At 41.3% G+C, this 72089-nt stretch overlaps 2 protein-coding genes across 4 annotated transcripts; one reads left to right on the forward strand and one right to left on the reverse strand.

Moving 5' to 3' along the window:
* Nucleotides 1-3967: 3967 nt before the first annotated feature.
* On the reverse strand, nucleotides 3968-38346 carry RSAD2 (radical S-adenosyl methionine domain containing 2). Of its 3 annotated transcripts, none has more exons than XM_074012425.1 (6): nucleotides 38142-38346; nucleotides 18804-18965; nucleotides 15190-15419; nucleotides 12015-12164; nucleotides 8651-8683; nucleotides 3968-6594 (listed from the first exon to the last, which is right to left on the reverse strand). In XM_074012425.1, exons 2-6 carry the CDS (start codon nucleotides 18961-18963, stop codon nucleotides 6430-6432), a joined length of 738 nt encoding a protein of 245 aa, XP_073868526.1. In that variant the 5' UTR covers nucleotides 18964-18965; nucleotides 38142-38346; the 3' UTR covers nucleotides 3968-6429. The 3 variants fall into 3 exon arrangements, with proteins under 3 accessions (XP_073868526.1, XP_045225786.2, XP_005576675.3); XM_045369851.3 differs by having other exon boundaries at nucleotides 38056-38346; XM_005576618.5 differs by lacking the exon at nucleotides 38142-38346 and adding an exon at nucleotides 30052-30418.
* Nucleotides 37555-54824, forward strand: CMPK2 (cytidine/uridine monophosphate kinase 2). Its single transcript, XM_005576620.5, has 5 exons — nucleotides 37555-39076; nucleotides 40846-40960; nucleotides 43007-43208; nucleotides 51471-51704; nucleotides 53168-54824. Exons 1-5 carry the CDS (start codon nucleotides 38405-38407, stop codon nucleotides 53289-53291), a joined length of 1347 nt encoding a protein of 448 aa, XP_005576677.2. The 5' UTR covers nucleotides 37555-38404; the 3' UTR covers nucleotides 53292-54824.
* The last annotated feature ends 17265 nt before the right edge of the window (nucleotides 54825-72089 follow it).

The raw sequence follows: 72089 nt of genomic DNA on the forward strand, positions 1-72089 counted from the left end.
AGTCTCTCAGACCACAGTGCAATCAAATTAGAACTCAGGATTAAGAAATTCGCTCAAAACCACATAACTACATGAAAACTGAACAACCTGCTCCTGCATTACTACTGGGTAAATAACAAAATGAAGGTAGAAATAAGTAAGTTCTTTGAAACCAATGAGAACAGAGACGCAACGTACCAGAATCTCTGGGACACAGTTAAAGTAGTGTTTAGAGGGAAATTTATAGCACTAAATGCCCACAGGAGAAAGTGGGAAGGATCTAAAATCGACACCCTAACATCACAATTAAAAGAACTGGAGAAGCAAGAGCAAACAAATTCAAAAGCTAGCAGAAGACAAGAAATAACTAAGATTAGAGCAGAACTGAAGGAGATAAAAACATGAAAAACCCTTCAAAAAAAGCAATGAATGCAGGAGCTGGTTTTTTGAAAAGATCAACAAAATAGACCACTAGCCAGACTAACAAAGAAGAAAAGAGAGAAGAATCAAATAGGCACAATAAAAAATGATAAAAGGGATATCACCACTGATCCCACAGAAATACAAACTACCATCAGAGAATACTATAAACACCTCTATGCAAATAAACTAGAAAATCTAGAAGAAATGGATAAATTCCTGGACACATATACCCTCCCGGCACTAAACCAGGAAGAAGTCGAATCCCAGAATAGACCAATAACAAGTTCTGAAATGGAGGCAGTAATTAATAGCCTACCAACCAAAAAACGCCCTGGACCAGATGGATTCACAGCCAAGTTCTACTAGTGGTACAAAGAGGAGCTGTACACTTTGTGGTACAAAGTGTACAAAGTGTACAAAGCGGTACAAAGAAGGTACAAATTCCTTCTGAAATGATTCCAAACAATAGAAAAAGAAGGACTCCTCCCTAACTCATTTTATAAGGCCGGCATCATCCTGATACTAAAAGCTGGCAGAGACACCACAAAAAAAGAAAATTTCAGGCCAATATTCCCTGATGAACATTGATGTGAAAATCCTCAATAAAATACTGGCAAACCAAATCCAGCAGCACATTAAAAAGCTTATCTACCATGATCAAGTCAGCTTCATCCCTGAGATGCAAAGCTGGTTCAACATACACAAATCAATCAACGTAATCCTTCACATAAACACAACCAATGACAAAAACCACATGATTATCTCAATAGATGCAGAGAAGGTCTTCGATAAAATTCAACACGCTTCATGCTAAAAACTCTCAGTGAACTAGGTATTGATGGAACATATCTCAAAATAATCAGAGCTATTTGTGACAAAACTACAGCCAATATCTTACTGAATGGGCAAAAACCAGAAGCATTCCCTTTGAAAACCGGCACAAGAAAAGGATGCCCTTTCTCACCACTTCTATTCAACATAGTATTGGAAGTTCTGGCCAGGGCAATCAGGCAAGAGAAAGAAATAAAGTGTATTGAAATAGGAAGAGAGGAGGTCAAATTGTCTCTGTTGGCAGATGACATGATTGTATGTTTAGAAAACCCCATCATCTCAGCCCAAAATCTTTTTAAGCTGATAAGCAACTTCAGAAAAGTCTCAGGATACAAAATCAATGGGCAAAAATCACAAGCATTCCTCTATACCAACAGACAAACAGCCAAATTATGAGTGAACTCCCATTCACAACTGCTACAAAGAGAATGAAATACCTAGGAATACAACTTACAAGGGATGTGAAAGACCTCTTCAAGGAGAACTACAAACCACTGCTCAAGGAAACAAGAGAGGACACAAACAAATGGGAAAAGCATTCCATGCTCATGGATAGGAAGAATCGATATTGTGAAAATGGCCATACTGCCCAAAGTAATTCATAGATTCAATGCTATCCCCATCAAGCTACCATTGACTTTCTTCACAGAATTAGAAAAAAACTACTTTAAATTTTATTTGGAACCAAAAAAATAGCCTGTATAACCAAGACAATCCTAAGCAAAAAGAACAAAGCTGGAGGCATCACGTGATCTGACTTCAAACTAGACTACAAGGCTACAGTAACCAAAACAGCATGGTACTGGTACCAAAACAGATATATAGACCAATCAAATAGAACAGAGGCCTCAGAAATAACACCACACATCTACAACCATCTGATCTTTGACAAACCTGACAAAAACAAGCAATGGGGAAAGATTTCCTATTTAATAAATTGTGTTGGGAAAACTAACTAGCCATATGCAGAAAACTGAAACTGGACCCCTTCCTTACACCTTAAACAAAAATTTACTCAAGATGGATTAATGACTTAAACGTAAGACCTAAAATCATAAAAGCCCTAGAACAAAACCCAGGCAATACCACTCGGGACACAGGCATGGGCAAACACTTCATGACTAAAACACCAAAAGCAATGGCAACACAAGCCAAAATTGACAAATGGAATCTAATTAAATTAAAGAGCTTCTGCACAGCAAAAGAAATTATCATCAGAGTGAACAAGCAACCTACAGAATGGGAGAAAATTTTTGCATTCTAGCCACCTGACAAAGGGCTAATATGCAGAATCTATAAGGAACTTAAACAAATTTACAATAAACAAACCCATCAAAAAGTGGGCAAAGGATATGAACAGACACTTCTCACAAGAAGACATTTATGTGGCCAACAAATGTATGAAAAAAAGCTCAACATCACTGGTCATTAGAGAAATGCAAATCAAAATGACAATGAGAGATACCATCTCACGCCAGTTAGAATGGCAATCATTAAAAAGTCAGATGCTGGAGAGGATGTGGAGAAATAGAAACACTTTTACATTGTTGGTGGGAGTGTAAATTAGTTCAACCATTGTGGTGATTCCTCAAGGATCTAGAACCAGAAATACCATTTGACCCAGCAATCCCATTACTGGGTATATACCCAAAGGATTATAAATCATTCTACTATAAACACACATGCACACCTAGGTTTATTGCAGTGCTGTTCACAAATAGCAAAGACCTAGAACCAACCAAAATGCCCATCAATGATAGACTGGATAAAGAAAATGTGGCACGTATACGCCATGGAATACTATTCAGCCATAAAAAAGGATGGGTTAATGTCTTTTGCAGGGACATGGATGAAGCTGGAAACCATCATTGTCAGCAAACTAACACAAGAACAGAAAACCAAACAATGCATGCTTTCACTCATAAGTGGGAGTTGAACAATGAGAACACATGGATACAGGGAGGGGAACATCACACACCAGGGCCTGTCAGAGCTGGGGGGTTATGGGAGGGATAGCATTAGGAGAAATACCTAATGTAGATGACAGGTTGATGGGTGCAGCAAACCACCATGGCACGTGTATACCTATGTAATAAACCTGCACGTTCTGCACATGTATCCCAGAACTTAAACTGTAATACACACACATACACACACACACACACACGTGCTAGAAATTACTTTGTCATATACAATGGTTTGCTACTTTATTCTCCACAATTCATTGTGTAGAGTGTATATATTCATAATTGATAAATTCAAATGTGCATACATTTAAAATTTTTATGTAACTAGACTTATTTTCTATCTCCAGGCTCCAGTTCTAGTTAATGTAAAAAATGATACTGTCACTTGTAGACAAACACGGTCAAATAAAATTTTGGATTAAAAAAAGAAATAATTAAATGCAATGTAAAATATCTTCCCTTAACATGTAAGATACCTCCAAGAAATTGTTCCTTGATTTCTCAATTGAATGTGTTTTACAAAACTAACACTCACATTTAAAACTGAAAATTTAAAGCATAACACTATATAGACTGAATTTGAATTTACTGTAATGTTAGAAGTCCTTATTTCTCCCCTTTAAGAGAAATTAACATCTGAATATTTTAAACATTAAGGCCTTGCAAATCCTACCACTACATTAGGCAGTGGTGGCGGGTTGCGGGGCGGGGGGGGCGGGGGGAGGTGGGCGTGGCACGTGAATAATAGTGGACAAAATAGCTGAAAATGTATTAAACATAGCTTACAGTTTTATTTCATTTTACATTACATTTCTCTTTGGGGAAAGAAAAATACAGTTTCCCTCAGCTAGAAAAAAATTCACTCCAACTCAGAAGATTCAAACTTCAAATCCAGATTTGGTTTCAAGTAACACTGATTGAATACCTGCTGTATATCAAACAGTGTCCTTGGGGCTTTCACACATGTGACCCTTCTTAGTTAAACTCTTGTTTTTTTTTTTTTTTTTTTTTCTTGAGATGGAGTCTTGCTCTGTCACCCAGGCTGGAGTGCAGTGGCACTATCTCGGCTCTGCAACCTCTCCCTTCCAGGTTCAAGCAATCCTCCTGCCTGGGCCTTCTGAGTAGCTGGAATCACAGGTGTATGCCACCATGCCTGGCTAATTTTTGTATTTTTAGTGGAAACGGGGTTTCACCATGTTGGCCAGGCTGGTCTCGAACTCCTGACCTCGTGATCCACCCACCTCGGCCTCCCAAAGTGCTGGGATTACAGGCGTGAGCCACCGTGCCGTGAGGATAAGCAAAGTGCACTCATGTTAAGTACAAAATTTATTTTATGTTTATGCTGATTATATGAAGGTCATCATAGCTTAGATACAATCAAAACCCATGGGGAACAACTTTATAATTCATTTTTCTCTTTTCTAACAAAAAAAGTAAATAGGTAAAAAGGAAAATAGAAGACAACCTATCCTATCCTGGATGAGACACGCACATATTTAAATTGAATTATAGTGACTTAAAATTTAAGTAGGAATATATTTTTTTTCTGAGAAACAAAGTTATAAAAACCAAAACTTTCAAAATCACCAAGTCTTGAAAACAGATTATGAAGCAGAATTTCTGGATGGTGTTTAATGACATCAGGCAACATTTAAATGCCACCTAGTGAGGAACACTGAAATTGCAGCTGAATTAAAATGACCTTTTATTTGCCTGGACAACAAAAATTTTCCATGATTTTGCTTTTTTGAAACAATGATAAGAAATTATTTTTTAGGCAATAAGATACTAAGTTATGGCAACAAACTGCATGGGATATTTCCACAAGGAGAGGATTTTGTTCCCTGATCTAGTTTACGTGACATTTTCCCTCACGCTTGCTTTCTCTGAGCTGACTCTTCTTAAACTGACCTAGATGGTAGCTTATTCATTCAAAATATGTTCATTCAAAATGAACATATTCATTCAAAAATATGATATGGTGACATGGATTCACTGACATGAAATCTAGGCACTCTCTCTGCTCTTGCTCACATTCTTCTTCATCCAAGGTTCCAGCGTGATTTTAGGATATCTTATGCCAATCCTGTGTGCCGTCACCTCTCAGAAACGTAGGGACAACCAGCTATTCAACTACACTCCTATTCTTTTGCTTGACAGTCTCATGTGGCCAAATGATAGGTGAACAAAGCAGTACAAGTACTGCGCCCATGTCAACGCCATCATCAAATGGATGATGGTTTTGCGTATCTTGGTTTTGCTCAGGATCTTCGAAGAGAAAGGAATACAACAGGTACCACACATATATAGGTAGCCAGCATTCACGGAACAGCCACCATGCGCAGGGCTGCACCCTTTTTTAAATTGGAGGGAATGGAATCATAAAAGCACAGAACTGTGATATAGCATGATGTACTGGGGAAACTGGAGGTAGACGTTGTTTCTGGAATGGAAACAATGTGCACGTATAAACTGCATGCATGTACACATGTAAATATGTGTTATCTCCTTCTAGGGACTTCTTGAAAATTGGTAGGATTATCATAGCATATGTTCTTGGAAACATCTGTTGACTATTTCTATACTTTACAGTAAAAAGTACAAGACTGCAATGGCATAAAGGCCAAAAAAAAAAAAAAAAAGCATTATAACCAGCAGAAATAATTGAAGCAGATATTTCATAATGTCTCAGATGTGAAAACTGGTATCTGGATATTTAGCAAAATATATTGACTCTGTCAAACGAACAAACCTGGAACAAGAAATGGCTTCAAAATGGAAATACAGAAATCACAGTAAACATTGTTTAAAATGTCAGATCCAAATTAAATATTGCCCCCACAGATATCACTAGAGCTTATTTCTTACAAATGCACCACTGAGCTAAAGGTCAGGTCCTGTGTATAGGGACCTTGTCTAAGCTTTTTTGGGGCCATTATTCCTGTGTGTATTCCCTCTTTTTAGCTAAATCAAACTCAAAAACAGAAGTGCTGTTTCAATAACAACAAGGTTATAAGTCAGTGAAGTAAAGTTCGTGGTTTTCCATTGTCTCAGGATTTGCTCTCCAGGTTATTTATGTGTTCAGTGACCACAGGTAATCAGATGTCATGTGCAGCAGAAGTCAGGTTTTCAACCACTGGGAAACACCAACGGGATAGCACTGCAGACAATGGCAGTCACTCCAGAGGGTTTCCCACTGCTGTGTTGAAGTCTCGTTCCGCTTTCCGCTCTACCAATCCAGCTTCAGATCAGCCTTACTCCATGTGTATTTTCCTCCTCGCTTCAGAAACATCTTTTCATCAAATCCACTGAATTTTATAGCTTCTTCTACACCAACATCCAGGATGGACTTGGAAGGGTCCTTCCGTCCCTTTCTACAGTTCAGAAAGCGCATCTAGAAAATTCATAACAGAAACTGGTATATTTCCATGTGATGAATCCTGTAGAACTCAATCTACAGTATTAATCCCAAATAGCTTTTGATATTCCAGTCATGTCGACAGATATTTTTTGAAATCTGTGGCTGATATTGAACCCCTTGGACCGCATCTCTCTACTCAACCAGCTCATGATCTGGTGGAAGAGGCTGGGCTAAGCATTGTAGACACCTAAGTGCACGATAAACAGAATGATATGCACTCCGCGTGGGCAGATGTAGCTCCACTGGGGGAAGGGGTAATCAGGAGAGGCTTCCCCCAAATGCTGACATCTGAATTATGTGTTGAGATTTTAAATTGGAGGGAATGGTATCATAAAAGCACAGAAGTGTGATATAGCATGATGTACTCGGGAAATTGGAGGTAGACGGTATTTCTGGAATAGAAACGATGTGCATGTATAAAGTGCATGCATGTACACACGTAAATATTAATAAAGGCTTGTTCTGAGAAAGGGAGAGAGGATGTAAAGAAAGGCGCTGCTGAAGCAGGCAGGTGCCAGATCAACAAGAGTCTTCTATGACCTGCTAAGGCTCTTTGTTTTAATCTTATTCCATCCATTTTCATTTGTTTTATTCTGTCCTAGACTACTCTGTAGGCAGAAATGATTTCTTCACACTCCTTACGACCTACACTGAGTGTTTCATAGGAGCACAAGTAATACTTGTTGAAGCAAAATGTTATTCAATTGGTAAAAGCAAATTTTGGTTCAACTATGTGTTTTCCAAATATGTGGAGACCAGCTAGTTTGCTGAGGGATGCTGGTCAAAATCCCTAGTCAATCATAATAATTTCCACTCCAAAAATAAATTGTTTGAATTTTCCTCTCTACCTTGGACCCAGAAACTGAGTATTTTCCTTATCACCTTTTCCCTTATGCTCTATTAAGAAAGCTTATATTGTTAAGAAATGAAATGGCTATAAACACTGATTGGTTAACTTGAAAATAACAAAATACCAGCTGGGCATGGGGGCCCACACCTGGAATCCCAGCATTTAGGGAGGCCCAAGAGTTCAAGACCAGCATGGGCAGCATGGCAAAATCCAATCTCTACAAAAAATACATAAAAATCCAGTTATGTGTGGTAATGCACACCTGCAGTACCAGCTACTTGGGAGGCTGAGGCAGGAGGATCACCTGAGCCCAGGAGGCTGAGGCTGCAGTGAGCCAAGATTGTGCCACTGCCCTCTAGCCTGGATGACACGAAACCCTATCTCAGAAAAAAAAAAAAAAAAAGAAAAAAGAAAAGAAAAGAAAAGAAAACATCAAAAGTGACAGTAAGCATTTCTCCAAAAGACAAATCCAATTTAAATATGGAACTCAAGGTGGCTGGAGCTCATTTCTTTAAAATACGTCTTCAAATGGACTTATTTGTCCTTTGCTAGAAAGAGTGGCAAAGGTTATAGATCTAGAAAAAAAAAAGACAGAGGAAAGGGGGAAGTGATTTGTTTTTCAATTTTGAGAAGCACGGGTTTCCCTCTTCCTTTGGAAGGCAGTGGGGGTAGGAATAATATCAGTGGTGTTTGGAGCAGAACCATAAGCCTCTCCTCACCAAAGCCAAAGTTTATCAATCAGAAGACAAACTGGCTGTGTCTGGTTTCTCCAAGATAATGAGAAGAGTGATATGGTCTTCCTCCAAAGTAGGCTGGATGCTGTATCTCAGGAGAGCCTCCAGCCCAGGACTACATAACAGACGACTTTGTTGTGTGTGATAACAGGTTCCATGTGACATCCACGGAAGCATAGCTATATGGCAGACAATATCACGTGGTGCTCAGTGCAAATCAATGCTGGGACCTGGGGTCAAGCATGTGCTGTTCCAGTGTTTAGCTTCACGTTTGACCCTGAGAAGTGAGGGCTCTAGCATAATCGTAATCACTGACCATCAAACTGAAGTGCTAATTAAGAAGGACAAATAGGTACTAGATAATTATGCTTATGGAACTCAACTCTGCCACTGCTGCTAATTAATTAATTAAGTGATAATTTTATAACTCATTGGAAATACTCACATATTCATCCAGAATAAGGTAGGAGTCTTTCATCTGCAAAGGAGAAGTTAATACAAATTTAGTTTCAGGTGCATTTCTCAGTATGTGAGCTCAACTGTCCACCTGGAGTGTTTGCGTTGTTATTATTTTGGATCCAGCATTTCTCATTTCTTGAGTTGCCTTTGGCATGGCCCTCGCAAGACAAGGCTCTGTTTGTGTGCATTCGGTTTCCAACAGATCACAGCAGGCCTGGATTCTCTGCTCTTTGCTGAAAAGGTCAAGCATCAGAACCTTCTTCCTGAAGGCTTCCCTGACAGTGAACTCCAAGGCAATTTCCCCATCCCTTCACACGTTTGGAGAGCCCTTTTCTTCTTTACATGGTATTTCCAATGACTCTGTCCACCATGTATCTGATTTCCCCCTTTTCAATTTATAGAGCAGAACGCTCTTGAATGCTACTTTTGGGAGCTAAAAGGTGGATTTACCTGAGGATTCTAATATTACCCTAACATGACTTGTCAATAGTTATGCCCTCTATACATATAGAGAAGCTGTACCTGTACTGCTGATGGGAAGGTATTCCTTCTATCCCTATCCTTGTAGATAGGGGTCTGCAAAATTGTTTTCTGTAAAGGACCAGATGGCAAATATTTTCTGCTTAGCAGGCCACACAGTCTGTCACAACTAATCAACTGTGCTTTGCAGCCCAAAAGCCACCACAGATGATACATAAGAAAAATAGCTTGGCTGAGCTCCTCTGAAACTTAATTTATGGGCCCAGAAAAACAGCTTTTACATAATGTTCACAGGTCATAAATACGATTCTTGTTTTAATGTTTTCCCTTATCAACTCTTAACTTGCATCCTGTACTACAACAGGTGGCAGGCCAGACCCGTCCCTGGGGCCAGCGTTTGCCAACTCCTCTGCAGGGGTAGGAGCAGACCTGCTATTGAATGTCTAGTGGGGTACCAGTAGCATTAGCATCATCTGGGAACTAGTTCCAGGTGCAGAGTGGTGGGCCCACCTCAGACCCACTGAGTAAGGGTCTGCCCTTTCACAAGATCCCAGGTGATTTGATGAAGTTTGAAACAAACTGGCTAAAAGGTTCGTGGGCTTTGGGGTCATCAAAATTCAGATTTTGACCCTGATACAAGTCTGGTAAATGAGCACCTACCACTCGGCCTCTTGGTGTATGCAACGGAGATGATAAAACCTGGCTCATGAAGCATTAGTGAAAATGGCGATGAGTCAAAGGGATAACAGTCCCTCTTACAAAGGAGGTACTAACCAGCTTTTCTATAATGTCATATTAACTATTTAATTAAGACGGAGTTTTAAAATATCAAATAAAATAGTGCATAGAGGAAAGCCTCCTCTACCCGCTATCTCTTCTTTTTGATGGTAAAATCCTGTCCGCCATTCCGGGATTTTCTTATTCGTGTTCACTTCAACATTACCTTTTAAACTTGAACCATTTACCTAGAGCCTCAGAAGTCTAAAACATAAGGAATGGATGTCTGCTCTTTGAGTTCCTAGCATTACTTAAGCATATGGGGTAGATTTTCCTGTATGTGTATTTTTGGACGGCAGATGGAGAAGCTGTTTTTAAAATAATAAAGCTAATACTTAAGTTACAAAATTTTAAAGTTCAAAAAGTTAAAAAGGTGAATAAAACGACTCATAATTCCACTACTCCAAGATAACCATAGGAATATGTAGACATGCACTTTTTTTTACACATTAGGCTTAAACCTCAAATTAATTTTGCATACTGTTTTTTATCTGTACCTACTATTATATTATCAGAATTTCTCTTTGTCACTTAAAAATTTTTGGACTATGCTTGTTAGTCAGTGTAACATTTCACTCTGTGAACCTACAGATTTACTCATCCTCTTTATGCTGAATGACAGGCTATCTTTAATTTTTTTGGTATTCTTCTTTTATTTTTTATTTTTTTGTGAGACTGAGTCTCGCTCTGTTGCCCAGGTTGGACTGCAGTGGCATGGTCTCTGCTCACTGCAAGCTCCAACTCCTGGGTTCACACCATTCTCCGGCCTCAGCCTCCCGAGTAGCTGGGACTACAGGCACCCGCCACCACGCCTGGCTAAATTTTTGTATTTTTAGTAGAGACGGGGTTTCACCATGTTAGCAAGGATGGTCTCGATATCCTGACCTCGTGATCTACCCGCCTCGGCCTCTCAACGTGCTGGGATTACAGGCGTGAGCCACCGTGCCCAGCCAGTATTATTCTTAATACTGCAGTAACATATCTTCACATAAATACTTCTCTACATCTGTGAATATTTCATGTTTTAAGGTAGAATTTCTAAATTCAAATATGTGGCTATTTTAAAGGTTATAAAGTTAGCAATTCGTTTTCTAGGAAAGTTGCAATAATTTATACTGTTGCTAACAACATGAACTTGCCTCTTACTGTAACTTTATGCTTCATGTTTTATTTTGTATTTCTTTGAATATAGACAATATCAAATGCCCTTAAAATATTTATTCACCATTTGTTTTTCTTCTGTAAACTATTTATGTCCATTGCATGTTTTGCTTTTTTGGTGTTAATAGATTACTGATTTAAATAACTTTTTATATATAATACTTTATACTATTCAGTATAACATGTTAACATATTTCACTTTTAATTTTATGACATGTGTGACATATATTTTTAATTTTATGGATTCAATTATACTATCAATTTTTTTTAAAGTTTGTATCTTTCATTAATAACGAGGTTCCTTATTAATGGATTTTTTTCTGTAGCTTCTGAGAACACATCTTTAGATCCCCTGCTTCTAGTAATACCTGAGAGTTCCACAGTGTAGACATGCTTTGGCCAACCTTGTTTCATCTGTGTATGAAATTTGTGCTAATAGGATAGATCCAATTGTCATTCCATTAGAAAACTAAACAGGAAACATTTCTTCTATATTCTATGCAACATAACAAAATTATACATAGAGATTATTCAGCTAAATAAAGTGATAATGTTGATATCAATAGAGTGGTATTCGTTAGTTCTTTCTATGTCTAGGGGCTATGTCATACATGTATGACACATAGGGACCTTATACATATATGAATCATATATAAAGAATATCTACATGAATCTATGTACAATTGTATCGTCTGCAAAGTACCACTGTATCCATCATGGATAGAGAAGCTGAAGCTCTCTAAAGACCCTGCAGCTGGGAGGTGGCAGAGCGAATGGCAGCCCTCAGCCCGATCTGCCCTGACATGGCACTCCTGCCATTTCTCACCACGAACCCTTTAAAATAACGATGTGTGGGACCCTTGGCTGAGAGACTTCCCTTTTGGGAGTCAGTCTGAATGTATGATGATAAAACAACTTTTGCTTTATACAACCTTCTGGTTAGATTCAGGCACCAAACAGGACACTTCTTTGTGGCGCTCCAAGAATCTTTCAAATTCTTCATCACCAATAACAAATCTTTCTGCTTCCCTTAGAGCATCTTCTCCACAATTCTCACCCTCAATTAAGAGGCACTGGAACACCTGAAAGGCAATGGTAGCATTTGCTTTGCAGAGAGCTTCCATTATGTTTTCCCCCAAACCTCACTCCCCTTTTACAAGCTTTATTTCTTCTGAGTAAAGAAGACTCTATGAGCTGAGGAACATTCTAGAGAAATATTACTTTGTGGAAATGAAAGCTAGCCCTGAAATTTAGGAATATGCTGTTAGAAGCACAAACATCCTTAAAATATAAACTTTCAAAAACTTGTCTAGATTATGTTTGATTGAGTCTTATAATATTTTCTGACAACAAAATAATGGGTATTTATTGAAAAAATATAAACTATAAAAGAGCATAAAAAATAAATCACGTGTAATCCCATAACCAAGAAAAACACATTTTAAAAACATTGTTTTCTCTGCTGATTTTTTATAAAAGCCTCTAGTGTATGTCTGTTTTTCGCTTAAAACCTAAGAACAGTTTTTCAAAATCATTAATATTCTCTTTTGACAGTCTTTTAAGTGAACAAATGTGTATGTATGATTGTGTAAAGTGTATTATTCTATACATACTACCATCGTTTGAAAATAAAATTCAGTCCTACAAAAGGCAAGAAGTGAAGAGACTTGCCCAAGGTGACAAAGGGTGACAGCTAACCCAAGACAGAGCCAGGACAAGCCCAGATCTAAAGGGTTTCCATGGAAAGGATTATTCTACACAGAATTTCACTAATATCATCATCTGAACCATTCAGATGCCACTGTAGTCAGATGAGAAGGAATTGTCAACACTTCAATGTTGCCTTTTTTGCTCACTCTTTATTTTCCCTTTCTTTTTTGCTCCTCGGTCTTTTGATATTTGCCTCCACTGTCCCCTTGGCTTTTTGCTTTCATGGTTTCTTCCTTAAAAGACTGTGAGCATCTTGGGAGGGATCATCACCCATCCCCATGCCCCATTCAGGCTCAGGGTATGGAGAGGCCTGGCAGGGAGGGAGTGCCCTTCCATGTAGGTTTGAATCATGAGCAGACTTGACTATCAAAGAAGACATACATCACAGGCATTTTTTCCCAGGGACTTTGACTCCAGAATCAGCCAGCTAGAATGGAAGGGCCTCTGTAGGAGAAAACCAAGCTGTAGGAGCTGAAAGGGGAACAATATTGAGGGCGTGGGATTGGGCATGGAAGAGTAGAAGGAGCTCCCTCCTGCCATGCTGCTGGAGCAAGCCTACAGGTCACAACAAAGCCTCCCAATGAGTAATCGTATGCTCAGTGCTGTTGTCCCGGGGACACGGCTGGTGACACCTTCCAGCCCACAGCCTCATGGTGGAGGAGGCAGCCTCAGGAAACCAGGTTCTGAGTGCAATGTACGATTGGACTAAGAACAGGCACCTGATCCAGGAGCATCAATTTACATCAACTGGAAGCCTGCATATATCAACCATCTGGTTTTCCAAACAGGCAGAAGCTAGCCTTCCACCAAGAGTCAGGATCTTGATGGCAAATCTAGAGTGAATCAGATGAATGGAAGCCGGTGTAGGAGTCAAAATATCTGAGAGAAAGGCCATGAGATAGGAGAACACCAAGCTTGGGGAAAAAATACTTACACATCTGAAAAAAGGACGCCAAAAGACAGCAATGAGGAAACAGTAACAGGAAACATGGGGCAGAGGGGAGAGGTGGGGACAAGAGAGGGGCAGGCAGGAAAGTCAATGTCTCTAAGGTAGCTTAGCCCTCCCGCTGGAGCCTCTGCCTTCCTGGTGGATCGTGGTCCTGTTTTTCCTATCAGACCTCTCTCTTTAGCTTTTCTCCAGTTCCTTCTACACCTGGAAATGAGGCTGATATTTCATGTCCTTATACATGTAACCAAAAGTTCAAGTTCAACATACCTATTAAAATTTTTTCAAAGTAGCATCTCCAGCTTCCCCTAACCCATTTCCACATATTACAGGACAGCTTCAGGAAAATGCTAGAATATCCCTTTCCCTCCTCCCTAACTCTATCTGGAATGCTGACATGGGATTAAAAGAAATAGCCAAGGCAGCTTTGAAGGAAAACCTGTTCCTTGTGCAGGCAAGCCCTCTAGTCTGGATGTGGCTTTCTTCTTCAGGTCTTTGCTACCTATGAAAATTCTTTCCATTTTTCAGAGCATAGCCAAATGCCTCCTCCTATACGAAGCCTTCCGCTTAAGCTCAGCCTCTTTTGCCATTTCACGGTATGATAGCACACATAGCTTTCTATTATGTGACTTTTCCCACATCTCTTTTTGTGTGTTTGTGCTAGCACTGCGCTCTGCATCTTACCTTTCATTGCATCTATGCTGGGCTCCAGACACAAGCGCTGGATGGCTATACAAGAGTCCCCAGGACTGCTTGTTAGAAATATATGTTTGTGTAAGCCCTCCCTGCTATGCTTGCCTTCACCATAGGCCTTGTTTCAGGACAGCAGGTATGAGGCCCAAGAAACTGCTTTTAAACAGCCTCCTGAGTTGACTCTGACAAGCAGTCAAAGGTAGAAACCTGGGATTTTAGTCATGCATGTCTGCACACGGTGGGAGCTGCATATACGGAGTTGGCTTGCATGTGTGTGGACTTCAGGCTTTTAGTAGCTGGTAGTGGTGCCAGCCCTAAAGCATGAATCTGGGAGTAAAGGTCCCATTTTGCTACAACTTGGGGATGACTTTACCCCTAATGTCTTCTAGGAATTCACTGCATCAGAATTTATGAGGAACCTGTATCTGTCCATTCATAAGCCAAGAGTTTTAAAAAGAAATGTAGGCTTTCTATGAACATATTATTCCAAACATTTCCAAGCACTGAGCATATTTTTTTATGTTTATCCTCACAATATTTCCAAAGGAAATCATTTCAAGTCTTCAGAAACGGGAAGTAAGGCAAAGAAAAGTACAGTTTTAAGTCTAACAGAGCTGAAAGACCAAGAATCTGACTTCTGGACTGGCTTGCGAGGTTCAGAGTTCTCTTGTGTCAGTATTATTTTCAGTTTCATTGAAAATAGTCATTCCTGAATGTTTTCTTGAAGGAAATCAGCAAAAGCGACCTTGTGTACTTACTTTCCAGCGGACGGGGTTTAGTGCTTTGATCTGTTCCGTCATGTCCTCTTCCACGTTGAAACGATTAATGACAGAATTTATCTTGAAAGCGACTCTATAATCCCTACACCACGTCCTCAGCTTTTGAAGGTTTTCCACATGGTTCTTCTTTCCTTGGCCACGGCCAATAAGGACATTGACTTCCTCATCAAAGCTGTCACAGGAGACAGCGAGAATGTCCAAATATTCACCTGAGGGAAAATGATCATTTTTAAACTTTTCTATCCAAGCACCAAGCCCCTCAGGCTATTATATCTCTTGTGATAAAATATATGTTGTTTTAATTTTTAAAAAGACACTTTTCCTTATACCCACGAAACTCACTGAGATATGAATTATACTTTCTTCTTATGTCAAATAAACTTGAAAAACTAAATATATATGTAAAATAAGGATGCAAATACTTAGTTGATTATTTGAAAACTCTGCACATGTATATGTGTGAGCACTTACTGACATATTTAAATATATCAGGTTTTTCATTTATTCCTGCATACAAAGTATGTAATTTCTGAGGCAGGTAGATATATTTGGATGCCTATAGACTTATTTATGAACAGTTACAAATTTACTTCTTTTTCTTTCCATCACACAGATAAAATTGCTCTGCTGAAGATCCCTAGTATTTTTGCTAAGTTCATCAGCTTCTTCCGGACATCTCCTTAATAGTTGATTCATCATCTAAATATTTAGAAACACTCTATGTGATGTCAATGACAACTGTGTTAGATGCCAAGAAAACCAAGAGAAAGGGAAGCCTGGTGTGGGAATAAAGTGTAAACAGACCCTCCTTGCAACATGGTATGTGAAGAGCTGTGATAGCATGTCATTTCGGGAGTACAGAAAGTGTTCACAATTACCTTCGCTTTGGTTTCCGTCACACTAGCTTCTGCTCCACCTCTCTTATTACCCCTCCAGTTTCCTCTGCTCCTTCATGCCATCCACTTATCTCTTAAGTACAGGCATTCTCGATGGCTGAGTCACTCCTTGCAGTTGATTAAGTCAGAGTTTTCCTAGTTTTGTGACTTTTTAAGAGTTGACTGCTTTTCTTAAAATTACTTTCAAATTATAGAAGCTGGAAATCCCAAAAACTCTTTAAGCAGCTATCCTCTAATATTACAAAAGGAGTCATTTTGACTCCTATTTTGGGCTAATTTTATTTTATCCATATGTAACATATGCCCTCAAAACATCTAGCATAAACCGGAGCCAGAATAAGGCAACTGTCCATGATTTAAAACAACTCGAAACATTCTAAACATTGATCTCAAATAAATTCCTAATGGCATATCACATTGTGAAAAGGCAAGTCACTGAGCACCTGATCTCCAAACAGACCAGAAATTAAGTTCAAAACCAAAAATGCAGAGACTTATCAGTTATGCAAAAGTCAAGACAAGTCATCTGAGATCTGTAAGTCAATTGCTATCTTCTGCCCCCCTTCCAAGTTTTGCTGTATGTCCATGATAACTATCCTCCTGTTCTCAGCTTTTCCTTGCCAAAGCTCTCGGGAAGAAAGATTTAATGGAGCAGATCTGTTTGCTCAGTCCCTATATCTTTCCAGAACCCGGAACCATGGTGGAATCTGGGCCAACCCCTGCATATATGGCGACTACAATATTCTACGTATCATTGGTGAGGTGTATAAACCTGGGGCAATGGAGCATGTTAAATCAACTTGTCAAGACTTCTCAGGATTGTTTAGCCAGATCCACGACTTCCTTGGTTGCATTGTTGGGGTCCTGAGTTTCAGTTCCAATAGCTGGTTACATAGAAGCATGTGCGTAAATGACCAGCCCTGTATAAAGCCTCAGACTCTAAGACTCAAATGGACCTTCCTATGCAAACACATTCCAACTATGTCCCTGTAGTTCACTGCTAGAGAGAAAGTACAACCTGAGGCCTGGGATGGAGAAGGACTCAGGGCCTGTGTCTGGACTCTCTGGACTCTGGTGATATATATATGTCATTACCCTGCTGTTTCTGTTCTGTATCCTTGACTCTAATAAACCCTAGCCATGAGTATAGCAGGCTATTGAGTGTTGGAAGTCCTTCTAGCAAATTACCAAACTTGGCGAGGCAGTGGGGTTCTAAAACAGCTCTCTTCATCCACTCAAGCACATGACCCATCCCTGACCCATTGAGCCAGAGGTGGAAAATTAGCAGCTTATGGGCCAGATAGGCATCTGTATACATTTGTTCCTCACAATGCCTAAAAGTATTTCAAATTATTTATAAATGTTTATAATTGTATATTTTTGATCTATGTTTAATAATTTGAGGATCATCCAAATTATCTTGCTGTACAAAAATCAATGAAACCTCCTAGCTGGCTCTCCGCCCATGCACTATAGGAATAGGGCACAGTGCTTCCTGTCCTCCAGTCTTTGTGGTTTCCTATTGTCTCCAAGCTGCTGACAGTGACTTTTCTTATATGCTTCTAAATTCACTAATTTATACCACTTTCTCCCACAAGCCTGAGAGATTTGACCTGGACGTGCGGCACTGTCCCTGATCTGTACACCACAAAGACACCCTGGATGACTGATCTTAGAGGAAGGGCATTGGCTGGGTACCCACCCAGAAAATCCCGCCAGGTACTCTCCATCACACTGCTTCCTCAGTTTCTTTTTTCTCTCTCTGAGTATGGTTCCCAAAGTTCACTTTTCAACTCAGACCGCATGTGTGACAAAGTGCCTCCCTTCACTACCGTTTCGGTTTTACACACTGCCTTGTAGGCCTTTCCTGATTCACCTGCACCTGACACCTTGACTCTTCTCTACCTTCTTAACCCTTATCAGATGGACCCTCCAACCCACATCCACAGCGTCCCTCCCCCACAGTCCATGTCCGCACCATCACAGATGGTGTACCAGAGATGTCTCAGCAACATCCTCAACAGATTATAAATGCAGCTTGACTTGGAAAGACTTCAAGTCTCGAACAGCTCATATAAACAAGAACAGAGAATTTTACTATAACAGGTTACACCTGTTTCCCAACATGACAGTCCATATAAGAAGAGCTAATGTTTTCCAAGCCCTTGCTAAGTTTCAAGCACTGCTCTATGGACATGACATCTGCTGAAAACTGCGAGGAATCTCAGCAGACTTAGAATTCAGCGGTTCTTAATTCTGGCTACACGGTAGAATCCCTTGGAGCTCCCCATATTGGCCAATCCACACACCACGAGGTTCTGATACAATTAGTCTATGGATCCAGTCCAGTCCCAACAGAGATATTTTATTACAAAGCTGTCAAATGTGTTAATTTTCCTACCTAGTGTCTAAACTAAGGCCATAGATCTTGTATTTGCTAAATTGCAATGTACAAGATAGTCATCTCAGTAATAAGGTCTATTATCTAACTTGCCAAACTTGTTTACTGAGAGCCCTAAGGAAGTAAAACTGCCATAATGCCGTGCACAGCTTGAAAAGCGATTAGAGTTAGCAAGATTAGTTTTTCCTCCCTTCCAGTTCTCCTCAGCAGGTCTGGCTGAAGGCCCAGGATGGAAGGAAATACAAGAACCAACAATAACAATAGCAGTAAGGAGAGTGCCATCCCATGAAGCACACCATAATTCTGGAACCACCTCTCCCGGATCAGGCTTCCATTGCTCACGATGCTCACGCTGGGCAGCTGCAGCTCTGTTTTGCAGAACTTCACCAACTTGCCCAGGTATTCTCCCCGGTCGTGAAGAAATGGCTCTCCACCTGAAAAGTTGATCTTCTCCATACCTGTGCAAGGTGATACATGAATTTTACCACTTCACAAATATGCATTATTATTTTAATAGCAAAAGTAATATTTTCTCAATGTAAAAAAAAGAAATAAAATTTTCTCATTATCTTCCCCTCCCCTAACCCTAGTTCTCAACACCAATCCCACCCAATGGGAATAGCGTATGTTTAATTCGGGGTCTAAACAGGGATGCAGGGAATTGGTTACACAGATGAACAGAATTGCTCAGACACCAAAGGGTACAATGAGGCAGCACCAGGATTTGCAAAGCAGAAAGCCATATCCCTGCCATGTGGCGTGACTGTCCACAGGCCAGCTGCCAGCCTGGGAATAACACTCCTCCTCATTCTGCGTTTCCCATCCCCACTCCTTGTCCTGGATTCCGTGTCGCCCTCTCTCTTGGGCTACTCCCTTATTTTAGAAAATCCCTTTACAGGCTTCCTGAAAAAAATGTAAAAGCAGGAATCTGGAACTTATATTACTGGAATATTGGAGTTTCTAAATTTAACTACTATTTTCTTATCATCTTCCTTTCTATATCTATCCTGATTTTTTGGTCTCATTTTGGCAAGACTTTGCCTTTTCGTCTTTCTATTAAGATTTTAATTTTAGAAACCCCATTTTTAGTTCCCCAGACACTTCCATATTCTGACTATTCCTTTCCAGGCATTCTATTCTTGTTTCATATATGCAATTCTTTCTCTTATCTCTCTGCAATTACTAGTTATAGTTTTTTTTGGAAGTTTTCTTCTTCCTACATCCTCTCTGGGTATTTGTTTTGGTGTCTGCCTTTTCTTTTGATGTTTTTATTTGTTCATTTAAATTTCAGTGTGGCACAAAATAAGTGAATGGAATTTATGTGATGAAGGGAGGGGCTGGTCCAAAGGAGGGTTTCACTAGAGAGAGACAGAGAGGTAAACCGGTTTATTCACAGAAAAACCTCCAACTGCTAATATCCTTGGTCTTTACTTTGGGGTCATTTTGTTTTCTCAGATAAGAACATCTGTCTCTTGCATGTGTTACACACCCACCTGCCTGCATTCTAGGAGGATGGAGTCTATGCGTTACACATCCACCTGCCTGCATTCTAGGAGGATGGGGTCTACGTTTACACATCTGCCTGCCTGTGTTCTAGGAGGATGGGCTTGTGCGTTATACAGCCACCTGCCTGCATTCTAGGAGGATGGATCTATGCGTTACACACCTGCCTGCCTGCATTCTAGGAAGATGGGCCTTTGTGCCATACACCTGCCAGTCTGCGTTCTAGAAGGACAGGCCGATGCGTCATACACCTGCCTGCCTGCATTCTAGGAGAGTGAGCCTGTGCAAACCTCTTTTTGGTCTCTCTTAATCTGTATCTGGTCTCACCATACATCACCCAAGGTAATATGGTTAAAGCTTTCAACCCTTAAATAACCCATGGGGAAGGAATTATTATCTGGTTTTTAGTGCAAGAATTGAAGCCAAGAAAGGTTAAACAACTTGCTGAAGATCATAAGACAAGAGAAAAGTAGAGCTAAGGTACATGCCTAGATCCAAAGCCTGGAGTCTTTATAAGTAGAGAAGCCTCCAGGCTGGTGTGCCTGGAACAGTTTTGTTTTGTTTAAACAAAACAGTATCTGTGAGTTTTAGTGCCCCCTTTCACGCTCAGACGTCTCTATGATTGGACAGTGAGACATTATACCACCTATTTATGATCCATCATGCTGGGAGGCAGCTCGAGTGACGCTCATTATAACCCGAAAACCAAATAAAACATAATTACCTAAGTAGTGTGGTGACGTAGTGGCAGATAAACTGTAGAAAGTAAGACAGGGGCCTGGCCAGTGGCACAGAACTGCTAACAATTTTGAGGACTATATTTAGAAGGGATGGAAGAATAAGGAAATGGAAGGAATAGAATTTAGAGGCATAGTTAAGATCTTAGACAAGGAGTAATTGATTTACAATAGTGTTAACATGCACGAGTGATCATATTACAGCCCAGATCTGATGCTCATTATTTTTAATTCTATTCAGTCTTTCTGAATAGAATTTCAAAACAGTTTAAAAGCCAGAAAAGTAAATAGTATATTTTAGAAGCATCTTTAGCCAGAATAGTAAATTTTAATTTTAAATACAATATATAAAATATATATTAAAATTTAAATTTCAATGTAAATGTAAACCTTTAATTACCACTGACAGAGCAGGAACATCATCATCTCAGACAAACACCACCACTTCAAGTTCCAGCTCCCTTTCTAGCCTTATGCATTTTAAGGAAGTCACTTCTCTTCTAACTACAAGCAGCCAGAAAGAGCAGACAGTAAAACACAGATAAGACAGCTTGGGCACAGAGGGAGGTTGAGGGAAGTCTCTTAGGTAACTGCCAAACTTCATTCTCATACAATGGGCCCCAGTAAAACAGTGGGCCTTAATAAGCACATTCGTTTCTCTTCAGTGCTCTAAGACAGGGAAGCTAAAAGCAGATTCAAGGTGGGTATGCCTGCAGCTGCAGGAAGATGTATGGTAACAGACACACAACTCTCCTTCCCAGATAAACACAACAAAGAGAAACAGAAGCAGTCCAAGCCTCTAATAAACTTTCCCACCCTAAATCCTTAAAACTCTTGGTCTGTAAGAGAATGGGCTCTGACCTAACTCAGCCACAAGCCCCTATCAGGTTTGTTTTCTCTAAAATAAACCTGTCCTTGACTGTGGAGCCACCTTTTGTGATTCTTTCCTCTTTCTTTAATTCCTACATCCAAAAAAATAGGTTTCCTCCATTACGTAGAAATCTCTCTTACAGGAAAATACAACCTACATTATCCTGTAAGCAGTTTAATTAACTTTGGTTTTATTTACTTAAAACAAGAGGATATAATATAAAAGTATTAATTATAACTATTAATAATTTATCTTTGGGGGGGCGGAGCAAGATGGCCGAATAGGAACAGCTCCAGTCTCCAACTCCCAGCGCGAGCGACACAGAAGACCGGTGATTTCTGCATTTTCAACTGAGGTACTGGGTTCATCTCACTGGGGAGTGCCGGACGATCGGTGCTGGTCAGCTGCTGCAGCCCGACCAGCGAGAGCTGAAGCAGGGCGAGGTATCGCCTCACCTGGGAAGCGCAAGGGGGAAGGGAATCCCTTTTCCTAGCCAGGGGAACTGAGACACACAACACCTGGAAAATCGGGTAACTCCCACCCCAATACTGCGCTTTAAGCAAACAGGCACACCAGGAGATCATATCCCACACCTGGCCGGGAGGGTCCCACGCCCACGGAGCCTCCCTCATTGCTAGCACAGCAATCTGTGATCTACCGGCAAGGCAGCAGCGAGGCTGGGGGAGGGGCGCCCACCATTGCTGAGGCTTAAGTAGGTAAACAAAGCTGCTGGGAAGCTCAAACTGGGTGGAGCTCACAGCAGCTCAAGGAAACCTGCCTGTCTCTGTAGACTCCACCTCTGGGGACAGGGCACAGTAAACAATAACAAACACAGCAGAAGCCTCTGCAGACGCAAACGACTCTGTCTGACAGCTTTGAAGAGAGCAGTGGATCTCCCAACACGGAGGTTGAGATCTGAGAAGGGACAGACTCCCTGCTCAAGTGGGTCCCTGACCTCTGAGTAGCCTAACTGGGAGACATCCCCCACTAGGGGCAGTCTGACACCCCACACCTCACAGGGTGGAGTACACCCCTGAGAGGAAGCTTCCAAAGCAAGAATCAGACAGGTACACTCGCTGTTCAGAAATATTCTATCTTCTGCAGCCTCTGCTGCTGATACCCAGGCAAACAGGGTCTGGAGTGGACCTCAAGCAATCTCCAACAGACCTACAGCTGAGGGTCCTGACTGTTAGAAGGAAAACTATCAAACAGGAAGGACACCTACACCAAAACCCCATCAGTACATCACCATCATCAAAGACCAGAGGCAGATAAAACCACAAAGATGGGGAAAAGGCAGGGCAGAAAAGCTGGAAATTCAAAAAATAAAGAGTGCATCTCCCCCGGCAAAGGAGCGCAGCTCATCGCCAGCAACGGATCAAAGCTGGACGGAGAATGACTTTGACAAGATGAGAGAAGAAGGCTTCAGTCCATCAAATTTCTCAGAGCTAAAGGAGGAATTATGTACCCAGCGTAAAGAAACTAAAAATCTTGAAAAAAAAGTGGAAGAATTGATGGCTAGAGTAATTAATGCAGAGAAGGTCATAAACGAAATGAAAGAGATGAAAACCATGACACGAGAAATACGTGACAAATGCACAAGTTTCAGTAACCGACTCGATCAACTGGAAGAAAGAGTATCAGCAATTGAGGATCAAATGAATGAAATGAAGCGAGAAGAGAAACCAAAAGAAAAAAGAAGAAAAAGAAATGAACAAAGCCTGCAAGAAGTATGGGATTATGTAAAAAGACCAAATCTACGTCTGATTGGGGTGCCTGAAAGTGAGGGGGAAAATGGAACCAAGTTGGAAAACACTCTTCAGGATATCATCCAGGAGAACTTCCCCAACCTAGTAGGGCAGGCCAACATTCAAATCCAGGAAATACAGAGAACGCCACAAAGATACTCCTCGAGAAGAGCAACTCCAAGACACATAATTGCCAGATTCACCAAAGTTGAAATGAAGGAAAAAATCTTAAGGGCAGCCAGAGAGAAAGGTCGGGTTACCCACAAAGGGAAGCCCATCAGACTAATAGCAGATCTCTCCGCAGAAACTCTACAAGCCAGAAGAGAGTGGGGGCCAATATTCAACATTCTTAAAGAAAAGAATTTTAAACCCAGAATTTCATATCCAGCCAAACTAAGTTTCATAAGTGAAGGAGAAATAAAATCCTTTACAGATAAGCAAATGCTTAGAGATTTTGTCACCACTAGGCCTGCCTTACAAGAGACCCTGAAGGAAGCACTAAACATGGAAAGGAACAACCGGTACCAGCCATTGCAAAAACATGCCAAAATGTAAAGACCATCGAGGCTAGGAAGAAACTGCATCAACTAACGAGCAAAATAACCAGTTAATATCATAATGGCAGGATCAAGTTCACACATAACAATCTTAACCTTAAATGTAAATGGACTAAATGCTCCAATTAAAAGACACAGACTGGCAAACTAGATAAAGAGTCAAGACCCATCAGTCTGCTGTATTCAGGAGACCCATCTCACATGCAGAGACATACATAGGCTCAAAATAAAGGGATGGAGGAAGATTTACCAAGCAAATGGAGAACAAAAAAAAGCGGGGGTTGCAATACTAGTCTCTGATAAAACAGACTTTAAACCATCAAGGATCAAAAGAGACAAAGAAGGCCATTACATAATGGTAAAGGGATCAATTCAACAGGAAGAGCTAACTATCCTAAATATATATGCACCCAATACAGGAGCACCCAGATTCATCAAGCAAGTCCTTAGAGACTTACAAAGAGACTTAGACTCCCATACAATAATAATGGGAGACTTCAACACTCCACTGTCAACATTAGACAGATCAACGAGACAGAAAGTTAACAAGGATATCCAGGAATTGAACTCATCTCTGCAGCAAGCAGACCTAATAGACATCTATAGAACTCTCCACCCCAAATCAACAGAATATACATTCTTCTCAGCACCACATCGTACTTACTCCAAAATTGACCACGTAATTGGAAGTAAAGCACTCCTCAGCAAATGTACAAGAACAGAAATTATAACAAACTGTCTCTCAGACTACAGTGCAATCAAACTAGAACTCAGGACTAAGAAACTCAATCAAAACCGCTCAACTACATGGAAACTGAACAACCTGCTCCTGAATGACTACTGGAGACATAACGAAATGACGGCAGAAATAAAGATGTTCTTTGAAACCAATGAGAACAAAGATACAACATACCAGAATCTCTGGGACACATTTAAAGCAGTGTGTAGAGGGAAATTTATAGCACTAAATGCCCACAAGAGAAAGCAGGAAAGATCTAAAATTGACACTCTAACATCGCAATTAAAAGAACTAGAGAAGCAAGAGCAAACACATTCGAAAGCTAGCAGAAGGCAAGAAATAACTAAGATCAGAGCAGAACTGAAGGAGATAGAGACACAAAAAACCCTCCAAAAAATCAATGAATCCAGGAGTTGGTTTTTTGAAAAGATCAACAAAATTGACAGACCACTAGCAAGACTAATAAAGAAGAAAAGAGAGAAGAATCAAATTGACGCAATTAAAAATGATAAAGGGGATATCACAACCGACCCCACAGAAATACAAACTACCATCAGAGAATACTATAAACACCTCTACGCAAATAAACTGGAAAATCTAGAAGAAATGGATAATTTCCTGGACACTTACACTCTTCCAAGACTAAACCAGGAAGAAGTTGAATCCCTGAATAGACCAATAGTAGGCTCTGAAATTGAGGCAATAATTAATAGCCTACCAACCAAAAAAAGTCCAGGACCAGATGGATTCACAGCTGAATTCTACCAGAGGTACAAGGAGGAGTTGGTACCATCCCTTCTGAAACTATTCCAATCAATAGAAAAAGAGGGAATCCTCCCTAACTCATTTTATGAGGCCAACATCATCCTGATACCAAAGCCTGGCAGAGACACAACAAAAAAAGAGAATTTTAGACCAATATCCCTGATGAACATCGATGCAAAAATCCTCAATAAAATACTGGCAAACCGGATTCAGCAACACATCAAAAAGCTTATCCACCATGATCAAGTGGGCTCCATCCCTGGGATGCAAGGCTGGTTCAACATTTGCAAATCAATAAACATAATCCAGCATATAAACAGAACCAAAGACAAGAACCACATGATTATCTCAATAGATGCAGAAAAGGCTTTTGACAAAATTCAACAGCCCTTCATGGTAAAAATGCTCAATAAATTCGGTATTGATGGAACGTACCTCAAAATAATAAGAGCTATTTATGACAAACCCACAGCCAATATCATACTGAATGGGCAAAAACTGGAAAAATTCCCTTTGAAAACTGGCACAAGACAGGGATGCCCTCTCTCACCACTCCTATTCAACATAGTGTTGGAAGTTCTGGCTAGGGCAATTAGGCAAGAGAAAGAAATCAAGGGTATTCAGTTAGGAAAAGAAGAAGTCAAATTGTCCCTCTTTGCAGATGACATGATTGTATATTTAGAAAACCCCATTGTCTCAGCCCAAAATCTCCTTAAGCTGATAAGCAACTTCAGCAAAGTCTCAGGATACAAAATTAATGTGCAAAAATCACAAGCATTCATATACACCAGTAACAGACAAACAGAGAGCCAAATCAGGAATGAACTTCCATTCACAATTGCTTCAAAGAGAATAAAATACCTAGGAATCCAACTTACAAGGGATGTAAAGGACCTCTTCAAGGAGAACTACAAACCACTGCTCAGTGAAATAAAAGAGGACACAAACAAATGGAAGAACATACCATGCTCATGGATAGGAAGAATCAATATCGTGAAAATGGCCATACTGCCCAAGGTAATTTATAGATTCAATGCCATCCCCATCAAGCTACCAATGAGTTTCTTCACAGAATTGGAAAAAACTGCTTTAAAGTTCATATGGAACCAAAAAAGAGCCCGCATCTCCAAGACAATCCTAAGTCAAAAGAACAAAGCTGGAGGCATCACACTACCTGACTTCAAACTATACTACAAGGCTACAGTAACCAAAACAGCATGGTACTGGTACCAAAACAGAGATATAGACCAATGAACAGAACAGAGTCCTCAGAAATAATACCACACATCTACAGCCATCTGATCTTTGACAAACCTGACAAAAACAAGAAATGGGGAAAGGATTCCCTATTTAATAAATGGTGCTGGGAAAATTGGCTAGCCATAAGTAGAAAGCTGAAACTGGATCCTTTCCTTACTCCTTATACGAAAATTAATTCAAGATGGATTAGAGACTTAAATGTTAGACCTAATACCATAAAAATCCTAGAGGAAAACCTAGGTAGTACCATTCAGGACATAGGCATGGGTAAAGACTTCATGTCTAAAACACCAAAAGCAACAGCAGCAAAAGCCAAAATTGACAAATGGGATCTAATTAAACTAAAGAGCTTCTGCACAGCAAAAGAAACTACCATCAGAGTGAACAGGCAACCTACACAATGGGAGAAAATTTTTGCAATCTACTCATCTGACAAAGGGCTAATATCCAGAACCTACAAAGAACTCAAACAAATTTACAAGAAAAAAGCAAACAACCCCATCAAAAAGTGGGCAAAGGATATGAACAGACATTTCTCAAAAGAAGACATTCATACAGCCAACAGACACATGAAAAAATGCTCATCATCACTGGCCATCAGAGAAATGCAAATCAAAACCACAATGAGATACCATCTCACACCAGTTAGAATGGCGATCATTAAAAAGTCAGGAAACAACGGGTGCTGGAGAGGATGTGGAGAAATAGGAACGCTTTTACACTGTTGGTGGGATTGTAAACTAGTTCAACCATTATGGAAAACAGTATGGCGATTCCTCAAGGATCTAGAACTAGATGTACCATATGACCCAGCCATCCCATTACTGGGTATATACCCAAAGGATTGTAAATTATGCTGCTATAAAGACACATGCACACGTATGTATATTGCAGCACTATTCACAATAGCAAAGACTTGGAATCAACCCAAATGTCCATCAGTGACAGATTGGATTAAGAAAATGTGGCACATATACACCATGGAATACTATGCAGCCATAAAAAAGGATGAGTTTGTGTCCTTTGTAGGGACATGGATGCAGCTGGAAACCATCATTCTTAGCAAACTATCACAAGAACAGAAAACCAAACACCGCATGTTCTCACTCATAGGTGGGAACTGAACAATGAGATCACTTGGACTCAGGAAGGGGAACATCACACACAGGGGCCTATCATGGGGAGGGGGGAGGGGGGAGGGATTGCATTGGGAGTTATACCTGATGTAAATGACGAGTTGATGGGTGCAGCACACCAACATGGCACAAGTATACATATGTAACAAACCTGCACGTTATGCACATGTACCCTACAACTTAAAGTATAATAATAATAAATAAATTAAAAAAAAAAAAAAAGAAAAGAAAAATGCTGCAGTGAGCATGGGTGTGCAAATATCTCTGAGGCCCTGCTTTTAATTCTTTTAGGTATATACCCAGAAGTAGAGTTACTGAATCATATGGTAATTCTATTTTTAATTTTTTTGAGGAACTGCAATACAGTTTTCCATAATGGCTGTACCGTTTTTTATTCCCATCAACAGTGCACAGGCTTCTAATTTCTCTACATTCTTACCAACACTTGTTATTTTCTGTATTCTTAAAATATACTGTCCATCCTAAAATATGAAGTGATGTGAAGTGGTATCTTATTGTAGTTTTGATTTGCATTTCCCTAGGTGATTAGAAATGTTGAAAATCTTTTCATATTCTTAATTTCATTTGTATATCTGTTTTGAAGAAATGTCTTTTCAAGTCCATTGCTCATATTTTAATTACATTGTTTTTTGTTGTTGAATTGGAGAATTTTTAAAAATATAATTCATATAATTATCCCATTTCAGATATGTGACTTGCAAGTATTTTCTCCCATTCCTTGGGTTACCTTTTCATTCTGTTGATAATGTACTTTAATAAACACAACTGTTTATTTTGATTAAAAAAAATTATCTTTTATGACACAATACATGAACATTCACTTGTTTGTGCCTTGTACCAACTTTTGAGATTGGTTTATCAGTTATCATTATTATCTAAAGATAATTTTAAAGATCATGGAACTGATACTCAGAAAAGCTAAATGTCTTGACAAGTCTAGAAAATGTTAGAGCAGAAACTCAAACCCTGGCCTTCTGAATGAAAGTCGAAATTTCACTCGACATGTCTCCTTATTCACTCACTCATGCATTCATTCATTTATCTAAAACATTTCTTAAGCCTCTATTACATTCTAGACATTCTGCCAGGCATGAAGATACACAGGAGGGTAAAATTCAACCTTGGAATACAATTTCTTTGAGGAACCAGATATTTAAAAAAAAAAAAAAAACTGAACAAAATAGTACATTTTAAAAAGCTGCAAGACACATTTGTAGCAAGTGCCATGAGTTCACAAGTGAAAAGTAAAGGGCATAATTATGGCTGCAGAGAACCAAGGAGAATTCAAAGGAGCTTTGAAAGTTCATCAACAAAGATTTGAGGACAGACATTCTAGGAAGAGACAACAATATGACCATTGTCTTAGCGATTTTGGTGTTTGGAGAAAATGAGTGTGACTGTTTTGTGAAATTCATCAGGATGCACACCCAGAATATGTGTAATATGGTGCATGTATGCTATGCTTTCGTTAAAAAGTTAAACAAGGAGGGAAAGAAGCTAGAGATGTTGCTGAAGTTACTAGCTGAGAAGGTACTCTAAGAAAGACAGGAAGACAAGGATGGTAGGAAGAACAGATCTGGAGTGGAAGATGTTGCATTCGAAGGTCACATGCTGAGTACTCTCCAAGATGCTGCCAGTTACTAACGTGGTGATACTCAGTAAGCATTCTTGAGAGCTAAGTCCTTGACATATTTGCCAAAAAAATTGTAAGGCTTCCTATTAAAAGAATATACACAAACTCAAATATAAGATTCAACCGCTGCTGTTTTTACGTCAAAGTTTTTGTTTTTGTTTCCAACTTTCCTAATTATTAATAACTGTTTCTAGAAAACCCAAATTCATTAGTGTTGTGGGCAAACTCAGAAAGTGGTACAATCTTCCCAAACCGCCTCTTTCCAAACACCGAGTGTAACAGGGACCTGCCCTTTGCATAGACCCCTGCTCACTTCCAAGTGGCAGGAGGGACAAGTTTGCTCCACAAATCCCCTGCTCCAGGCCAACTCTGGGATTTAGGAAGGACTAGGTGCCCACTCCAAAATTCACTGAATTATTTTCTCCTAGGACAACATGCTCACCGTGCAATGGCAAATGGTGACCTTGAGTTTTGGAGAAGCTCACCAGCTTGTGTGTGCCCCCAGCCCCTTCTCGCCTTACCCTACTGCCGAATGGTTGAGAATCCTGATTTCTGTCTGGGACCATAGACTCACCAGCTTCCTTAAGCAAAAGCAATCCCCTCTTTGCTTCCTCAAGGGGCAGCACAAAGGATGTTTTGGCTGTGTGGAAACAGAAGCCGCATTTGTAGTTGCACTGGCGAGTGAAGTGATAGTTGACGCTGGTTGGGGTGGTGGACAGAGGAGGGTCCTCTTCCTCCTCTTTGGTCTCATCTGGCTCTCTCCAGACCAGCTGCTGCTTTGTCCTCTTGGAAGCTAGCAGCCAGGTTGCCCTCAGCCAGCAGAACAGCGGGACAAGGCTCCTCCACAGAGAGCTCAGAGGTTGCCTGAACACACTCAGGAGCTTCCCAGCAAAAGCAGCAGGCGTGAGTACCCACATGGTGGCAGACACCCGGAGCACAGCAGTCCCTGTATGCCGGGGACTCTCTTTATATAGGGGTGGAAATCAGCAGTCTCTGAGCAACCTGTCATGGGGAGCAGGACACACCTTCTTTGACCAACACTCAGTTGAGTTAGAGTTTCGATTTTTCACACACGAAAGTGAAAGTTGAAACAGGGCCAAGACTGAAGTCTAGAGATCGAGACCAGCATTCCTGGTTTCTCTACTCACGGCTGCCTCAGACCACTTGTATTATAACAGTCTCTCTAGCTTGATGTAGTTACAGATGAGGATAGCAGTCTCTATCAATATCTAGCTTTCTGTCTGATAGAGATAGACACAGGTGCATTGATCAGCACGCTTTGTACTTGTTGCATTGCTTTCTCTTGACATAGCCAAGTAATAGTTTTTGCTCCATCATAGTGGGGGGGGGGGGTCCTCAGGAAAAGTTTCTTTTTAGAGCCAAATAATAAACAGACTGATTGGCTGGTGGAGGATGAGTACAGGATCATTCACCTCAAGACCCCTTTCAGATCACAGTAAAAACGCATGGAACAAAAATTGAATTTATGTCTTAGTCCATTAGCTATTCAGCCTAATGTATGCAAGGTGACAGTGTTAGAATTTAGGTATTTACATCTTCCTGTATTTTGATATCATTTTTTATAGATGCTTTTAGTTAGAGGAAATCCAGTGCTTTTCTAAGATGCTTCCTAGTTGGTGAGAATTACTGCGACCCATCGTTTATTTATCTTTACAGTTTTCTTAGAAAGCCTTGTTGACCTTTTTACTGAAATCTTCCTTTTAGCCGTCTTTCATCAGAGCTGTGTGTGTGTGGTCTTGTGCTTTCATGACACCTGTAGAAAGCTGGAAGAGTCCTAGTAGCTGAACTTCCAGAGCCACAAATCATGTAGCTGGGTGACTTTGAGTAAGTGACTTCATTTCTCTGGATTTCCATTTCTTTATCAGCAAAGCCGCATATCTCATGCGATTTTTGTGCAGAGTAAAACTGCCAATTTTTGAGAAATCCAGAGAAATGAAGTTTGCCTGGCAAACTTTAAGTGTTCAGTTAGGGATAGCTCCTGTTATTCTGATACTGTCATATTCTGAATTGAAACAGAAATGACTTATTTTACTTAAAATAAAACATTAAACATGTTTAACTTAACATTTAACATCTGCAAAATTGTCTGCTTAATGATTACCAAATATTCAACAGTAGCTATATCTCAAGTCCTTGAAATCTCAGCCCAAAGTTTCTTAAACTCTCAGGCCATGGTCTTGCACAATTGAAAATCACTTTTTGCTAGATCTCACTTCTGCATACACGTGTGATCATGAGAGGCATACAGGTACCTGTTAAATTTGAGTCAAATTCTTTTGGGTTAACTTGGTTCCCCTTTCTGGCTGGAGAAAGTTTGAAATCTCAAAGGTTAGGTCAGCACGATTCTAGTGGGGGTCTCTTGCAGGCATCGGTTAAAATAGGCTAGGAAAATCTTAAAGAGGCGCCAAATGCTTAGCCCAAACATGAAGAGGATCAAGACTTGGAGGGTGGCATGCAGAAGGAACCCTACTGCAGCGGAAGCCAGCTGGAAATACCTGGAGATCAGAAACTTAACCTAGGAAGTCCAGCCAGGAGGCTTTTTGAAGGTGTTTTTCAGAGATTTGGCTAACCTTAAGATCTTACATGTTCCCAATTCAACCTGCCTGGAAGTATTTACCCTGCAGAAAGTGGCAGCAGCAGCGCAAACATCACTCTGTGCAGGGAGGAGAGAGTCTAAAGCAATGTGTTTGTCTAGGACCACACGAGCAAGGGAGTCTATGGACCTCTGTTGCACTCTGATCGCTTGGGTGGTGGAGCAGGCAATTCTGTGAACAGTTCAGGAAGGGTTTCTGATCATTTATGAATTCCAAGCAGAATCTAGTTTAAATTGGGACCCAAAAAACCTTCCTAATCTAGCTCCTTCTAGTGTTAACTCTTCTAGATGAATTATATCCTTGAGAGTATCAACAACTATTATTTTCATAATCTAAGGAGCTATCATCAGTGTTGGATTATAACTGTTAGAGAACAGGGTAGGTAGCGCTGGTGGGGATAACTGAATAGATGGGAATTTGGGAAAAGGTATTTCCGTGGCAAAATCTCCTGGTGAGGATGACTCAAGTATTACTTCTCCTTTCTGGGAGAATAAAATACGGGCCTGGAATATTTCTAAGAAGTCCCTTCCTAGGAAGTGTGTGGAAGCCCGAACGAAAAACAACTGCCCATGAGGGGTACTAGTTGGAAAAGGATAGGTGAAGATTAGGAACCATCATAGGTTGGTTGGCTACCCCAACCATCTGGATGAATTCAGAACCCTGGGGAGGGTCCATGGAAAGCATGCTGGGGTTAAGGATGGACAGAGTAGCCCCAGTGTTGACCAGAGCTCTGATGAGTTTTCTCCAATCTTAATACCTAATTCCCCTAGTTGAGTAATTCGAGTAGGGGAAATGTCCTGAGAGGCTCTATAGTTCTGCTTGAGGGAAGAGGGCTGGTAAACTTTATCAGGATTTAATTGTAGCCAGATATTGTAGGAAATTAGGAGAACTCAGGATCCAGTCCAGTCTACAGGTAGAAAACCAGAACTTGAAAACAGGGCACAGGGCTTTAACCTAATAATAGGTGCATGTTAGTTTTTCTTAAGAACATGACTTTTTCCTCCACATTAATCATACAGGAACTTTCAGGTTTTAGAACCTCTAGAGACTAAGAAGCCAAATCAAGGCAGGCTTTAGATTTTACTTAGGGTCTTAAGGTTATTGGGCCTACCAGGAAGTGACAAGTTTTATGCATTCACTATAAGGCTGGGAACTCTTGAAGCCAGGCATTTTATGATCCTTCTTAAATATGACTTTTCAGTCAAAGCCTAGTAATATAATCAGTATTTCCAATAGTATCCTGCTTATAAAGGGAGAGCAGATGTTTACTGAACTTACAGAAATACAGTAAGAATGCTCACAAATAGTGTCTGAATTTTGGAGGACTCAAGTAGGGAGAAACGTAAATGCTTCCACTTGTGTTCACAAAAGTATACTTCACCAAATTATTGTAAACTATAGCTAATGAAAGAAAAATTTCTTGAATCTGAAAAAATATTTTAGAACCAACATTTTAAATAAAAGTCATAAAATTATCCTTATCAATTACTCACTTTCAGTTATTTGTTTTCCTTAATTTTAATTAGTAATTTTGGGCTATAGCTGATTGCAAATGCTACTAGGGAAGAATTTAAAACAATAATTGTGGAGGAGAAAAATCCAGAACAGCCATGATCAAAACTCTGATGAGAGTTTACAAGGAAATTGTTAGAAAGAATGTAGAAATAATTGCAAGAAAATTTAAAAGAAAATTAAGATATTTTTGTGGCACACAATCATTTAACAAAACAATCATACTCAAGACTGATAACACATATTATGATATATTAGTCAATTCTTGTATTGCTGTAAAGAAATACCCAAGATTGGGTTATTTATAAGGAAAAGACGTTGAATTGGCTCATGCTTATGCAGGTTGTACAGGAAGCATCATGCTGGCATCTGCTTGGCTTCTGGGGAGGCCTCAGGAAACTTACAATCACGACGGAAGGAAAAGTGGGAGAAGATGTCTCACATGGCCAGAGCAGGAGCAAGAGAGAAAGATGTTGGTCGGGGGGAGGTGCTACACACTTTTAAACAATTAGATCTCACAAGAACTCACTATCCTGAGGGCAGTACCAAGTTGGTACTAAGCCATTCATGAGGACCTGCTCCCATGATCCAATCACTTCCCACCAGGTTGCACCTCCAACACTGAGGTTTACAATTTCACCATAAGATTTGGCTGGGGACACACATCTAAACCATATCATATAACATCTCGGAATTTTAAGATCTCATGCAATCTGGAACACATACTAGTGACATATTTATATAAATATAACTTAAAGGGAGTTAAATACCATTTCTCATTTGATATGCTTCCCATATGATTTGCCAAATAAGTCTAATCATTTAGTATCTCTACAAGATCAAAGAGTCCTAATTTAGGGTTTTGGCATTGAGGAAACCTGCCAAAGGTGTCAAAAGGTTCAAAATACTTGATTATATATACAGAATCATATATCACTGCTAAATAAACAAAGCGATAATCAGAAGACTTCAAAAAGAATACAGATTTACATGGATGTGAAAATCCTACCTTTTTTAAAAGTTCAGTTTCCCTAAATAATGAAAAGCCTAATAAAAACAACATGAAGCAAAGGAATTATCTCAGTAAAACACAGACTCTTAGCTTACTAGACCAGTTATCTAATAGGTAAAGGGGAAACAAACCTCCTTTAGTATGACTGCTTCTCCTTATGGAAAGCCCATTCGCATAACCTGAAAGTGAAACCTGATGCAAAGGGTATTTGAATTTAATCAGGCACAGAAAGAATGTATCCAGAATTCTAAGCGTATGCTATTATAGAGAAATGTAAACAAGAAAACTAGTACCTTGAACATGGAAATCCTTGGTTCTTAGGAACAACATAGGAAGCTTCCTGGTTACATGGAACAATTCAGACACACCAAGAAAAGCCAAGAGTGTAAAATCAAGTTATAATGAAGGAAAACTTTGGTTTTCTAGAACTTCAAAATAAACATTTTAGCATCAGGCCATGACAGCAGTGTTAGAACCAGAGAAAAAGTTACAGGAGATGACAAAAAGGTTGAAGGAGATGGTTATCATGTGGCCATGCAAAAAGAATTTACCTTTTCAAGGACCAAGAGAAAGAGAGCTGCATTTACAACCTGAAAACAGGAAAATTATATAGATCTCAGGAGGAAATATGCCAGAAACAGAAACTGTTTGTAGTTTAGAGGATTACTATTAAGGGAACAGATTTGCAAATTAAAAATTACTCTTGCAATTTTACTAAGACCAAATCAGTATTTTAAGAAAACCTTGTTTTAATACAGGGGACCAAACTTTAAAGTTCTGTATCAGTGTATTTTTAACATCAAAGTTTAATCCTGAGAAAGACTCATATACAATTTCTTTTCAATTGTAGCCAACCTGCTTGCACAGAAAATTGCTTTTATAAACTTTCTTTTCATGCAGCTTATGATTTACTTAGACCTGATCTCTGAAAGTTGCTCAGTGTTTTTAGCCCTTTTGTTAACTTCTAGCCTAGGATTTGGGTTATAGAGTCATCACTCTATCCTGGGCTCATTTTATTAATTCTTATTTTCTGAGCTTATCATTTATTTTGTAATATTCACTTTTACGAATGTGGAATTGTTTGTAATATTCTCTTTTGTGCATCCTTTTCAACTTGTGGTTCTCTCATCTCATTTATTCCTATTCTGATTTGCATTTTCTTTCTTTTTCCAATTGAATAAACTACCTAGAAGCACATCTGTTTAGACATGTTTTCAAAAACTAAGCTCTTTTTCAAAATGTTATTTTTTCATTTTATTATTTATTAATTGTTATTTATATTTTTAATTCTCCCGTTCCATTTATTTCTTTCTTAGGAGCAGAATGGCTAGAAAAGTTTCATTTTCTCTTGTTTAATACTGTAAATGTTGAAGATTATGGCTTTTCCTATGATACGGCTGTGCTATTCATTCATTGAAGGACACCTCTTTGAAGTATCTTCCCAGCCTGCAGCTTCTCTCCTTTCCACCTGCAAGCGTGGGCTGCTACAGACACGCTTAGCCAATATAAACATCCAGCTGTGGCTCTCAGAGTCTCTGTCCTACAAATTTGAAGGGGCTTGAAAATCTAACAGAAATGTTTCTTTATGAATGAAGATATATCTTCAACATCTTCAACACTTATATAATATGGACTAAGCCCAGATACTGCAGTGTTTTTAACTTTACATCTCTTTGCAGGGCAAAGGTAGGTGAAAAATAGGAAAACCTAAATTAAAAAAAGATAGGACGCTTCATTTGGCAAACTGTATGTCAGGTTTTCTTTCAGTTGGAGGCTCAGAGAAAAGTTAGGAAGAAGCTAGTCTTCCTACTTACCCTCTAGGTGTTCCGTGGTGGGAGCTGAGCACTGGCAAGGGACTGTGGAGTGTTAAAGTCCGAGGATACAAATAGCCTTGGTGGGGGATACAGGAGAGGCTACTAACCCACATATGTGGAGGGTTATAGGCTATATCATGTCCCCCAAAATTCATATTACAGCCCTAATCCCCAGTTCCTCACAGTATGACTTATTTCAAAATAAGGCTTTCAACAGGTGATTACATTAAAATGAGAACATTATGGTGGGCCCTAATCCAGTCTGACTGGTGTCCCTCCCAGAAGAGGAAATTGGACTTTCAAGGAGACGCCAAGGATGCACGTAAAGAGGAAAGGTGCCGTGAGAACACAAGAGAGAAGGCGGCCATTTGCACGCTAGAAAGAGAGGCCTCAGAAAAAGCAAACCCTGATGGCAACTTGATCTCCAACTTCTCTGGCCACCTGAACTTTGAGAAAATACATTTTCTATTGTTTAGGCTGCCCAGTCTGTGGTATTTTGTTATGGCAGCCAAGATAGACTAATACATCCAGAGAGGTGGATGGCATAGGGAAAACGCCCAGCAGGCTTGAGGATGCAGTACTGTCTTAGAGAAGAAAAGGGAGTGGCTGGGAGACTCTTACTTTCATACACTACATACACGTGAAACCATTCGCACATGCTAAACGTCCAAAAGTGAAATTCCTGATAAATTATTCTATTCTCCAAGAGCTAAAAAATTGTAAACTCCTAATTCTTCTTAGCCTATGAACCCACACTCCAACCACCTATCTCTATTTCACATTTGTTAAAAGTACTTTTTTTCAGAATTAAACATAATCCCAAGTTTAAGTCCAATACTATTAAGACATAAAAAATATAACTGCTTTCAGCTCATCTAATGTTTTCAATCTTTGTCTCAATTCTAAATTTTTGAGTTTCCCTGGAGAATATTATCCTTTTGTTTGTTTTTGGTTTGTTTGACATCATTTTTAAAAGCCATCAGTTACTGAGTAAACACAGAATAAAATATCCACATAACTGGGCAAACACTGTTACACTGTCGGGCAGTTACACTGTTGGGCAGCAACAGTGCTGATGCTGGACTGTGGCAGGCAGAGGGTGCTATCCTGACACACTTCACCTTAGTGCAGGAAACTTCAATTTGGTGGATGAAAGGCGATTTCGAGGTGCCAATCTGGGCGACACTTCCCAGTTGGAGTCAGCAAAAAGGAGAGGGCAATTCCAGGAACAGGGAAAAGCTTGTACACAGGTGAGTGGGTGCACAGGTGAGTGAGTGAACAAGTGAGGTAAGATACAGGAGAGGGAAGAGCCAGAACTGCGCCCTGTTCCCGCAGGAAAGCAGCTCTGCAGGATTAGAGGGGCCCCCGGGGACGCGTGGTCAGAGCTAGGAGTTGAGGTCGGGGAGGGGGCCCACGGTCTGCAGGGCCTGGTCAGTCATCCAAGGGCAGTAGTGTGCCTGCACGTGGGCGTTTAAAAGCCAGTTACACCGGGAAGGGACTTCTCTGTCCCTCTGTCCCTCGCGCGTGCACCCCCACCCCCTCCATGCACCCGGCATATGCCGCAGAGGAGCAACTCAAACCAGGGTCGGGACCGCCAGCCATCCGCAGAACGCACACGGAGCTACCTTGGGGCCGAGGACACAGGGCCTCATTCGGTGTCAGCCCCGGGAGCCTGCGCTTGGGGACCGCGCAGGCCGGCGGCGCCGCGCACCTGGGGCCCCGGGGCCGAGCGTTTGCTCCCGAGCGCCGGCTGTTTATCGCGCAAATCTCGCGGCGAGGAGGAGAGGCCGGAAGAGCGCGCCAGCCTCAGGGCTCCTGCCCCGCCGGGGCCTCTGGCTTTCGTTTCCCCGCAACGCTTCGGTTTCGTTTCCTCCCGGCGCCTGGCTCCCGCCAGGTTTCATTTCCCACCGACGCCTGGCTCCCGCCGGGTTTCCTTTCTGAGGCGGGGCCGAGGGCGGTGTAGCTGAGACGCCCATGGCCTTCGCCCGCCCGCTTCTGCGCCGGCCACTCTCGGGGCAGCTGCTCGGGCGGCGCGGGGTCTGCGCTGGGGCCATGGCTCCGCCTCGCCGCTTCGTCCTGGAGCTCCCCGACTGCACCCTGGTTCATTTCGCCCTGGGCGCCGATGACCCCGGCGACGCAGACGCCCCCGACCCCCGCTTGGCGGCGCTGCTGGGGCCCCCGGAGCGCAGCTACTCGCTGTGCGTGCCGGTGACCCCGGACGCCGGCTGCGGGGCCCGAGTCCGGGCGGCGCGGTTGCACCAACGCCTGCTGCACCAGCTGCGTCGCGGCCCCTTCCAGCGGTGCCAGCTGCTCAGGCTGCTCTGCTACTGCCCGGTCGGCCAGGCCGGCGCGCAGCAAGGCTTCCTGCTGCGCGACCCCCTGGATGGCCCTGACACCCGGCAAGCGCTGCTCGAGCTGCTGGGCGCCTGCCAGGAGGCACCACGCCCGCACCTGGGCGAGTTCGAGGCCGACCCCCGTGGCCAGCTGTGGCAGCGCCTCTGGGAGGTGCAAGACGGCAGACGGCTGCAGGTGGGCTGCGCACAGGTCGTGCCCGCTCCGGAGCCCCCGCTGCACCCGGTGGTGCCAGACTTGCCTAGTTCCGTAGTCTTCCCGGATCAGGAAGCCGCCCGGGCTGTTTTGGAGGAGGTAAGAGTTCTGTCCCTTTCCAGCGCCCAGCGTGGCATCTGAACCCTTCAGACCAGAGAACTGGACCAAGAGGCTGGTCTGTAAAGCCGGTTCTTGCCTGGGTGGTTTGTTTATTTCCGTTCGCAAATCAGGTAGGGAAGGTGTCCTGTATGCCAGGCAACTCTTTCAAGATTCTTGTTTGCAAGGATCTTCCAACCTGATGCGGAACATAGACCTACACCAGGCCACGCGATGCTTGCTGTCAAAGCATCCCAACAGCACTGCAGAGGGAGTAAAGGGGTTGCCGGGAGTAAGGGAAAAGAATGTCAGCTGGGAAGTAATTTTATTTGCTGCTGATCACCATTCAAGGATCTTGGGGTGAAAAAGAAAATGCATGAGTTTAGGCGGTTTAAGAAATTTAGACTTAGGCCGGGCGCGGTGGCTCAAGCCTGTAATCCCAGCACTTTGGGAGGCCGAGACGGGCGGATCACGAGGTCAGGAGGTCGAGACCATCCTGGCTAACCCGGTGAAACCCCGTCTCTAGTAAAAAAATACAAAAAAATAGCCAGGCGAGGTGGCGGGCGCCTGCAGTCCCAGCTACTCGGGAGGCTGAGGCAGGAGAATGGCGTAAACCCGGGAGGCGGAGCTTGCAGTGAGCCGAGATCCGGCCACTGCACTCCAGGCTGGGCGACAGAGCGAGACTCCGTCTCAAAAAAAAAAAAAAAAAAAAGAAAAAAAAAAAAAGATATTTAGACTTAAATAGTGTTTACCTACTGACTGGCCATGAACCTTGTACAGGTTACTCAACTACTCTAAGTTTGACCCTTTGACTTCTACAATTCCCACCTTGCGGTGTTGTCCTGATGATTAAGGAAACATCTGACTCACAGCAGGTACTCAAAGAAAGAGACTGAAGATTGTTTCTGATCGCAGGCTAGGCAGATTTCCTCCTGTGGCACAGATGACCCTTGAGGATGCCCCATGGATCTTGGGAATATTTTCCAAGCTTACGGGACAGCGTTGTGGAGCAGTTAAGAGTGCAAGATCAACCACGTGTATTTAAATTTAAACTCTGGCATTTATTAACTGTGTCACTTTGAGCAAGTTTCTTCAACTCTCTGCCTCAGTTTCCTTAATTCATACGCTAGGAATTATAATAGTATCCCCAACCACCACCTCAAAGCTATCACTGAGATTGGCAACTGAATACTTGTAAAGTACTTAAAAGATTGCCTTGCTCAGAGCAAGCACATAAGTGTCTGAGCCTTGCTGTGAGTTGCCGTGAGCGTGCAGTGAGATAATGCACATTGAGGAACTGGAAATTCCCAGAGGGACGCTGCTCTGCTGGCTTTGTGATTGCTGTGCTTGGCTCTTTTGCTCAGTCTCCTGAGTGGCTAGGAGAGGACATGCTGCAGATGCAGACTGCTGTCTCCAGCTCACTGTGTAGCTGATTTCCCATTCTTGTGACACTGTGTTCCCAGTGGGCCTGTAGTTCCATGTTGCTGTGTCACAGGACACTAATGATGTGCCTTGCCTGGCCTTTCTCAGAGCTGCTCAGTGAGGGCTGCATGCCACCGAGCGATCCAGACAGGGACAGCTGTTTCGAGCCTCGGCTACTCAATATAAAATAAAACACTCCAGTCCATCCTAGCATCAAATACTCTGAATTTCCATGGTCTGGCACGGTTCTCAGTATAACTTAGGCCTATAATGTTGTGCTCAGCAATTTAGGTGTGATTTCTGCAAAAGCCCCCTGGCTTCATTGCTGACGGATAGACGTTGTTTTACAGTGTACCTCCTTTATTCCTGAAGCCCGGGCGGTGCTTGACCTGGTCGACCAGTGCCCAAAACAGGTCCAGAAAGGAAAGTTCCAGGTTGTTGCCATCGAAGGACTGGATGCCACGGGTAAGATAATATTACCTTTTAGTTACAGGCAATGACACTAACTGATTAGGTGCAGAAACAGAAATATTTCCTACAAAACAAAACTTTATATGGAGCCTTCTGTGTGCCCCTGCTGTGTGGCAGGCCCTGTGCTAGGCAGGCCCTGGGATGCAGAGATGAATAAGACCTTCAATATGAAGCAGCATGATGTGTGGGCGCGAACCCTCAGTGGTCTGGCGGAACATAGGAAGGGCACTGAATCTGGCTTCTGTGGGGCTTTGTGGGGTGGAGTGCGTGATACCTGGATTGTATTTTAAGTACAGATAGGAGTTGGTCAGGTGATGAAAGCAGGTAGCATCCTCCAGACAGAAGAAATAGCATGGGCAAAGGTGCAGGGGCTTGAACCAGGGTGATGTGTCCAGGAACCACGGGCAATTCAGAGATTCTTCTAGAGCAAAATGTGGAAGAACTAGGAAATGGAAGAAAAAAAGCCTTCTGAGCTGTCAAACTGAGGTCAAAATACAATGTGTGCTCACATTAGCCCAAAGTACAAAAGGGGCGGAAGTGCTGCTCCTGTGGCCCAGGACACACCAAGGGGAGGGTTGATGCTGGAGAACTAGCGTCCGAGTGGTTCAGCACAGGAGTTTCTCCTCCTGTGTAAACTTGAGGGGTACAGACCTTTAATAATATAAAAGGCAATTTCCATATAGAGGCACTTGTATACTCAGCTAGGGAGATGTGGCCCATGTTGACCATCCTGGCTCCATATGAAGGATCGGGCCATGTCCTGGCCTTCAGGGAAACCAGCTGTCATCACTCAGGTGTACTGGCTGTGCCCAGGACCAGTCATAGTTTCTTTCAGCTGCAGAGGGAATTTAACACCATCAATCCTTCAGTTGATGTGTTTTGTTGATCATTTATTTTGTACCCACAGCTAATTTAGATTTGGTGGGATTACAGGAGATATAAAAATTCTGCCTCAACACAAGCATCCACACATACAAATGTTACAAGGATAGCGTAGAGTGGCAGAAAGAACATAGGCTAGTGGTTCTATCTGCCCTGCATTTGCATCCTGCACCAAGGCCTGCCAGGAGGGTGAGTTTGGGTAAATTTGTTAACTTCTCCAGTGCTCAGTTTCTTCATCTGTAAGATGATTGAATAATAACTATTTTGCAGGGTCACTGGGAGAATTAGGAGCATAACGTGCTGAGTACTTGGCTCCTAGTAGACACTGAGAAATGGTAGCTACTGTTAAGGTCCATCCTGATAACCCAAGAAAAAAAGAAAATAGATAGTTGGCAATAAAGTGTTAAGTATGTGATAGAGAAACTTATAAATAAATTGAAACAGTAGGAGCTCAGAGAAACTAGTGCACAGTTTGCTGGAGTAGATCGTCTCATCACCACCTGTCCTGAGCTCCAGGCAGCAGCTGAGAATTGTGAGATGGGCTCTGGGAAGGGGCTAATCTGTCACCTGAGGTTGTGCAAGGGGGAGTCAGAAAGTCAATGAGGCCTGACCAGTGCCTTTGAGGAGAAGGCTGAAACCTAAAGCAGATACAAAAGCTCTAAAGGCCAAGCCCAAAGGGGCAAGCACAGGAGTGAGTGGTAGAACCAGGCCTGGAAATTGGAAAGGGATTGCACAGAAGTGGAAGCAGGGTATGAAGAAGGTAGAAAGAGAGGAGGGGCGAGAAGAGTCACTGTGGATGCCAGCTGTGGGTTCATCAACTACAGACAGTAAGACGAGAGAAAGTCTTCAAGGTGGGGAACATGGTAAGAGGGTAAGCAGTAGCTGGGCTGCTGGGAATAAAAGTCACACATAAAAGGGGCTCTTGTATCTAGACTCCCAATATCAGATTTGATCACTAACGAGAGTTTTTCCTCCAGGTGTCCTAATACCACACAGAGGAATCCTATCTTCCTATGGGTCTATAGCTTTTTATAAAGAATCCAGTTATTTAGTCTGCTCATTTGATTTGCAGGTTGAGAGAATGTCTGTGCTCTTTCTACGTCAATATTAACTTTTGGGCTGTAGTTAACACGTATATACTTTGTGTATGATCCACAGGTAAAACCACGGTGACCCAGTCAGTTGCAGATTCGCTTAAGGCTGTCCTCTTAAAGTCACCACCCTCTTGCATTGGCCAGTGGAGGAAAATCTTTGATGATGAACCAACTATCATTAGAAGAGCTTTTTACTCTTTGGGCAATTATATTGTGGCCTCTGAAATAGCTAAAGAATCTGCCAAATCTCCTGTGATTGTAGACAGGTGGGTATAAAGATGCCTTGAATTAGGCATTTTCTCCTTAATATATGAGAGAGAGAGAGAGAGAGAGAGAGAGAATGTGTGTGTGTGTGTGTGTGTGTGTGTGTGTGTGTGTGTGTGTGTGTATACATACATGTATATGCCAGGAAAAAATTGTGTTTAAGTCAAACTATATTATGATAATAATAGGAATTCTGCTTATGAATTGTTAATTACCTATACTAAGCACTGGCATTGGTAGAGAATTACATATATAATACTAGTATCTGGAGCTATAACTTGGGTAGGTGAATGTTAAATGCTATTCCCAGTTTACTGATGAGAACTGTAGATCTCAGAAAAGTAAAGTAACTTGCCAAGGTAAGCTGGAAATAGCATACTGGGGACATTAATGAGTCTATACTTTCAGTCATTCATTTGTTCATTGGCTTATTCAACAAATACTTACTGGACACCTCCTGTGTGCCAAAGACTAGTCTCAATTCAGAGGATTCAATGATAAACCAGTGTATTAGTCCATTTTCATGCTGCTGATAAAGACATACCTGAGATTGGGCAATCTACAAAAGAAAGAGGTTTAATGGACTTAGAGTTCCATGAGGCTGGGGAGGCCTCACAATCATGGTGGAAGGTAAAAAGCACATCTCACACAGCGGCAGACAAGAGTACAGAGCATGTGCCGGGAAACTCCCCTTTTTAAAACCATCAGACCTTGTAAGACTTATTCCCAATCATGAGAATGGCATGGTAAAGGCCTGCCCCCATGATTCAATTACCTCCCACTGGGTCCTTCCCACAATACATGGGAATTCAAGATGAGATTTGGGTGAGGACACAGCCAAACCATATCACTCCCTTCCTGGCCTCTCCCAAACCTCGTGTCCTCACATTTCAAAACCAATCATGCCTTCCCAACAGTCCCACAAACTCTTAACTCATTTCAGCATTAACTCAAAAGTCCACAGCCAAAGTCTCATCTGAGACAAGGCAAGTCTCTTCCACCTATGAACCTGTAAAATCAAAAGCAAGTTAGTTACTTCCTAGATACAGCCATTACAAATGGGAGAAATTGACCAAAACAGAGGGGCTACAGACTCCATGCAAGTCTGAAATCCAGCTGGGTAGTCAAATCTTAAAGCTCCAAAATTATCTCCTTTGACTCCATTTCTCACATCCAGATCATGCTGATGCAAGAGGTGGGTCTCATGGTCTTGGGCAGTGCCATCCCTGTGGCTTTGCAGGGTATAGCCCCCCTCCTTGCTGCTTTCGCAGGCTAGTGTTATCTGCAGCTTTTCCAGGTGCACAGCGCAAGCTGTCGGTGGATCTACCATTCTGGGATCTGGTGGACAGTGACTCTCTTCAAACAGCTCCACTAGGCAGTGCCCCAGTAGGGACTCAGTGTGGGGGCTCCAACCCCATATTTACCTTCTGCACTGCCCTAGCAGAGGCTCTCCATGAGATCCCCACTCCTGCAGCAAACTTCTGCCTGGACATCCCCACATTTCCATACAACCTCTGAAATCTAGGCAGAGGTTCCCAAACCTCAGTTCTTGACTTCTGTGTACCTGTAGGCTCAATACCACACGGAAGCTGCCAAGGCTTGGGGCTTGCCCCCTCTGAATCAAGAGCCTGAGCTGTATACCTTGGCCTCTTTTGCTCAAGGCTAAAGTGGCTGGGACACAGGGCACCAAGTCTCTAGGTTGCACACACCAGAGGGACCCTGGGCCCACAAAACCATTTTTTTCCTCCTAAACCTCTGGGTCTGTGATGGGAGGGGCTGCAGCAGAGGTCTCTGACATGCCCTTGAGACATTTTCCCCATTGTCTTGGTGATTAACATTTGGCTCCTCATTGCTTATGCAAACTTCTGCAGCCAGCTTGAATTTCTCCTCAGAAAATGGGATTTTCTTTTCTGTCACATTGTCAAGCTGCAAATCTTCCAAACTTTTATGCTCTTTTCCATTTTAAAACTAAATGCCTTTAACAGCACCCAAGTCACCTCATGAATGCTTTGCTGCTTAGAAATTTCTTCCACCAGATACCCTAAATTATCTCTCTCAAGTTCAAAGTTCCACAAATCTTAGGGAAAGGGCTAAATGCTGCCAGTGTCCTTGCTAAAGCATAACAAGTGTTACTTTTGCTCCAGTTCTCAACAAGTTCCTCATTTCCATCTGAGACCACCTCAGCCTGGATTTCATTGTCCATATCATTATCAGCATTTTGGTCAAAGCCATTGAACAGTTCTCTAGGGAGTTCAACCTTTTCCACATTTTCCTGTCTTCATCTGAGCCCTCCAAACTGCTCCAATCTCTGCCTGTTACCCAGTTCCAAAGTCACTTCCGCATTTTTGGGTATCTTTTCAGCAGCACCCCACTTCTGGTACCAATTTACTGTATTGGTTCATTTTCACACTGCTGATAAAGACATAATTGGGCAATTTATGAAAGAAAGAGGTTTAGTGGATTTACAGTTCCATGTTGCTGAGGTCTCATAGTCATGGTGGAAGGTAAAAGGCATATCTCACATGGCAGCAGACAAGAGTAGAGAGCTTGTGTAGGGAAACTCCCCTTTTTAAAACCATCAGGTCTCAGGAGACTTATTCACTACCATGAGAACAGTATGGGAAAGACCTGCCCCTGTGATTCAATTAGCTCCCACTGGATCCCTCCAACAACACATGGGAATTCAAGCTGAGATTTGAGTGGGAGCACAGCCAAACCATAACAATGAGATATATCATTCCCTACTTTCATTGAGCAAACTTAACATTTTAGGAGAATAAAAGTATCAAGTGAACAAATACATAAAATAATACATATGATGAGATAAGACAATATCAAAGCATGATAAATATGGGGAAAAGGAAAAATCAAAGTAATGTGCTAGAAAATGGCTAACCTCCCACTAGATATGGTTTAGGAAGGCCTGTCTGAGAAAGCACCATTAGTCAGAGCCCTGATTTAAAAAAAAAAAAAGCCAAATGTGAAAATTCCCAGGTAACAGAAAGCAGTGTGTAGAGAGAGGAATCTGCAAGAATGAAGCTAAGACTGAACTGAAATAAGCTAACATATCTGACAACTAGAAAATGGTCTATGTTCTGGAAACGTAGTAGATGAGGAGGTGCTTTGTGGATGAATGGGAAGAGGAAGGTTGGGGCAGATCTGTCGGGCCTGTGGGCCATGGCATAGAGTGGATTTTAGAGTGCACTGGGGAGCCACTAGAATGTTTCTGATAAAGGAGAGACATAAACTGATATGTACTTTAAAAATTCATCTGTAAGAAATAGCTTTAGGTCAGGTGCAGTAGCTTACATCTGTAATCCAAGCACTTTGGAAGGCTGAGGTGGGAAGAGGGCTTGAGCCCAGGAGTTCAACACCAGCCTTGATAACATAGTGAGACCTCATCTCTACAAAAAAAAAAAAAAAAAAGAAAAGAAAAAAAAATAGCTGGGTATGGTGCTGCCCAGTTGTAGTCCCAGCTACTTAGGAGACTCAGGAAGGAGAATCCCTCAAGCCCAGGAGGTCAAGGCTACAATCACAGAGCAAGAGGGTGACAGAGCAAGAGGGGCCTTGTCTCAAAAAAAAATCCCCAAAACAATAAAACAAAAAACACAAAAAAAGAAGAAAAAAATACCTTTAAAAATACTATAAGAAAGGAGAAAGAATATGACAAGTAGGTCATACTGAACTTACATCACGATGGCACAGGGGTGAAAAGATTACAGTCACTGTGAGATTCCATTTTACTCCCATCTGGATTTCATTTTACTCCCATCTAGTTGGTGAAACTACTGTAACTAAAAGTTTCCTCATATGATATGGATCAATAGAAACTCTCATATGATGCTGGTCAGAGCATATCATATGATACTGGCATAATCACTTGGAGAGCAGTTTGAGAAGATGTAGCAAAGTGGAAGATTGCTCCTGCCTGTTGAAGAAACACTCACAAAAGTTTCTTTCAGCTTCCTTCATACTGTTGCAAAATTTGAAAAACCTAAAGCCCATCAACAGGAGAAAGCATGAATAAATACCAGCATATTTATAAGGTGGAGAACCATACAGCAGCAGTGTAAATATGTTGTGCAGTGCATGAGAGCGCACACATTACAAAACCATAATGTTGAATGAAAATGTCAAGTTGCCGAAAGATGTTCAGTAGAATACACTCACAGTTATTCATACTGCAGAGAGTAGAGAAATGAAAGGATGTTGAACAGCAGATTTAAGAAAGTTGTTCTCTGGAAAGTAGAGATAAATGTGGTTGATAAGGAGTTCAGAAGGACTTCGATTGTGATTGGATTATTTCTTAACATTTCTTGAATGTTCATTTTCTCCATAGATTTACTTATTTTTGTAAACATAAGCAATTGCATTGAAGTATGGCATAGTTGGTAAATAACATTAATCATAAATGTAAATCTCAAGGAATTTCAAGAAGTCAACACAGCCAAGTCACCTGTACTCAGATGAAGAATGAGAGCCTGCCACAGCCCCTACACCCCTGTTCTGCCCCCACCCAGTCATTGCCCATTTCATCCCCATTTCATGACTGTCCCAACTGACATAGCCATATATTAGTTCTGCCTGTTCTTAAACTGCCTACAGATGCAACTATTTGTTAGATACGGAGTTCTATTTGCGCCTGACTTCTTTCATACCACATGTGTTTTGAAGATTTGTCTCTGTTATTGTGAACTAAATTTCATACATTTTTGGTGCACATATGGATGCCATTCTGTTGCATAGGTTCCCAGGAACAGAACTGCAGGGGCATGGGGTTTGTGGCTGTTGAGGTTTGGTAGGTGTTGCAAAAAGTATTCTAAAGGGGTTGAAAGAATGTTGAGTCTCCTCCCCTCCCAACAGCAGTGTTTGTCAAGTCCCTGTGACTAACAACCCTGTTGACATTTAGTATTAGCAGGTTTTAATTTTGACTCCTCTAGCTTTTCCACTTGTTCCTGGTGGGTAAGCTGGTCACTGAAAAGCTGATTTGTGATATTGGGACACAGAACTACTACTCCTTTCTTGAAACTATATCTTTCTCTGTACACTTTTCTGTATGTCTGAAATATTCCATAAAGAGACCGCCCTGAGTGTATGTGGAGAATAAAGTGTGTGGTGGGGGAGGGGCAGGAAAGGAAAAAGAATCAGCTAGCTAGAAGGCTGTTGCTACAGTCTAGACTGTGATGGCCCATGAGTCGTTTTAACCCTGGGATGACAATGGGGATGGCAATGGGGATAACACAATAAGAATTTCAAAGTTGGCAAGTTATGTGGAATCTTAGGATGAACTGAGAAGGATATGAAATCTCGATCGTTTATGGGAATGCTTTGCCTGGAAAATGTTTTTGCCCTATTGTTAATGTGCCCGATGTTATCATATGTGATATCTGTATTAGTTCATTCTCACACTGCTATAAAGACATACTTGAGACTGGGTAATCTATAAAGAAAAGAGGTTTAGTTGACTGACAGTTCCACATGGCTATATGGGAGGCATGGCTGGGGAGGCCTCAGGAAATGTACAATCATGGCAGAAGTTGAAGAGGAAACAATGGCAACAGGAGAGAGAGAGAGAAAGAGAGAGAACACGAGAGAGAGAGAGCCAAAGCGAGCAAGCCAGGGGAAGTGCTACACATTTTAAACCCCCAGATCTTGTGACAACTCACTCACCATCACGAGAACAGCAAGGGGGATGTCTGCCCCCATGATCCAGTCAACTCCCACCAGGCCTCATCTCCAACAATGAGAATTATTAGGTTGGTGCAAAAGTCATTGTGGGTTTTGATATTATGCTTAATGGCGAAAACTGCAATGACTTTTGCACCAACCTAATACACTTTGGCAGGAGATTTTGGTGGGCACAAAGAACCAAACCAAATTGATATCTTTTTTGATACAGTCCTGTATCAAAACTATTAAAAAATATATATCACACTGTTACTATAAGATAAATATCTAATTCTTATCAGACACTGGTTATAACTAAAGCTGGATCATTGCAAATTATAACAACAGAATACAGGACAGCACTGAAAAGCACTGAAAAAACTAAGGTTTTCCCAGCAGGGTATGACTTTCGAGGTACATTATTTCCTAGGACGCCTGCGGATCCTGAAGCAGCACTGGCCACTGTGTGCGGGCAGGGATTTCTGCGCTCTGTTCCCCAGTTTTCTGATCTGTTAAGTGGGGATACTCATGCCCCCTTCCCTTCCTACGGTCAGGAGTTGTGATGAAGATTCAGTGAGTGGATGTGTGTGGAAGTGCCCTGAAAATAGGAAATTGCTATTAAAATATAAAGCATTATAATATGAGCTGTGTATGTGTTGGCAAATTGCTTTTGATTTGAACTAATGTGGCTTCCCTGACGGCAGGATTGGAGAATACTAAAGAGTGGGAAGCGTCTGAAATTGATGGGCTAAGGGTGTTATTATTTAAAACAAGCAGCTGTATTGTCTAGGGAGAACTCTATAGAAAACGGGTCCCTAACTCTTCCCTTGATTTGTCGTCTTTGTGTGTGTGAATTGTCTGCAATTTAGTTCTTTAAAGAAATGCTGTATCACCTTGTCAGATGAAAAGAAAAGAGCAGTTATTTGTTGTCTTTGTGGGTTTTGTTCATGTTTAAAGATTTTAATGAAACCCATTTTAGACAATACCATCATCTAGCTGAAAAATATGAGAGACAGTAATTTTTAACGGGACTGTGGTTAGGGTTGGAGACTTAATCACCCCTATTACCTTTAAAAATCTATTCTTGCTGGTGATTTTTCTACAATAAAGAAGACTTTAAAGATAAGATGATATCAGACTCTGTATTCATCGATGGGCATTTAATTCAGTGAATCTGGAGCATGCGCAGACCGTGGTGTAAATTAGAGTTTAAGTACCAGAAAAAGAAAACGGAGACCCTGATTGGCTTTTTTGAGCTTGCGGGACAAAATCCATCTGACAGAGAAACTGAAAGTACAAGTTTGTGAGTGACAGGAGCTGGGTAAGTAACACCTAGGAAGGTGTCCAGGCAGAACTCACAGGAGCTGGCAGTGGCCTGAAGCTCTCAGAGCACACTTTTGGAGGTGAGCAAGGGCTTTGAAGGATGAATGGCGTCGGGATGATCAACTCGCAAGTGAATTTTTTTCTTGCGTCCTTTTCAGTGCTGTCCTGTATTCTGTTATCATAATTTGCAATGATCTGGCTTTAGTTATAACCAGTGTCTGATAAGAATTAGATATTTATCTTATAGTAACAGTGTGATACAGTTTTTTTTAAAGCACAGAGGTCCAGAGGAGAGGTTGCAACAACTATGGAAGGCATGATCTCTGTTTTCCAGATAAGGAGATTGAGGCTGTATCAGCTACGATGGCTTTTACCTACATCTACAAAACAAGTGGGGCGGGGGGCACAGGCAGAATGACACACAGTCCAGGTGACACAGGCAATTTATTATGTGGACACCACTGTGTACTTTCCACTGTGGAGAGGAGTTCAATTCTACAATGATCAAAATTTTAGGATTTTAAAGAATTGGCCAGACATGGTGGCTCACACCTGTAATTCCAGCACTTTGGGAGGCCAAGGCGCGTGGATCACCTGAGGTCAGGAGTTTGAGACCAGCCTGGCCAACATGATGAAACCCCATGTCTACTAAAAATACAAAAATTAGCTGGGCGTGGTGGTGCATGCCTGTAATCCCAGCTACTTGGGAGGATGGGGCAGGAGAATTGCTGGAACCTGGGAAGCAAAGGTTGCAGTGAGCTGAGATCCTGCCACTGCACTCCAGCCTGGGCAACAACAGAGTGAGACTCCATCTCAAAAACACCAAGAGCAAAAAACAAAAAAACAAAGAACTGAAGGTGTAGGAACTGACATGGCCTTTCCAGGTTTTTTAGTCTGCCAAGACACAGCCCTTAAATATAAATGAACTGCCAAACAGGTTCATCGTCCCCTGTCACCCTCCATTCTTTCATAGAGGAACTCGGACAGCAGGACCAAAAAGATGTGATGGCGGAGGCCACACTAAATGGTAGTTTGAGATACATCAATGGAGCTGTTTGAGGAACACACTGCATTATTACTGTTGTCAGTTTTATGTTTTAAACAATATTGTATAACATTTTTTAGTTTATAAAATTTAATTTTATTTAACTTATTCAATACTAGAAAACCGTCTGTAGAGCCAAACCTGGTTTCATCATTCCCGGCTGCTGATTTTCAGATGCTACTTTGACTTCTTCTGCAGACAGAGAACTCACTACCCCATTCCTTCTCAGGTACTGGCACAGCACTGCCACCTATGCCATAGCCACCGAGGTGAGTGGGGGTCTCCAGCACCTGCCCCCAGCCCATCACCCTGTATACCAGTGGCCAGAGGACTTGCTTAAACCTGACCTCATCCTGCTGCTCACCGTGAGTCCTGAGGAGAGGTTGCAGAGGCTCCAGGGCCGGGGCATGGAGAAGACCAGGGAAGAAGCAGAACTTGAGGCCAACAGTGTATTTCGTCAAAAGTAGGTGTCCCAATGCAATGTGAGCGGCAGGCTCTGAAGGGAGATGCGCCACTGGCACTGGCTTTAGGATTGTGAGGAAGTGATACTGTTTCCAGTTTTCAAATGCAAGAGGCAACATCCTCTAAGTTACTTCATCCCCTTCCAATGGGCTTGTCACCACAGGTCTGCAGCATTGGTATCTTAAAGCAAAGGTCATCAGACTAGGGATCAGACCCTGCCGCTGATCCTGGCTGTGCTAGGAGCAGCTGCACCTGGGTAAGACAGTAAGTGACTGTGCCTCAGTTTCCCCAGTCATAGCAAAATCACACAGAGCACTAGATAATGAGCTCACAGTAACATTTACCTATTAGATGCTTCCCATGTGTCAGGCATTTTACTGATGTTATGTCATCCTTGCGAGGAAAACATTAGCTGCATTTTACAGTTTGCAACTTTAAGGCTCAAAGGATTAAGTGATTTGTCTAAATGTACATAAGTATTCAGTAGTAAAACCGGGATTAAAATCTTTCTGATTTTGCAGCCAGTGTTTTTGTTTTAATTAGAAAGTTATAAACACAACAGCAGAAGAGAGTCTGGCCAGCCCTCCTGCCTCATGACTGAGTAAGAATCAGTTCTACAGCACTGCTTTTAAAAACTGAAGCAGAAATATTTTCTCTAACTAAACAATGACAGCTCTGTTACCATAACATAGTAATGTTATGAATAATGGTAGCTGCTGTGGGTTAAGATACTGTGCTAAGCAGTTGACTTGTATTAATTCCATTAAACTTCAGTGAACATTTGCAAGGGAGGTATGGTTTCAGTCTTCATTTTGCAGCAGAGGAAACTGAGACACGGAGGATAAGAGATTTGACCAATTCACTTGGCTAGGAAGTAGTCAAGCAGAGTTGTGAGTGCAGACGATCCACCTCGACACCCCTGTTTTAACCGCAGTGCTGTGAGGATTCCATAAAGATATAGGCACTAGTCACTCTGTATACACATGAAGGCTAGCTAGCATGGAAAGGATATGTAGATTTCTGGCAAAATATCAGAAGAGTCCCATGCATATATTAAGGACTCTGGCTTGTGTGAAAATTATTCAGGGCACAGACTTGGGGGAAATTTGCCACTGAACAAATTACCTAAATTCTTTGAGCTTCAGTTGCCTTCTCTGCAAAAGAGGGATGACAATAGTCTCCCTCCTAAGGTTACTTTGAGAATTAAATGAGAAAAGTCATGCAAAATGCTAATGCTTGGCAGAAAACAGGTATTCAACAAATGCTAGCTATTAAACATTATTATTCGTTTATTATTTATTAAACAAAATGCATCAACGTCTTCTGTGGGCAAAGCTAGTTACAGTGAGATAAATGACATGGGAAGCTTGCTTCAAGCTGTTTATGCTATGGTAGGAAACGAACATTAATGCAAATAGCTGTGTGAAAAAGTAGACCAACTCTTTGTGTTTTGCCTGTCCCCAGGGTAGAAATGTCCTACCAGCGGATGGAGAATCCTGGCTGCCATGTGGTTGATGCCAGCCCCTGCAGAGAAAAGGTCCTGCAGACGGTATTAAGCCTAATCCAAAATAGTTTTAACGAACTGTAGTTACTCTGGCCAGGTGCCATGTCTAACTAGATTAGATGTTGTTTGAAACATCTACATCCACCATTTGTTATGCAGTGTTCCAAAATTTCTGTTGTACAAGCATGTTGTGTGGCAGAAAATTGGAGACCAGGCATCTTAATTTTACTTCAGCCATCATACCCTCTTCTGACTGATGGACCTGTCATCACAAAGGACCCTCTCATCATGTTCCAGTGAGAGGCCAGCAATTGCTTTCTTCCTGGCATAGTAAACATCTTCTTGGAACATAAGTTTCACTTCATCACTACCAAATCTCTGGAAGACCTGTCTTACTCAGACAGCACGAGGTGTACAGAAGCAGTGGAGAAGATCTTCCGGATCAGTAGGGAGGCTCCGGAGCCCCTCCTCCTACACTGGCATGCTGATGAGATCGTGACGTGCCTAGCATTGGCTTCTTCCACATCTGGTTGCACTCATCATGATGGGCTCGCTGCATCTCCCTCAGTCCCAAATTCTAGAGCCAAGTGTTCCTGCAGAGGCTGTCTATATGTCCTGGCTATCCAAGGACACTCCTGTAGGGCCATGTTCTGGGTAAGGAACACTTACAAAGAAGGCATTGGTCTTGTGTCTGAGGCTCAGAGCCCTTTTGGTAGGCTTCTGAGTCATATATAAAGACATTCAAGCCAAGATGCTCCAACTGCAACCAACCTTCTCTGAATTATATTTTGCTTATTTATATTTCTTTTCTTTTTTATCTAAAGTATGGCCCTGAATAGAATGCACATTTTCCGTTGAACTGGATGCATTTCATTTAGCCAGTCCAGTAATTTATTTATATTGATCTATACATAATATATGTTTCCTCAGCGTAGGAGCTATGATTCACTAATTAAAAGTGGAGTCAAAACGCTAAATGCAATGTTTGTTGTGTATTTTCATTACACAAACTTAATTTGTCTTGTTCAGTAAGTACAGTGGATCTTGGAGTGGGATTTCTTGGTAAATTATCTTGCACTTGAATGTCTCATGATTACATACGAAATCGCATTGAGATATCTTTAGATAGAAAAAAGTAGCTGAGTGAAGGGGAAATTATAGAGCTATGTGGCTTTAGGGAGTAGGTTGAACCAGGTGATTACCTAAAATTCCTTCCAGTTCAAAAGCAGATAAAACTGTAAATTATTTTATCCTATCTACCATTTCTTAAGAAGACATTACTGCCAAATAATTAAATTTAAGGTTTTATCAGGTTTGCATATAGAATATTAAATTCTAATAAAGTTTCATGTTAATGTCATAGGATTTTTAAAAGAGCTATAGGTAATTTCTATATAATATATCTATATATATTAAAATGTAATTGGTTTCAGTTGAAAGTATTTTAAAGCTGATAAATAGCATTAGGGTTCTTAGCAATGTGGTATCTAGCTGTATTATTTGTTTTATTTACTTTAAACATTCTGAAAAGCTTATACTGGCAGCCCAGAAAAACAAACAATTAATGTATCTTTATGTCCCTTGCACATGAATAAACTTTGCTGTGGTTTACTACTCTGTGCTGTCATCCTGGGTACGTATTGATTTGTCTGAAAAGTGCTTTTTCAGTTCCCCTTTTAATATTGTGATATAAAGGAGGGAAATTTTGGTAAAGGAAGTTGAAAGGTGTGAGCTGGCAGGCTAAGTGGAATTTGTGGTCAAAGTGCTTTCAGAGAAAGGGAAGGGCTATTGTTTGCTTTTAAATATCATTTCCTCATTACAAATATTAAAGACTTTTTGTAATTCATTCTTTGTACACCTGGACTTTTTATATACCGATAGGTATGTATGACTTACGAGTATTCGGTAAAATAGCACCTCCTACCCTAAAACTGATGGCAGGTAATCCTTTGCTTGGCTCTGCTCATTGCAAGATGAGCTTTGTTTCTGTTCCTGTGATAGACCATTAGTTACCCCAAAATTTATTCTTCCTTTCTTCCATGGTAATGTAATATTTAGCTTGGTACATGGGTATCAAGAATTCCTAGTGCATTTCCAAGGCTCCCTTACAGCTAGAGGTGGGTGACTGGCTAGTTTCTTGCCAATAGTATGTGAGCAGAAGGAATATCTGAAATGTCAAGGGGATATTATCCCTTTCCCCTTTAACTCTTCATATCAACTGTATTCAGAGGTGATAGCGAGCCATTTAAGGACCAAGAGATAAGGATGACACTGAAAGGAATTAGCTTACCTTAGGTAAATAACAAGGGAAGGGTCCCCAGAGAGCCTTCCGCCCACTGGTAAGTGCCTCATCCAACATAACCTAAAAAGCAGCTTGGGGAAAAAATCAAACTGTAGGCACTGATAAGGGAACTAGCACAGGGTATTGTGCCTGGAGACATGCCTGTGGCTGCACAGATAGGAGAGCCTCTGGCCCATTCAGATAAAAGCTTGCACAAACCTCTGGCTCCCTCAGATGAGGGAACAAGTCCTGGCATAAAAAACGCCTTTGTCTTTTGTATAGTCAGCGGGCTCCCAGGAAAAAGTTTTTTCTCCTTTTGTGGGCATGGGCATAGTGAGCTCCAGTGGATTCCAGTGGGCACTTTCCTTTCCAGTTTTTGTACTGTGAGTCTGGCCTCTATGAATCATAACTTCAGCCCTTGATTGGTCCCAGGCAAAGGTCCTAGGCCAGGCTTTCTGATTGGTCCTGGGCCAGGGTGCCTGGCCAAGCTGAGTCACGCCTTCTCCAAGACAGCTGGTAGACTAAGCACATTCCTTCCCCTTTGCCGCCCATAAACCCACCACAACTGGCCTCATAGTGGGCGCCCCATTAGAGCCCCACTCTCTGCTGGCAGAGAGCTTTATTTTTTCACTTATTAAACTTTCACTCCAACTTCACCTTCATGTCTGCACTCCTTAATCTTATTGGAAGTAGGACAAAGAACTCTGGGTATTATCTCAGACAATAGAAGACTGTTACATCTTGGTGCATTGGTAAGACTACAACACTTTTTGGTGCATTGGCTGGGAAGAAGGGAATTCATTAGAAGGATGATTAATAGTTGACCTTTAACTCTCACCCTTTACTTGCATTTCTGAGGCTTCTCGTCTATTGCAATCTAGTTTCCTTTCACAGAGGGCCTAGCTGTCAAGTGGGATTGGAAGGTCCCAGGGCAACTGAAGGTTTCTGACTGGAGCTACCCCTCAGTGTTATCTGGAGGCCCTTGGACTAATTCCAGTCCCCTACAGCCCATCAGGGAATCAGCACAAAGACTTCCACTCTTTTCCTATTGCATTTTCCTTCTTTCTTCTTGTGGCTATCATGTCTCCTACCTCTTCTTTGTATGCAATGTTGTGGGTATTTTTGTAACCCAGGGATAGAATCTTCCTGAGTAGAGTTAGTTTGTGTCTTAGTAATCAAGAATGTAATTCAAAGAGTTGTTTTTGTGATTTCCTGGAAACAGGGAATTCAAGACTTCACTCTAAATTTTCACCTAGTAAGGACCTTTCTATCCCACAATAATAGACATTCATGGCACCATATGGGAGGATCTTTCACCCGGAGTGAATATCTTCCTCTCTGTTTGGGTTGTGTTTTCCTCCAATATAAGACTTCAGCATTGTCCAGTGAATTTAAGCAGTTCTTTTATGAGAGAAGTTAATTTTGTTATGGTGGGAGGCTTGCTATGGGGGCAACCTATCAAACCCCAAATCTCTCTAACTTTTGCCTGAAAAGAATTTGGAGTCAGAGTTTTTACTGAACATTTCTAACCCTACAGTGCCACCTAGTAGAAAGGAATTTTTTCTGTGGGGAGCCTTGTCATTCCTCTGCCCCAAACCTCTTGTTTGCCAATTCTTTTCCCTTTTATGTACCTCTTTCAGTGATCAGACCCCATGTCCTATTTGTAGACCAAAAAAAAAAAAAAAAAAGAAAAAAATCTGCTTTTGACAGTTGGGAGTGGCCATCCTGATAAGACAGATCTTAGCTTCAGTACTGTCCCCATCAAAGGAATGGCAGCCATTCAATTCTTACACTCATTTGAGGTACCCGTTCTGCATTCAACTACAATGGGATTTTTTAAAAAAAGAATTTTATGTTTGGATGTTAATCAGTCCCATCCTGTGGAATTCTGATTTTTCACTGGGGCCATAGCAAGGGAAGCCACAGATGGTATTAGGACATTCCCTGCATTAAAGAGTCTTGCCCAAACCCAACTACTACATAATCTCTCCTAGGCCTCTTGGGGTACCTTGAGAGCCTTTTGGGCTGAGTGGGTCTAGGAATCCAGCAGGGTGGAAAGCTAGGGCTTTATGCAGGTAAGCATGACTAGCCCTGCCTACTGGCTCATCTGGATCCATGGGTGAAGGATATGCTTGCATCCATGGGGCAGCACCTATGATGGCTGCAGGGACCTAGAGGAGAGAAGGAAGGAGGAGGGGAATGCCTTTTCTCTCTTTCTGTCCACCCTGGGTAGCACAGAAAGGAGGAAGGGGACTGAGGGATGCCTTGCCTCCCATCTCTTATTAGATGGATAACAAACCATCTGCAGTCTGTACTCCCTTCTAGTGCATTCTGAATCAGTGGAACTCCTTTGACCCTGAGGCTCTGATGATAAAATGGCTCATATTCTATTGTACAAGGACATGGTCTTTTTACCATCTTGGGGATGAACAAACCTGGCCTTCTGAGGGAAGTCTTTTTTTTATATACTATTCAACAACTAGTTATTTTCTGTAGGTGGGAGGGTACATGGTCCAAGGTTTACTATGTACAAGCTTTCTTTGCCCTGCAAGACAACCCAAATCTTTGTAAGCATTGTACAGTTGACCCCACACTCGGGGCAGCCATGTCAGACAAGCCTACAAAAGATACTTCCCCAAAATCAAAGAGTCAAACCCTTTGGGGAATCCTCAAATGCAACTTCTGCGTGCCCTACCTGCCTCACTTATCTAGGACTCCCAGTAGCCAAATCATTAATTCCTCTGGTTGTGCCACTTAAGAAATTCCCAACTTTAGACAGGTTCTCTGATGACCCTGATAGATGTATAGAGTCTTTCCAAAATTTAACATGTTTTATCTTACATGGAGAGATGCTATGCTACTTTTAAGCCAAACCCTAACTGTTTCAGAAAAGCAGGCAGCCTCACAGGAAGCAGAAACATTCAGAGATGAACAATATATCTCCTATAGCCAGTCTAAAAGTTCGGAAGGGAAAAAGTCTAAAAGAAGGGAGGGCAAAAGAGAAAAGGAAGGTGAACAAGTAGCAGAATCTCTATTACCAATAGGGAGGGAGGCAGTATTCCTTGAAAATCCCAATTGGAATGCCAATGATCCTATAGATTAGTTGAATAGAAAACACTTTCGGATGTGTATACTGGAAGGCTTGAGAAGGACCAGTAACAAATCTCTTAATTATTGTAAGTTATCCATGATAGATCAAAAACCAGATAAAAATTTCTTGTGACACATTAGTGAAACACATCTCCCTATCTCCTCATTCAGTTGAGGGAAAGCCAATCTTAAAAGACAAGTTTATTACCCAGGCAGCCCCCGATATCAAAAGGAAGTTGCAGAAACTGGCCATAGGTCCAGATAGTACTCTAGAGAACCTCTTGAAAGTGGCTACTTTGGTCTTTTACAATACAGTCCAGGAGGAAGCCCAGGAGAAAAAGAGGAAATATGAGAAAAAACAGAGGCTCTAGTGGTCACATTAGAGGCCTATAAAATCCAGAATCCCTGAGGTGCATTTGCTAATCACTATCACTGTGGCAAACGGGGGCACTTCAAAGGGGTTGCCCAGACAGCAAGAAGCAGCCACCTCAACCCTGTTCACCCTGTGGTGGAGACCACTGGAAGTCAAACTGTCCCTGGAGACATAGGTCATTAGGTCCAGAGCCAGTCTCCCAGATGGTCCAGCAGGACTGATGGGTCCTGGGGCTTAATTTCTTGGCTCCAGCAACTCGAACTGCCATTACTATCCAGGATTTCTGGGTGATTCTGGATGTAGAAAGGAGAAAGGTAGACTTCCTTCTGGACACCAGAGCCACCCTCTCTGTTCTCTTCTTCAGTCCTGGCCTTCTCTCTTCCCATAGCACAACCATGGTGAGCATCTCAGGAAAGTCTTTAACCCAATATTTTTCATATTCCCTTAGTTGTAGTAGGGGGGAACTGCTATTTCCTCATGTCTTTTTAATCATGCCTGAGAGTTCCAATCTTTTACTAGAGATATTCTAGCCCATATGGGAGCCACCATCCTATGGTTCCAGCACAGACTGTTTGTCCCCCCTTAGTAGAAATCAATATTAGGCCAGGGGTGTGGGCAAGTCAAGGGAAAATTGGCCAGGCTGCAACTGCTATCCTGGTCCAGATTCACCTTAAGGATCCCACCTCCTTCCCTAACTAGAAGCAGTACCCCCTAATACAGTACCCCCAAAAAGACTATAAGCCATCATTAATAATTTAAAAGCACAGGACCTTCTTGGACCTTACAACAACCCTTGTAACACCCCACTATTACAAGGGGTAGAGAAACCCAGTGGGGAATGGATGCTAGTTCAGGACCTCCATCTCATTAATAAAGCTGTAATTCCAATCCATCCAGTGGTTCCTAATCCTAATACTTTGCTAACTCAAATGCCTGAGAGAACTAAATGGTTCACAGTTTGGGACCTAAAGGAAGTCTTTTTCTGAATGCTATTGCACACCGACTCCCAATATTTGTCTGCTTTAGAGGATCCCTCCAGTCAGCCTACCAAGTTGACTTGGACAGTACTGCCTCAGGGGTTCAGAGACAGCCCCCACTTGTTTGGGCAAACATTATCAGAAGACCTGTCTGAATTCTCTCATCCTCAGATTAAAGTTTTACAATATGTAGATGATATTCTCCTCTGTGTCCCAACTGAGGGACTTTCTCAAAAATGTACTTAAGCTCTTCTTAATTTTCTAGCAGGTAGGGGATATAAAATTTCCAAATCTAAAGTTTGGCTCTGTCAAACTTCAGCAAGGTACCTACATCTAGTCTTGTCAGAAGGGACCAGAACATTAGATGAGAAGAGGATTCAGCCTATTTCCTCCTTTCCCCTTCCCCAAACCCTCAAACAGCTAAGAGGATTTTTATTTATTTATTTATTTATTTTTGTAGACTGTGGATACCTGGGTACAGTGAAATAGTTGACCCTTTATATCATCTTATTAAAGAAACTCAAGTAGCTAAAACTCACTCCCTGATCTGGGAACCTAAGGCTCAGAAGGCCTTTAATCAGCTAAAGCAAACTTTACTTAAAGCATCAACCCTCAGTCTTCCCATAGGGAGGGCATTTAATCTGCATATCTCAGAAAGGAAGGGGATAGCTTTGGGAGTCTTAACTCAGGCCGGAGGTCCAGCCCAGCAGTTGCAGTGGTGGCTTTGCCGGTGCCAGAAATGACTAAGTTGACCATGGGGAATGACCTAACTGTTTAGACTCCCCATAATGTAGCAGGACTGTTATCATCTAAAGGAAGTCTCTGGCTAACAAATAATTGCCTCCTCAAATATTAAGTTTTGCTGCTGGAGGGATCTGCAGTTCAGTTAAAGGCCTGTCCTTGCCTGAACTCAGACACTTTCCTTCCAGATGAAATTGGAGAACCTGAACATGATTGTGAAAAAAATAGTGATGCAAACCTATGCAGCCAGAGAGAACATCCAGGAAACTCCTCTAGAAAACTGAAACTGGGCTCTCTTTACAAGTGAAGCTCTATTATAGAACAAGGAACCTGTACGGCAGGGTATGCAATAGTCACCCTGGATGACATCATTAAAAGCGCACCTCTCTCACCAAGTACAAGTGCTCAATTAGTTGAATTGCCGTCATGAGGGTGCTTGAACTAAGCAAAGCTAAGGCAGTTAACATATATATGGATTCTAAGTATGCTTTCCTGGCTGTTCATGCTCATGCTGCTATTTGGAAAGAAAGACACTTCCTGAATGCTAATGGGTCTTTCATTAAATACCATTAGGAAATAGATTGTTGTCCTCAGTTTTCCTTCTGCAGGAAGTGGCAAGTAGACATTGCAAAGGACACCAGAAGGGGATGGATGAAATAGCTGAAGGAAATAGGCTAGCAGACCAAACAGCTAAGTCAGCAGTAAGAAGACCCCAAGGTCCCAGCACAGGTGAAGCGTCTGTAATTTGGGAGGGCTCCATAAGGGAAATGAAGCCTCGGTATTCCCCTGCAGAGATAGAATGGGCCACCTCTTGAGGATACACTTTTCAGCACTCAGGATGTTTACAATCAGAGGATGGCAAATGTTATTTGTCAGTCTCCAGTCGGTGGAAAGTTCTTAAGATCCTTCACCAAACTTTTCACTTGGGAAAGAATAAAACTCATCAACTAGCCCAGAGGTTGTTCTCAGGTAAATATCTACCAAAAACAGTCAAACAAGTTGTTAGTGCTTGTAAGATCTGCCTCAAAAACAATCCCCTCGACAAATGGCATCTCCCCATCCCCAGCATCTCAGAGAATGGGAAATTGCCCAGGGAAGGACTGGCAAATGGATTTTAACCATTTTCCAAAGATAAGGGGAATTCAGCGACTCTTGGTATGGGTGGATACCTTCACTAACTGGGTAGAGACATTTCTATGTCAAACAGAAAGGCCTCTAAGCTAATAAAAGCACTAGTCAATGAAATAATTCGTCGCTTTGGACTCCCTAAATACCTCCAAAGTGACAATGGCCCCTCATTTAAGGTGGCTGTTACCCAGGGGGTCTCAAAAGCACTGAGCATACAATACCATCTTCACAGTCTTCAGGGAAGGTGGAGAAAGCAAATAATATCATTAGGAGACACCTCAAGAAGTTGTCTCAAGAAACTCACCTCCTCTAAACTGCTTATCTTCCTATAGCCTTAGTGCAGGTGAGGAACACCCCTTCAAATTTAGGGTCGAAGGGGTGTTCCTTCACCATTTTGAAATGGTGTGTGGATGGCCTTTCCTTACCAATGATTTTATATTAGATCAGAGAACTGAATTGGTTAAACATGTAACCTCCCTGGCCCGTTTCCAGCAGGAATTAAAACAGCTATCAGAATTCCAACCCCAAGAACTAGGGCCACCTCTGTTCAACCAAGGAGACACGGTACTGGTGAAGGCTTTTTCCTCTCTTTTCCCCTCTCTATGTCCCAGCTGGGAGGGACTTTACACCGTCCTCTCCACCCGCTCGGCGGTGAAGTTTGTGGGACTGGACTCTTGGAGTCATCACACTCGAGTCAAGACCTGGAATGACCCCTGACATCCCAGAAGAACATCCCAGATATCAGTATGAAGAATTCAGGGATTTCAAACTGAAAATATAGAAGATAAGTAAATGAGTGAGAACTCTCTGTTCAGTTCAATCCCACCCTTCCCTTACCAGATACCAAAGTCATTTCTACCTTTCTTCTTGAGATTTGCTGTTAGATATTAGAACTTTGTCATATACTTACAGGCAGATTTTGATTACCCATGGGATTATATTCATAACCTCATAAACCACCCCCACAAAAAATTATATATCTTGGTGAGTAAGATTTAAAATGGAACTTTATTACTTCACACATACGGGAATTGTACTCACCTTGCTCTTTGCAGTAGGACTATATACTGTGGCACCTTCTAAGTGGAATATTGGGAAAAGAGTCTCAATTGCCATAATATTTTGCTTAGTTATTATTCATATAGCAGGGATAGTAGTCACAGATAAGAGATAAACATGAAGATTTTGTTACTATCGAGTTTACTAGCATTCACTGTTAAATGTAGCAGTGCCTCACATTCTTTGGCCCCTACAATATCAGATATTACCGATCTGTACAACAAGACTGATGACTGTGTTTGCCCTGAACAATTTAGTCAGTTTAATAACACCAATGGACTCTTTGATTATTCAGAACTCAGCATCTTAAGGTTCCCTCTGATGACTTTACCTTAAACCATTAAGGACTTAATAGGTATAAAGGGAACATAGTATGGGAGCATTTGTAACCCCACTCAGAAAGACACACTCCCTGAGGGTAAAACTCTCACCCTTAGACTAGGTGAAGTTGATAGAATGATAACAAATGCCTCTCTCTGCTTTAAGAGCAAAGGAAGAGGACCATACTTGGGAAACCTTAAATATTGCAACACTATGCTTGTAACTGCTGAGAGCACAGAGATCTGGAGACTAAGAAGGAACAAGGGTGACACAAACATTGGGAGAGACTATGGAAAAATTTTGACAATCTAGCCAGACCTCCCAGGTGGAGTTCCCAATGGGAATGTCTACTTGGGCAGAAATGCCACCCCTTGCCAACCTTATTATCAGGTAATAAATAACACATGATCCTCCCCAAACATGCCCACACATGGAATCCTGGACCCTTGTATGATATCTGATAACGACAGTGATCTGCAAATTTGTGAATGAACAGGGGATATCTGGACCAACAGCCCCTGTAAAGAGGGCTGTCTAATATGGCTGGAACATATTTTGTCTCTGATCCTTTGAAACTATATTTATCAAAAAGATTCTTCCCTCCCAGCATGTAAAGCTCCAAACGGTACTGTGGATGACTATACTAAGTATGGATATGCTTATTCTAAAGATGCTCTAATTAGATGTAGGGAAGGCAACCTTTTAAGACCTGGACTAAACTTAGCTGGAACCCTCATGAATCACAACATAGAACCATCCCTTCAGGGAACAGGGCTTTACTTTCTCTGTGGCTCCAGGCTATGCTTAATCCTCCCCAGGCACTGGAGAGGAACATTTACTATAGGGGCAATGGTCTCCAATTTGTTATTTTTAAAGCTCACTGATAGGGTAGCATCGTTGGGTGACATCCGCAATTTGGTCTCTTTTATGGAAAGTGCATTCCTCACATGTATCAAAACAGGAGATCACTTATCTCTATGACATCATGCGGAGATTAAACTGAGAGAGAGAGAGAACTGGCAAGGATATGCACATGGCAATCCTATATTAGAAAAACCAGGAATAAAATATGCAATAGCCAGAGGCCTATTTTGGCTTGGTGATATTCTCCTTCTTGAAAGATCAGTGCTTAATATTTCTATTGTGATGTAATAAGGGTGAAAGGTAACTGTCGGAGCCAAAAAGCCCAACAGTAGTCCATAAATTCTCTGGCCTCAGTGGTCATGAAAAACAGACAAATTCTTGATGTCCTTATGGCCGAAGTAGGGGGCACGTGTGCATTTGTAAATGAAACCTGCTGTTTCTGGATCAACACTTCCAGTCAGGTAGAGGAAAATTTACGAGTGCTTAAAGACTCAATTAGAATCATTGACAAATTAGGGGAAAACGCAAACTCAGTTGGCTACAATCCCTTTTTAATGGATTCCAGTCTTTGTTTTGGACCTGGTTAGCTCCTCTGCTAGGACCTCTTTTTCCTGCATGTCTTGTGATAATGTTTGGACCTTGCATACTCAATGCTATAACCAGAGAGATGGAGGAAAAGATGAATGGAGACTGGTACTCCCATGTGGAGTGCCACCACAGCCCTGGGCCCTGCCTCCTTGTACGTGTGATGAGCACATTTCTACCTGGTTTAAGCCATTCTTGATTTGGGTTTCTGATCCACACAGAGTTGAATGTATATTCTTTTACTTTTTGCACCAAGAACCTAGGACACCTTCACTAACATATGGGACTAAAATGTTGTTGTTGTTGTTGTTGTTTGAGGCAGAGTCTCACTCTGTCACCCAGGCTGGAGTGCAATAGCCTAATCTCGGCTCACTGCAACCTCCACCTCCCAGGCTCAAGCAATTCTTGTGCCTCAGCCTCCCAATTAGCTGGGATTACAGGCACACACCACCATGCCCAGCTAATTTTTATATTTTCTGTAGAGATGGAGTTTCACCATATTGCCCAGGCTGGTCTTGAACTCCTTGGCTCAAACAGTCCTTCCACCTCAGCCTCCCAAAGTGCTGGAATTACAGGTGTGAGCCATTGTGCCCAGCCAGGACTAAAACTATTTAAAAAGAACCCACGAGGCCGGGTGTGGTGGCTCACGTCTATAATCTCAGCACTTTGGGGGGCCGAGGTGGGTGGATCACTTGAGGTCAGGAGTTAGACCTGTAGTCCCAACTACTCGGGAGGCTGAGGCAGGAGAATCGCTTGAACCCGGGAGGTGGAGGTTGCAGTGAGCCGAGATGGTGCCACTGCACTCCAGCCTGGGCAACAGAGCAAGACTCCATCTCAAATAAAATAAAATAAAATAAAATAAAAAAATAAAAAGAACCCATGAGATATCAAATACTAATGTATATTGAAGAAAAATACTGAAATCAATTATATGCAATTATTGATTGATTGCTTAGACCTTAACAGACTAGATCCTTTGGACTTTTCTTTCTATCTGCTAGACTGGGGTGCCTTGACAGAAGGAACCATGACACTTTCCTATGTAAAAGTCATCATACCTCGAAAGTGCCAGGTACAAAGATGACAGGCAATTCATGTTTCTTGTTTAATTCTCAAAGTTACAGTCTAGGCAGAAGTTACACTAGAGGATTAGAATATATAATAAAGTACGAATTATGTGATAAGAACAATGAATCAATTTAAAATATTTTTGAAGCCAGGAGACATGCCCAATGCTTTTTGATGTCTCCCACAGCCAACATGGAGTTTGAATGTCTTAGCTCAGTGGTTCCCAACTCTGGTTATACATTAGAATCACCTGTGCAAGGTTTACAAACACTGATACCATGATCCCTGCTACAGCTCTATTAAGTTAGACTGTTCAGGAATGGTGTGTGTGTGTGTGTGTGTGTGTGTGTGTGTGTGTGTGTGTGTTTTCCATTTGATCTGATGAGCAGTCGGGATCAGGCACTGATCCACTTACGTAGTTTCAAATATTCTTAAGCAAGTTGAAGTCACATGGCCAGCTACTAACTCACCATTTTCCAAAGCATGAAGTTAAATCACGGTCTGTGAGGCAGACTTGGAAAATAGCCAACCACTCCTTTCTGGAGAGGGCTGGGCCAGCTGAGCCCAGCACCACAATGTCAGTGCAGCTCTGTGATTATCTGTTGTTCAATGTGCATTTTAAGGTATATGTTATATGGGACAGAAGTATTTGCAAATTTAAGGAGTCAAGAATATGTCAGGATTTAGTCCTCATAAATTTCATGTATTTAGAGAGTGACATAATGCTATTTGTCCCCCAGTGTATACTTACCACTTGTTCTTGGTGACAGAATTTTAGCTGGATGCATGACTTTCTACATATGACTGCATTTCTTCGACTGTCTTGCAGAAAATGTGCCACTGAAGTATGGTCTGGCCAGTGGGGTGTGAGCAGATAAATATGTACCTCTTCAGGACTGTTTTTGCTCTTACAGAGGGTTGTGCTCAAATCCTATAGTTCTTTTCTGCCTTTCTGCTTACTGGAAGATAACAAGAATTGAAGAAGTCACTTTGGCTCTGAGAAGGAAGTTATAGGTTGAGATGGTAGAGTCAGCTTACCTGCCCTTGCTGCTTACCTTGAACTGTTATGGGAAAGGAACATTCATCTCTATCTTGTTCAAGGCATTGTGATTTGGGAGTCTCTCTCTCTCTCTCTCTCTCTCTCTCTCTCTCTCTCTTTCTCTCAGAGAAAATAATGTTATATCTTAACATATACTTAATATGCTCATTTATAGTGCATTTATATGACTGATCTCTTTCTAACTTTATTATTCTCAAATATAAAAGTAAATATATAACAAAGGACTATTGGGTATGGCATAGGCAGTTGTGAAATGAGTTAATATTGATAAAAGCACACATTAGAAAACAAAATTTATAGGGAATGGAATGGAGCTTGACTTTGAGAAATGGGCAGACATCCTTCAAATTTATTTTTGTTATACACAACTTTGTAAGTGACAGTTTAAATTATCTTAGAAAACAGACCTGGTCTTCAGAAGGCTCTGAAATATACATCTTTCTTTTTCTGATGGGATCCCAAATGGAGTTTCTCAATTCTTGCCAATGCTAAGTCAGTATTCATTTTCACCACCGAATTTTGAAATACAGAATGCATTAATCACTTGTACAGAAGCAGAAAAGATATGAACAAACTCGGATTGAAAAGTTGACTTCAGGGCAATTTGTTCTCTGCGTCATATTTTTCCCTTCTTCTATCTGGGTTCAAATATGTCATTGTATAATTTAGAAACAGATGTAATTCCTCAGCTAAAGTGTCTTCTGCTCAATGCCATGTAGTTACTGCACCTGGTATGACTAAGTAAGCTCTTATCATAGCTGTACTTCCTGTGGAAAACAACTGTCAACTCTGGAGGAAAAAAAATGTGCTGCAGGCAATGTAAAGAAAAGAGGAAAATTTTAGAGTGGACTTGAAACTTGGAAGAAAGGAATGTCTTAGATTTTCAGTCTAATGATAGGCCCATGTCAGCTCCACCTTGGTGACTAAACCCTGATAGAAAAGACATAAGTGTCTTTCTGTTACGAAATGAGACCATTGGGAAATGAAGGACAGTCTTGCAAAAAAGATAGCCAAAAGGGGGAAGCCCTAAATTTTGTGTATGTACTCTGCCCAAATCTCTGGCTAATTCACAAATCATAGATGTTCAAGATAGACTTCAGCAAAAGTTAAAATATTTGTATAAGATTTGAGCTGACATCCAAAAGAAGGTGTGCAGTTCTTGTCAAATGAAGTTAATTGCCCTCTAGAACTCAATTATTTTTAGAGGACTATAACAGAATCCAGAGTCTCCACAATGTAATATACACAATATCTGAGCTACAATCCAATATTATGCAACATACAAGGAACCAAACATGTAAAACATTATCAAGAGAAAGAAATCGATCAATTGATAATAACCCCAAGGTGACCCTGTTGTTGGAGTTAGTAGGCAAGAAATTTAAAGCAGCTATTATCATTATGCTCAAGGATGTAAAGGATATGCGTGTCATAAATGAAAAGATAGGAAAGCTTGCAGGGAAGTAGAAACTCTAAAAAAGTATCAAGTGGATATTATAGAATTGAAAATTACAACATCTGAAATTTAAAAGCCATCACTGGACGGCTTTAGTGGTAGAATAGAATTGACAAAGGGAAGAGTCCATATACCTGAGGATAGATTAATGGAAATCATCCACTCCAAAATATGAACAAAGCATTGGAGATTTGTGATACAATATGAAAAGATCTAACATGTATTTGGAAATCTAGAATGAAAAGAGAATGAGAATGAAATATTTTTTAAATGTGAAGGAACAATATTTCCTCTTTTATGGGTAAATGTTTTCACAAAATGTTTCTCCAATATAGTGAAACATAAATTTACAGATTCAAAACACCTCAGTGAACCCCTACCATTGCAAATCCAGAGAAAACCATGCCTAGGCATACCATAGTTGTGTTGGACAGTGCCCTTCTAAAACTGATGTCCTTTCTGGAACCTCAGAATGTGACGTTATTTGGAAATATGGTTGTTGCAGATGAATCAAATTAAGATGACATCATATTGGATTAGAGTGAACCTTAATCCAATATGCTAGTGTCTTCATAATAAGAAGAGAAGATGAGACAGAGACAGGAGAAACAATGTCATGTGATGATGGAGGTAGAGATTGGACTGATGCAGCTGAAAGCCAAGAACACCAAAAAATGATCATCACTACCAGAAGATGGAAGAGGCAAGGAAGGATTCTATTCAGAGTCTCAGAGGGAGGACACCTTGATTTTGGACTGCTAGTTTTCAGAACTGTGAAAAAATAAATCTCTGTTGTTTAAAGCAGCCCAGTTTTGAGTATTCTGTCACAGCATAACTAGAAAATTAATGCACTCACCTAAACACTTAAACCAAAGATAAAATCTTGAAAGCAGCTGAAGAAAAAATACATTATAAATATTTGTATGAAAACAAAGATGCAAGTTATTGCTGACTTTATATTAGAAACTATGGGCAAGAGAGTGCAACAATATCTTTAAAGTACTGAAAGAAAAATATGCCAACATAGAATTCTATGTACAGTAAAAATACTGTGCAAAAATAAGGTGAAGTAATGATATTTTTAGAAAAGAAACAAAGCTAAGAGAATTAATCACAAATAATGCTACATTAAAATGTATGATGTGGCACGTTATCAATATGACAATTAATGTGATTCATCAAAATATGTTAGATTTTGAGCCCCACTCTGAATTACTCAAACAGTTGAATGCTTGTTATGGACTGAATGTTTGTGTCCCCCACTCCCCCCAAATTCTTATGTTGAATCCCTAGCCCCCAGGGTGGCTGCATTTGGAGACGGACTTCTAAGGAAGTAATTAAGGTTAGTGAGGTCACAAGAGTCGGGTCCTGATCCAATAGGATTTGTGTCTTTATAAGAACAGACACGAGAGTGTTCTCTCCCTTGCACGTATGCACTCTCTCTCTTCCCCTCCCTGCCCTTGCCTCCTTGCACCTGCATAAAGAAGAGGTTATATGGGCACATAGTGAGATGGTGGCCTCCTACGAGCCAAGAAAAGAGGGCTTAAAATGAATCCTACCTGGCTGGCACCTTGATCTTGGACTTCCCAGCATCCAGAACTGTGAGAAATGAATTCCTTCCCTTTCTCTTTCTGTTTCCCTTTCTCTTTCTCTTTCCCTTCCCTTTCTGTTTTCCTTTCCCCTTTCATTTCCTTCTTTTCTCTTTCTTCCTTTCACTTTCTTTCTGTTTCTTTCTCCCTCCCTCTCTCTTTTTCTTTTTCTCTATCTCTTTTTGTTTCCTTTCTTCTTATTGGGATGGTTCTCTATTTCCCAGGCTGGAATAACTCACTGCAGCCTCAAACTCCTGGGTTTAAGCAATCCTCCCGCCTCAGGATCCTGAGTTGCTGGGATTGCAGTTATGAGCCAGTATGCCCAGCTTGTGAGAAATTTCTGTTTAAGCCACTAGCCTGTGGTATTTTCTTATGGCAGCCTGAGCAGATTACTGCAATGTTCTTTAAGTTAAAATAAATTTTCCCTAAGCACAGCAAGCATTTCTATTAGTAAGTGGGAGGCTTCATGCATGCAAAAGTATTAATAGAATAGGCCTGGGAATGAAAGTGCCTGGTGTTCTATCTCAAACAGTCTACCCACTCAGGGAACAGCTGTGAAGCAGACACAGCACTTCTCCATTGTCTTCCTTCCTCAGTGGTACATGCTTGGTTTTGTTTATTTTTTTCTTAAACTAGACTAATCTCCTTTTGTGCTGATCCTACTGTCTGTAAAATCTCTTTTCTAGGAGCAATTATATAGTATCTTAAAAGCCTTTGGACGCTTGGATCATTTTGGAATGTACACCAAGAAAATAATCAGTGGTACACATGAAAAGGTTTTATTATAACTAATATATTTAAATAATCAGAATATATTTATGTATGTGTGCAATGTGTTTGTTTATTATATGCACTGTTTAAGTACATTGAGATAAACCCTTTTAATATAATGCTAAGCAGAATGCTGAGCACCTAAGAAGATGTAAATGATCAAAAATACATTTTTGTCAGTGATAATCTGATTTTTTTAACATCTTAAAAATTTTCCCTATTTTCTACAACAGCATGGAAAATTAGAAATGCCATCTTTAGCAGCTTTATTGAGGTATAAATGGCTTGCAGAAAAGTATACACATTTAAAATGTACAAGTTAATTAATTTTGACATATGTATAAACTCATGAAACCATCACCACAGTAAAGACAGTAAACTGTAATATCACCTCTAGAAATGTCCTTGGGTCTTTTTGCAGTCCCACCCTTCTGCCCTCCCTGACCTTTTTATTCCCAGGCAAACACAGGTCTGACTAGAAAATTAGTTTTTATTTTCTAGAATTTTAGATACATGGAATCATACAGTTTGTGCCCTTTTTATAGACTTTCTTCAATTAGCAGCATGATTATTTTGAGATTCATTCATGTTGGTTTGTGGATCAATAATTTATTCTGTCCTCTCTATTTCTTTTTTAATTTTGTTGAGTAGTATTTCATCTTCTGGACATGTTGTGGTTAATCTGGATTGGTCCCAGATTTTAACTGTTGCAAATAAAGCTGCTTTGGGCACCGTGTGCAACACTTTCTGTTGTTTTTCATGTCTTTGTGTAAGTCTCTATTTCCATCTAATATTTTTTCTTCTTCTGAATGACTTTCTTTAACATTTCTTATGGTGAGTCTGTTGGTGGGTGATGAATTCTTTCAGCTCCTGTATATGTAAAAAAGTCTACATTTTACCTTAGTTTTTGAGAGAGATTTTCCCTTCGTGTAGCATTCTAGGTTGCAGGATTTGTTTATTTCTTTCTTTTAGTACTGTAACAATGTTGCTCCAATGTCTTCCCACTTGCATTATCTCTGATGGGAAGTCTGCTGTCCCCTTCTGGTTGTTCCTCTGTATGTAACCTGCATCATTTCTGGGCTGCTTTTTTTCTTTACCTCTGGTTTGAATCGTTTGATTATGATGTGCTTTGGTGTACAGTTATTCATGTGCCTGAAGTGTTGTGTTAGATCTGTGGATTTATAGTTTACATTAAATTTTGAAAAATAAAAAGCTCAAATAGTTTTTCTGTCATTTCTCTCTTTTCTCCTTGGAGATTCTAATTACATATGTATTAGATTGACTGAATCTGCCCCACAACTCACCGATGATCTTTTACTTATTTTTTTTTACGTTCTTTCTTGCCCTGTGTTTCTTTCTGGATAGTTTCTATTGCTGTGTGTTCAAGTTCACTAAACTTTGTAGTGCTCAATTGCAATGGATCAACCTAATGGACTATAAAGTTGTATAGTCTGGCTAGTTAGAACAGATACTAGGCAGTGTCTGACCCTGGCCCTGGGTTCTAGTGCCTCTAACCTTT

Source organism: Macaca fascicularis, chromosome 13 (assembly GCF_037993035.2).
Source record: "Macaca fascicularis isolate 582-1 chromosome 13, T2T-MFA8v1.1".
Taxonomy (NCBI): Eukaryota; Metazoa; Chordata; class Mammalia; order Primates; family Cercopithecidae; genus Macaca; species Macaca fascicularis.

Coding starts and splice junctions, on each gene's coding strand:
- RSAD2 (XM_005576618.5), bottom strand. CDS start 30,394: ATGTGGGTACTCACGCCTGCTGCTTTTGCTGGGAAGCTCCTGAGTGTG. Junction 15,420..18,803: donor GAGGTGGTTCCAGAATTATG/GTGTGCTTCATG, acceptor ATTTTCCCTCAG/GTGAATATTTGGACATTCTC. Junction 12,165..15,189: donor TAAACCCCGTCCGCTGGAAA/GTAAGTACACAA, acceptor ATTGCCTTTCAG/GTGTTCCAGTGCCTCTTAAT.
- CMPK2 (XM_005576620.5), top strand. CDS start 38,405: ATGGCCTTCGCCCGCCCGCTTCTGCGCCGGCCACTCTCGGGGCAGCTG. Junction 39,077..40,845: donor CCCGGGCTGTTTTGGAGGAG/GTAAGAGTTCTG, acceptor GTTGTTTTACAG/TGTACCTCCTTTATTCCTGA. Junction 40,961..43,006: donor CGAAGGACTGGATGCCACGG/GTAAGATAATAT, acceptor TATGATCCACAG/GTAAAACCACGGTGACCCAG.